Below are 72,089 nucleotides of genomic sequence, written 5' to 3' on the forward strand. Positions count from 1 at the left end.
CGTAATGATCTTCATGTCCCATTCGTGTGCTCCGGTATCCCTGATTGAACCTTTGTGTATCGACCTTCGTCCGTTCTCCGACCAACCCCGTAAGCCTGACTCCTTCGATACTTCTGCCTGCGTTGATTGTTCTCCCGTGTACCAACTCCTGCCTGTCCGCTCATCTGCTCTCTTCGCCCGTCGTCCCAACTACCGCTGCTGCACCGGACTGCCTGCTCGATCCCCGACCTCTGCATATAATAAACGTGTCTCTTCTTGAACTACCTTGCATCTTCCGAGTTCCTGCATTTGGGTCCTATTCTCGTTTCCGATGGGACGTGACAGAACGAACTGGCCAATACAGGATCCAGCAGGAAAGACCCGGCGTCACCGAGACCGACGCGAGGTAGACTTTCTGCCGGAGGACCAAGCCTGTCCAATCCGGGTAGGCTCCCTGATATCCTCCACTCCTGTGTCTTACGCTCCGCCAGCGAGGTATGAATACGTCCCGAACACGACCCGTCCGGCTCCTCATATTCTTCTGGACTCTGACTTTTCGGAATATGAGGAGGACCACGATTTGTATGACCGGCTGCCTGAGTACGACTCCGACGACTTTGATTTCGAATCTCTTTGCCCGGCTTTTCATCCCAGTCAGTTTGTTTCACCTCCCCGCGTTTCCAGCACCCGAGCGACTTCGCCCTGTAGATCCAAGTACACCAATATGTACGAGGGAACCCGCTTGGCCATCTACCCGGGACCTCCGCGTGGCGGCCAGAGGAGACGCCCCGGCCGGGCGCTCCCTTGTGCCTCCCGCTGCGCGGCAACTAAGACACAGTCCTCCCACTCCTCGCCGGCAAGGGCGAAACCCGCAGACCCGCAGCTGTTGGCGAAGATTCCAGCCCAGAGGGAGGAGGAGTCGCCAAATCACGAGGCGTTCCGCCGCGAAATGCGGTCGGAGATAGAGCGGCAGAGCGCCGAATTGGCGGCTCTCACGGCCCAGGTCCGGCAAGGATTGGTGAACCAGCCGTGCTACGCTGACGTCGCAACGGCGACGGACTCGCTGCTGACGCAGGTTCACGTTGTCGTGGAAACCGCCCCGCCCCCTTGCCAAGTGCACGCCGCAGTGGGAACAGACTCGCCACCTCGCCAAGTGCACGTAGCTGTGGAGACAGACCCGCCTCCTCACCATTCCCACGTCGAGGTTTTGGCGGTTCCGAGCAGAGCTCACGCAGCAGTTGGAACTGACCCGCTCCCGAGACACGCCCACGTGTCAGTTTCGACTAACTCTCCACCTACTCAGGTTCACGTTGCCCTGGAAACGGATTCGCCACCGCGCCACGCCCACGTTGCTGTTTCAACGGATGCACTGCAAGCTCACCTGGCAGTGGGAACCGACCCGATGCCGCCTCACGTTGCTGTCCAGGAGGTGGCGACGTCTCCACAGCCCCTTCTCGTCCGTGCTCTGGAGTGGCAGTGGCGACCGGCCCGCGGTCGCTCCCCGTTCCTGCTCTGTCGGCGACGGGCACGCCCATACGTTCCTGTCCAGGAGGTGGCGACGGTGACACTGACGCTGCCTTCTCACGTTCCTGTTCAGGAGGTGGCGACAGTTCCCCAGCCGCCTCACGCTCCCGTCCAGGAGGAGGTGGAGGTGGAGTTGGTGATGCTGCCTCCGCCTTCTCACGTTCCTGTCCAGGAGGTGGCGACAGTTCCCCAGCCGCCTCACGCTCCCGTCCAGGAGGAGGTGGAGTTGGCGATGGGGTCGCCGCCTTCTCACGTTGCTGTCCAGGAGGTGGCGATGACGATGGGGTCGCCGCCTTCTCACGTTGCTATCCAGGAGGGGGCGGTACTGGCGCCGCCTTCTCACGTTGCTGTCCAGGAGGGGGCGGTACTGGCGCCGCCTTCTCACGTTGCTGTCCAGGAGGGGACGGTACTGACATTTTGATAATTTACTCATTCTTTGCACTAATTATTAGTATTAGTGACTAATACAAAGGAAAAAAGTGGGTTTATTGTTAGTTCTATGTAATTTTGCAATGAGTTTACTGGTCCGGCCCGCTTGATCTCAAATTAAGCTGTATTCGGCCCGCAGACCAAAGGGAGTTTGACACCCCTGATCTAAGCCTATCTCGTGCATCCTCCTCTCTCACACCGACTGTCCTCTTGTCTTCCCTCACAACATCAATCAAACTTTTCTTTGGTCTTCTCTCACTCTTTTGCCTGGCAGCTCCATCTTCAGCACCCTTCTCCCAATATACTCACTCTCTCACCTCTGAGGAATGCAAACTTTTCCGCAATGAGGTTCGTTATGTTAGCAGGTTGGTGTCTGACGAGGGGATTAGAATAGATCCCAAAGACATTGAGGCTGTACAGTCACTGTAATGCAAGATACCACAGACTGTTTGTGACATCAGGCAATTGCTTGGGTTCCTGAGCTACTATTAAACTTATGTACAGGGCTTCTCACGAATTGCCATGCCTTTGTATGACCTGCTCCAGTCAGAAGGGGACATTCCCCAGCCGGACCTACCACAGGGAAAAGCAAACAGCTGTCTTCTCAAACACTAATAGATTGGGCCACACAACATCAACAGGTCATAGAGCACCTTGTAGACCAGTTGCCCAAACCACCAGTGTTGGCATATCTGGACTTCAATTGCCCATTTACACTGGATACTGATGCCTCCCAACAAGGCCAACAGTCCTTTATCAGAACCAAGATGGCAAGATGTGGGTGATTGACTATTGGATCACGCACTCTGACGCCAGGTGAACGGAATTACATGTATCACTTACACAGCGGAAAGCTGGAATTCTTGGCATTGAAGTGAGCCATATGTGATAGATTTTGGGATTATTTGACCTATGCGCTGCACTTCACAGTCTTTATGGACCATAACCCCCTCACATACGTCCTAACCACGGCCAAACTAAATGCAGTGGGACACCGATGGGTGGAAGGACTGGCTGATTTCCAGTTTGACATCAAATATCGGCCTGGCAAAACAAACATCGATGCAGACAACCTATCCCTTTGTCCGTTGGATATTGACAGTTTCATGGCTGAGTGCACTGAGGAACTGACTAACTGATGAGGCAGTGTGTGAGGTTTGGGAAGGGGGCCGGAAGGCGCAGCAGGATGACAAGACCTAAGTGACAGCCCTCATCCTCACCTCTCAGAACCAACATGAAGTTGAGGCTTTGCAGGCTATCAGTCACAGTGAGCTGGTGCGGGAGGAAAGGAAGGACCCCACAATAGGGAAAGTTATAAACTTGAAGGAAAGCAGCACACTATTGACGGAAGACGACAGGTGGAAAGTGGACACCCAGATAAGAAGGCTGTTAAAAGAATGGAAGAGGCTACACTTATGGGAACACTTTGTCCAAACACTGACGTCACATTTTTTTTGCTGAATTACCCATACACCACTGTGCGCCGCCATTTAACCTCTCTACCTAACGCATACCAGTGTGGAGGTCTCCGGAATGCTCTCCATTACTGTTTGTGTTTTTGTGTTTCACAGGCATCTCAGGACTCAAGTACACAAGAGAGGACTTGCTAACCATCAGAGGGCCTTCTTCTGACTTTTCTTCTGACTTTTTTTTCCACAACTCTTGCCAATTTGGTGAAGGATTTTCCAGAGTTACTAGTCGATGCGCTCTCCAAAGCTTTGCGATCCGGTTCAAAAATCCGGCTGCGTAAGCAGGGACATCGTCTAACGCTTCTGACGTAATACTTTGGACGTTCTGCGGCTCTGTGCTTCACGGAGTCTTGGCTCTGTGGACGATTGCCCGACATTGCTATCACGCTGCCCGGTCTCAACCTCCATCGTGCTGATGTGTTGCCGAGCTAACAAGCTTAATCGATATTCTTTTCAGAAGGCCAACATTACAGTTAAGATCCTTTTTTGTTAGTCACTTGAAAGATTTGAGAATTTTGTGAAACACTGGGTTTGTTTTTTCTTTTGTCTTTCTGCCATTGTCATCAAATTTTAAACAAAAAATGAACATTTCACTTTGCTTGTGGTAAACTCATATACAGGTTTTACTTTTTGGAAAAAAAGTTGAATAAATGGAGTTTGCCTCGATATGAAAAAAAAATAATATTCCACCACCTTTGTTTTCCATGTTAGCATACAGGTAAATGTTCCTCCTTCATGATTTCTGTCACATCGAGTAAAAGATCAAGGGCGCAATACTGCGCCTTTGTGACGCAGTCCTGAGTCCCATGATTTGTGTATGTGTAGCCTAATAGTCAGTCTGGGCTTGATGTGCTGTCGGTCACGTCTTCAATAAATGTAGTTAGAAACATAATGTCATCCACCTTGCCTATATCTAAGTAACTGAGCTCAGGGATCGAAAATGTCCGCTGTTCGAGGCAGCATAACGGGTGACATCACGTGAAAACAACCCATAGGAATGGGAGTACACATTCTAGGTTAGGAGATGAGGGTTCAGTGTTTGTTTTAATGCCAGAGTTATCCACAGATTTCACCACGAATCATCTCGAAGTTGGAAAAGTATTATCGAAATTCCTCTCTCGCTCAGACATTCCAATGAGTCTGGCTGGAAAACTGACAGCCAATCAGCATTTGCCATGCTTGCAGTCCTTGGTATTGTGACACCCCATTGTTCGTGGATACGTTTCACCGAACAGAGAACGTCTACTATTTGGCACTTTGTAGACGATTTTTGTGAAAAATAATTACAAAACAAAAATAGCATGATGTACAATGTTCAAGATGTTCAGATTACACACAACCGGCACTTGACGTGTTGGAGAGGGGGCATGGCATTTACGACAAACAATAATCGCGGAGATTTGTTTGATGTCTTAGAAGTTAGTTTAAATGTAGATAATATACAGCAGGCGTGGCCAGATTTTTTTTTTTTCAACCCCAAGTTGTACTAGTAATAGTAACCGGGAACACACATACACATATATCCATCCATCCATTTTCTTAGCCGCACGATGGTCGCAGGAGTGCTGGAGCCTATCCCAGCTGTCAACAGGCAGGAGGCAGGTTACACTCACGCAGACACGGGGAGAACATGCAAACTCCACACAAGGAGGTCTGGGATTGAACTGCTGCGCCATCTTGATGCCTCATTAAGTATGTTGCTGCTTATACAGTACCAAGACGAGAGGCTATAACTAAGCGGCTAATAACCAGTAATGATTAGATGCGTGCAAATTTCGGGAGGTCAAAGAAGGACAAATTTGGGTGTGTTTTCTCAGTTTTGTTGATGTTTGGTGCAAAACACGTCAGCATCTTGGCGTAGCTAGAACAATTGGTTTGTAATGCTCACCACCGGCGACGTCATGGGTGGGGTCAAGGATGTTTCTTCTGGGTCTGGCTGTCAATTCTGGCACATGTCCAGATTTTGCTTGTAGTTCAAAAATGTTCTTTATTTTTAATTTTTTTTTCAATTTATGTCCAAAATATATGTAATAATAATATTACTTCACATTGGAAGGTTTATTGTACATATGAATTTTGAGGAGAGTCTTCCTTTAAGGGATGGTATTCTTTTTAGGACGAGTGCAGGAATACAACAGCTGGTCCTTCCTGCCACAAACAAGCATAGTGCTCACCCAGCTACATAAGAACATGGGGCACGTGGGTGTTGAGAAAGGTTTAAGTCTGACACAAGCATGATTTGACTGGCCTTTTGTGAAAAGAGAAATAGAAGAGTATGTGACCAGAAAATGCCCTTGTATTAAACAGAAGAAGGCAGTTACACATGAAAGAGCACCCATGGGGAGTCTGACGTCAATTTCTCAGCTTGAGTTGGTATGTATTGACTTTTTGCACCTGGAAGCCTCCAGAGGTGGGGACGAGTAAATTTTAGTAGTGGTCGACCACTTCACCAGGTTGTGCAGGCCTACCCCGCCAGGAACAAAACAGGCAAGACTGCTCCTTGACTAGCAGAATTGATGAGATGAGATGAGAGCCAGGTGTTACTTCTTCCCCGGAAAGCATATTCTGGAGTAAGAAGTGAGATTCCCGTTCCCTTTATGCTTGCTGCGGACCAATCCCAGTCAACTTTTGGCTCTGCCCCCACCACAGTAACCCTTAAACTCCACATTTGTGGATGTTACACTATTTCCAACAAACAAACGTGGCTCCTAACACAATTTAATGAGAGTCTTATAGACAGAACTCTATTGCAGGGTTCGCACGCTGCCCTAAAAGTCCCTAAAAACCCCAAAATTTTCGAAGGTGCATTTAGGGGCTCCTAAAAGTCCTTAAAATCCGCGAAAAACGGTCAAGCCCCTAAAAAGGCCTTAAATTAAAAAAATATCAAAGGGAGGACCTCTACCGCCAAAATTCTCCCTAAAAAATAAATTCATCTTTTATGTAAAAAAAAATAGCAATCCGTCTGGCGTCCAAATCAGCCGGAAATTGTCAACAGAAGTCACCGTGTTGACAACTACTCACCATCTTGTCGATATTCCATTGTTTGTTTCCGTGAGTAGGCATTTCACTTCGTCTTCATTACGACGTAGCGTAGTTCTTTCATCGATCCAACTTGTATCACGGGGTTGGGTTGAAAATACGGAGTTTGGGAGCTGGGTTCGTCGAAATCCAAAAGATCGGCACATGTTTTACTGCCATCTGTGCAAGCAGTTACCAGCTTGAATCTTCCGTTGGTATGAATCTGTTTCTAAAATATCAAGATAGTGAAGCATCAACTTCAGACAGTGGTACTAGCAGTGCATGCGCACGAGGGATCGCAAAAAACCGCTAACTTTCATAACCGGTTTTAACCGAACAGTTGTAGCAAAAAAACGATTAACCGGTTTTAAAACCGGTACCATAGTGGTGTTTACATAATTCACCCGCGGGACCTCGAGTTGGGGTGCGGTGTTCCGAATGGACTGTTTTTGTTGTTGCTCTTCTGGAGTGACGAGTTCACAGAGTTCCCCCCGTTATGCAAGTAGTGTTTTGATGTCTGCCAATAAAACAAGTTTTGTTCCTGTGTCCGACACTCCGCCTCCGACTCCTTTTCTCCGGCGCTACACCATCGATCGTTAATTTACTCCGCGGTAATAACGTAGTTTGTATACAATAATGACAAACAAGCTTGTTGAATGTGGCTTTCAACAATGCACTCGTGTAAGTTAAATTTTTATTTTTTTGTAAAAATGTTTTAATATTGACATTCTTCTTTCTGACTTTCAGAAAGGGCATGAAAGTATACCGAGCGTTTCCTCGATGCCATGTTTGATGTTTCTTGGATTTAACTGAATGTTCTTTTGAGTCCAACTTTACTCTAACAGCGAAACTTGAAAAAAGTGGAAATGACGTTGAAAAAATAGCGCAATGTGGAGTACCGGAACCGGAAGAAATGATTGGAAATTTTAACCAATTTCGAGAGCCCGATTACGGTTTCGGTTTTAAAAAAAACGAAAACCGGTTATAACCGGTTATTTGTAACCGGTTGCCATCCCTAATGCGCACCTGCAGTTGTCCAGCCTGACTTCAACCAGCCAGAAGTCAGGCTTTATGAACGTAGTTCAATACACGAAGACGGACTCGTTAAAGGCCGAGATCGTGTGGACTTTAAAAGTGATCTGCAGCCATTAGTTACAAATCTTGTGAAAATAATTCTAAACTGTTTGCAGTCATGTTTACAGACAGTGACATTGCTAAAAACTACCACTGTGGGGAAAGTAAGACTTCGTACCTGGCTACATTTGGCATCGCTGCCCACTTTTCATCTCTACTGCCTCAAAGCCAAAAAAGCCAGAATAGAGACTGACATATCAACGCTTATTGAGAAGGCTGACAGGCTGTGTGCCTATCACAAAGGAGCTGTTGGTCGCTGCATCTTCTGCCAGAAGTATTTACTTCCAGCATCTAGAGGAGGAAAAGAAGAAGAAGTATGCATCAAAACAGGGAGAGAAGAGGAAGGCAGCTAAGGCAGAGATAGACAGCCTCAAAGCCAAAAAAGAAGGAATAGAGACTGACATATCTACGCTTATTGAGAAGGCTGACAGGCTGTGTGAGGAGGAAGAAGAAAAGAGGAATCTGAGGTTTATCACAGAGGCCGATGCACTCAGAGGCAGAGCAAAGGACAAGAGAGCCACTTTGGCACCTCTGCAGCAACAAATAGAGGAGGCACTGGGTAGGCTCAAGGAGCTTGAGTAGGGGTGCTGAAACAGACATCAGTAGAAGACATTTGTGTATATAGTTGCAATTGTAGTTAGAATCAGTTTTTCTGTATACTGTTATGTGAAGACGTTGACAATGGTCATATCAATGAGAACTACCACAAGGGGCGACAGGTGATCGCTGTCACAGATACTGAGGTGCTGGAACATTTGATGAACCAAGAACGGTTGATGGCACCATTGGGTGAGTCTTTTTTCCTTACTCTTGATTTCCCACGATGGCCCTAAATTTTTCGTGTCGGCCCTAAATTTTTTCCGTGTCAGCCCTAAATTTTTCGTGTCAGCCCCTAAGAATGCCCCTAAAAAGCCCTTAAATTTTTTTGGGTCAGATTGAGTATGAACCCTGTTAATTGCTTTTCCCATAACTAACTAACTAAGCTTCCGAATTTGCCATGTTTGTAACGTATGCATGGTAATTGGGTGACTAGTTCTTTTTTGCATCCCTATTTCTCGCTTCTCTAATAATAGACTGGGTTCATGACTGATAGGTATGGATATGGGATTGGGATTTGAAAAGGATGGAGACCTGTGATATCGGGGAACAGATGAGTACATTGTATCGGTTGGATCACAACTGCACTCAAAGTAGTTTGGGAGTGCCCCCCGCCCCACCTCTCCGCCACCGATCAATGGCGAGAGGTTGTTTGCTTGAAAAGTAGAAATTGGGGTGAATAAGAAGTTTGGCCACACCTGCTGTATATTCTCTACATCTCAGAAAAGCATCAAACAAATCTCCGCGGTCCATATCTTGGAACTGTTATTGTTGGTCGTTAGCGCCACGCCCCTCTCCAACACGTTAAGTTCCACCTGTGTGTATTCTGGCTCAATCACTTGAACATTGTACATTCTTATTTTTATTTTGTTTGGTCAGTGGCGGGAATAATCATAACGCGGAGCATCAACTCAATGTTATACTTGCTTTATTAGCTCTTAGCACACAACACTACCTGGTTACTACTTACAGCAATGCGCGCGTGCAACCCCAACCCCCCTACCCCCGCCACCGGTTGATCGCAAGAGACTGGCTGCTTGAAAACTAGAACTTGGGGTAAAAAAGTCTGGACACGCCTGCTGTATATTCTATACATCTAAACCAACTCATCAGAAAAGCATCAAAGCAATCTACGCGGTCCATAGAATGGGATTATTTTTTTTCATCTGTGCCACGCCCCCTCTCCAACGCGTCAATTTCCACTTGTGCATATTCTGGCACAAGCGCATAGGCTTGAACATTGTACATCATGCTATTTTTGTTTTGTTTTTTTGTAATTTTTTTTCACAAAAATCAGACCACAAAATACCAAATAGTGGACGTTCTCTGTTCTTCTTACCACCGGTGCTTGGAACAGGTACACGGACACATTCTGCCTTTCGTCTTTTGGATATTTCTGGAACATTCCTGCACTTGGAATATTCGCTTGAAAGAACATTTGCCTGTTTGGGAACATTTGTTCAGCTTTCTTTAAAATCCAAGCTATGTGTCATCCTCCTGGCTTCTGGGCTGGGTGTGGCCAGCCAATCACTAGACACACACCTGCGCCTCATGAACGTTAATGACACTCAGTACATATAGGACCCGGGGTGACAACTAGTCCTCCGCCAAATCGTTGCCTCTGATACCTCATTCCGGCACTGCCGTTTCCCTGATGTCTAACTTGTGTGTACCGACCCACGCCTGTCCCTTGACCACCCTTGTAAGCCTGCCGTTACTATTACCTCTGTTTGTTTGGACTGTCTGCCTGATCCCCGACCTTGGACCCAATCAAGGTTTCCTCTGTACTGCCTGCTTGTCTCTGGTGTCGTGCATTTGGGTCCGCCCTCGAGCCCCATTCGTGACACCATGGTAATTATGGCATATTGTTCATATTGAACTAAAAGCTTTACAATACCTATGTGTATGTTGCACAAGGATTGTGTCTGCTATTCAATTTTGAAGCATCCATGCAATTTCTGCATGTACCGGGTACATATACAAAAGAGAATTCTGAAGCCATAAATCCCTTTTATTGTCAGTATTTTTAGGAAGAAGAAATTTATATTAAAATTCATAAATACAAAACTGGTATTATAAATTGGTTGACAGCATTACATTTTTTAAAAATTGTCCCCTTGAAATTTAGTGTGAATAATAATGCCTCCAAGACAGGTGGATGACTTATAAAGAGAAACATGTAATTATGCTGGCCTTAATATTTACTATTGTAGAGAGTTTGGTTTAATATGCACATGAATCAGTCACTGATGGTGTAGTGGTCCACACGTCTGACTTTGGTGCAGGCAGCGTGGGTTTGATTCCTGCTCAGTGAAGGTGTCTATCGGCCCTGCGACTGACTGGTGACCGTTTCAGGGTGTAGTCTGCCTTTTGTCTAGCCGGGATACTGTCTAGCTCTCTTGTGACGATAAGCTGTTTGGATAATGGATGGATGGATGGATGGATGGATGGATGGATGCAAATGACCCAGGATACATTTTCTAAATTAAAATGTAAAATTTTGGATTCTGAAAATTCTATTGAGAAAACAAACTACAATAAAGTCATATATCATGCTTCATTTCAAGCTTTTTTTATTTAGGGTATGTGGCTGATCTGATGGCCATTGTGGAGGCACTGTGTTGCAGAGTGCAAGATGATGAAGAAAGCATGGACTTTATGCCTCGAGACGATCGACTGAGAGAACCTCTGAGTGCAGCCCGTGAAAAACCTGACAAGGAAGAGGCTGTCCGTCTGTGCACATGTCACTCATTTTCGAAAAAAATGAATTGTGAAATGTGACCTATTTGTACAATGAACAAAAAATAAACACATTAATGTTTTTCGTGATTTTATTTTGTATTAAGATGGAAAGTTATTTAATCCCAAAAACTTTTAATTTATTAATCATTCAACAGTTACATTCTTGCCAGAGAATTGGTGATAGCACAGCATTTATGGCACCGAGAATGTGTTACACAAAATCATAGGAAACTAATGTACAATAAATGATTGTTTTGTGCAAAAAATTTATAATCCAGTGATTCCTCTGAAAAAAAAAAAAAAACTAAAGCGGCCTTAGTTTCCATCATCAGCCTTACAAAATCCCACGTTGTCTGGTAAGAAAAACTTCCCAATATTCTTCGAAACACCACATGAAAGAAGTCTGCCTAGAAATCCATAGCACTGTCTCACAAATTGTCTGTCCGCTGTGTACCGTTTCCATCTTAAAATAAGCAGTAATATGTAGTCACATATAATGTCCATTTTGGACAAAATAAACATGCATTTCATCATATTTTTGTGTTTCTTTAAGCAGCCAAACTAAACTTTGTACAGATGTGAAATAGGTATATTTTTCATTTTTCCATTGAAATAAAACCCCGCTGGAGCCGATGCCAGCTCTCAACAGGCAGGAGGTGGGGTACACCCTGAACTGGTTGCCAGCCAATCGCAAGGCACATGGAGACAAACAGCCGCACTCACAATCACACCTAGGGGCAGAGTGTCCAATTAATGTTGCATGGTTTTTGGGATGTGGGAGGGAACCAGAGTGCCCGTAAAAAAAACCCACGCAGGCATGGGAAGAAAATGAGAACTCCACACAGTCGGATCCAGGATCAAAACCAGGACCTCAGAACTGTGAGGCCAACACTTTCCAGCTGACCACAGTGCCCCCATTAAATTAGATTTTAAAATTCAGATGTTTTAATTAAATGTACCATTCTTGGCTCTGCAATTTACTGATATCTAGTGGGAAGGGTTCATTGGGTTCCTCGTCCTCCTCCTCGTCCAATGACGAGTCCGGTTTCAGTGAACGCATATCATCTAAATATGACTCGAAACGATAGGGTAAAGTGGTCGCAGTCGCTTCACTTGCTTCTGAGATGTTCTCTTCCTCAAAAAGCGCTTGAGTCTCAGAAGGGGTGTTGGAAAAATCTGAAAATCTTTCTTGTTCATCTGCCAATGCATTTGGCAGAGCATGTTTTCAATGGTCACTGCCCAAGTGTGATATCTGCAAATGACATCAAAGACAAATATTGCCACCATTGGGATGTGCATTGTGTCGAGTCATACTACCACTTTGCGCTTTAATAGAATAGTCCCAGCGCACTTTTCCCGACTCTTATTATCATCAAAAGTGATTAATATTATGTCCTTTTGATAAAAATACCTACTTTAAAATGTTTATTTTGGTGTCAGTGCCACTTTAAAGATCTCGACAGCAAGGGAACCAATGCATGGATCTTGTTTGTGGACTATAGCTCTTCGTTTAATACCATCATCCCTCACCTCCTCTCCTCCAAACTTCTCCAGCTCAGCGTTTCACCTGCCATCTCCGAGTGGATCTACAACTTCCTGACACACAGGACACAGCAGGTGAGGCTGTGGGGTCCACCTCATCCACGCGCACTATCAGCACCGGGGCACCCCAAGGCTGTGCCCTCTCCCCTCTGCTCTTTTCGCTCTACACGAATAACTGCACCTCGAGGAACCCGACTGTCAAACTCCTGACGTTCGCAAATGACACAACAGTCATTGGCCTAATCAATGATGGCGACGACTCTGCGTATCAACAGGAAGTGGCAAGACTGGAGCTTTGGTGTGGCCAACACAACCTGACATTGAACACTCTAAAGACTATAGAGATAATTGAAGACCACAGGAGGTATCCTACATCAGCCCCTGATGCTGTCCAACTATCTCATGTCAACCGTCGAGACCTTCAAGTTCTTGGGAATTACAGTCTCACAGGAACTGAAGTGGGAGACGAACATCAACTCCCCCACCCCAAAAAAAAAAGCCCAGCAAAGGACAGACTTCTTGTGGGTTATGAGGAAGCACGGCCTGTCACAAGAGCTGATGGGACAGTTTTACACAGCGGTCAACCAGACAGTACTGTGTACCCTCATCACAGTCTGGTTCTGGGCTTCCACAAAAAAGGACAAACTCTGACTGCAACGGACAATCAAAACCGCTGAACAGATTGTCGGCACCACTTTCCCCACTTTTGAAGACGCAACTTAAACAAGGTCCAGAGCAGGCAGGATCTTTTCGAACCCCCCCACATACTGGCCACCTGCTCTCCCAGCTCTTTCCTTCGGGTAGGCACAACCGATCAATGAAAGTCAAAACTAGCAGGCATTGTTTTGTTCCTACTGGCAATTATGTCATTAAATTATTGATCAGCGAACTACTATTTTCTACCTTGTGCCATTGTTGAAACACACGCTCATATCCTGCTGGTGAAGCAGTATTATCTCTCCATTAATTTTCTTTTGCTGCTTATCCTTATGAGGGTCGCTGGCAGTGCTGGAGCCTATCCCAGCTGTCAATGGGCAGGAGGCGCGGTACACCTGAACTGGTCGCCAGCCAATCATAGGGTACATCGAGACAAACAGCTGCACTCACAATCACACCTTGGGGCAATTTAGAGTGTCCAATTAATGTTGCATGTTTTTGGGATGTGGGAGGAAACCGGAGTGCCAGCGCTTTACCAGCTGAGCCCATTGTGCCGCCAATCAGTATTAGTAATAGTAATATATTCTGTAGACTATCACACAACTCATCACTTTAAACTGCTCCCTTTGCACAATTGTCTTTGCACTGGTCTATAGCGGGAACTGTGATTGGGTAAAGCCACTCTGTATTAGCTTAACATAATGTGGAGCATTGACGCACTCTTGACTGTTGACTTAACTCTCTTAAGACTACATGAAGGAGACTTCATCTTGCACATCTATAACTGAATATCCCCCGTTCTTTGTTCATGTTAATTTATTTGTTCTATGTTCTGAATGTTGTACCAGGGCGACAGAGTACCAGAGACAAATTTCTTGTGTTGTTTCACACTTGGCCAATAAAGATGATTCTGAAATACATTTGATTTTTAATGGTGAAAATGGATTTGATGTACAAGCAAATGGAGTCAGCCTGACTGTATTTTATTTAGGATCACAAATACGTTTTACCACCAAAAGTCAGATTCTTTCCAGTGTTTCAATCAATTAGTCACTATTTTGATATTGACGTCATTCAAACATGGGACAAAATGCATGAATGCTCAGGAAAATGAAAAATACATTTTATAGCAATTGGGAAACAACTAATTCCCTTTTGAATGCTCCTTTTTCATCAACAAATTCTAACATTAAAAAGCACTGGCAATGCTAGTGTGGGAAAAGGAATTTCCCATTCTTTCAAGTGACAGTAATTTGTCATATTTTTATACATTGCAGCTGTCAGGTGTAATCCTGATCTTCAAAATTAAAAGTTGCTTGAGTTTAGAAACACCACTTTGTTGAAGTTGGTCGTGTATCTTACATTGCTTTCATATATTGTTACATTGCGTAAAAAATAGCTAGTTCCCACAAAATTATGTTCCCTCACAAATTTTTCATGCTTGAAAAAAAAAACAAGAACAAAACTAATTTCTGGATTGGGATGGAAAAGGACATCGTCCTAAAAATGACAAACACGGCAGGGTATCATTTCCTTGCAAGGCTCACCCAAGAAATGTGGCTTCATGTCCCAAAAATGTCATTCATCACCAAAACATATGCAGACATTTCTACTCATGGCACCTTAATAATTTAGTGCCTCACGCCCCCAACAACAAAAAAGCCAGATCATTTTACAGTACGTACTATTTGCAACTCAATCTGCCTCATTACCTATGATTGGGAAGAAAAAAAAAACACAGCGATTCGGGTCCTCTGTACATGAAGCATGTTGCGGCCACACGTTAAACTTCGGTAAACCTCTCCGTGACAGACGTTTTTTTTTTTTTTTTAATAATATGCATTGTTATCAAATGAGTCCAATGCGTATTTTAAAAAAGAAAATAAACCGCCGGGATAGGCTTCAGCCCCGGTACACAGAAGCGCGTTGTGGCCACACGAACTTTGTTAAACCTCCGTGTGACCAACGGTTTATTTTCTTTTGTCTCTGTCGAGGAGAAGTTTACTAAAGATTAACATGTGGCCACAACCCACTTCATGTACGTTGGAGACGACTCCCTGTCTTTTTTTTTTTTTTAACACATTGTTCTCAAATGAGCCAACTTGGCATTATAAATACTTCTTGGGAATTTGAGATTGAGAAGAATAATTCCTACCTGAAGTGAAGTGATCTCCACACAGTTGTGTGTATTTGGTTGGACACCATACATCACGTTTAATTGCCGAAATCCATTGATGTTTTCGTGTCTTTTCAGCTGGTATTCCATAGACTGATCTCTCTGAATATCTGTCTCGTCTGTTGTGACAACCAACAGCATAACCAGTCTCTGGCATTGTGAATATTCTGCTCCGGTTCAATGTCCCCCACACTGTCGAGCAGCTCTTTATGACTGGCAATGTGGCACCGTGAAAATGGTGACGTCACGTGCACGAGCTCTATGGGGCGATGTCACGTGATTTTATGACATTGGTACGCGAGCTCACGTCACAGTTTTGACAGACGCGCTGCTGACCGATTCTCATGTCATGGCATCCATCGAGTACTCCCCCAGCCGAGCCCACGTTGCAGCTGGCAGCAGATTCACTACCGCGTCACACTCGGGCCACCGTCGAAAGAGAAGGATGAAATTTGGAATTTTCTATCGAAGATGGTCCTGCCAGAGTGTCCGCAAGGTGTGTTTTCCCAAAGAACAGGATCCAGAAATGTAGTGCAGAGGGTTTGAGTTCCGAGGATGGAGGGATTCAAATAAAGATGAGGCGAGCTATTTTCCTCCAGTTAAGAGGAGGTGGCGATAGCGCCACAGCCGCCTCACGGTTCCACCCAGGAGGTGGCGATGGCACCACAGCTGCCTCACGTTCCTGACCAGGAGGTGGCGAGGGCGCTGCAGCCGCCTCACGTTCCTGTGCAGGAGGTGGCGAGGGCTCCGGAGCCACTTCACGTTCCTGCCCAGCAGACGGCGGTGAGGGTTCCCCAGCCTCCTCATGTTCCTGTCCAGCAGATGGCGGCGAGGGTTGCCCAGCCACCTCATGTTCCTGTCCAGCAGATGGCGGCAAGGGTTCCGCAGCCGCCTCACATTCCTGTCCAGGAGGTGGCGACGGCAACCGGTCCGCAGCCGTTCAACGCTCCTGCTTCGTCGACGACCGGCCTGAGGCCGCCTCACGCTCCTGCTTCAACGGCGACCGGTCCACAGCTGCCCCCGTTCCTGCTTTGTCGGCAACTGGCACGTGGTCGTTCCATGCCCCTGTCTCGACGGCAACAGAGGATGGCGACGGCTCATTGGCATCCTCACGTTCCTGTCCAGCAGCTGGCGGTGAAGGTTCCGCGGCCACCTCACATTCCTGTCCAGCTGACGGCGGCGACGACGGTCCTCGGTCACCCCACGCTTCTGCTTCGTCGGCGACCAGCCCACGGCTGCGTCTGGGGAGCCCTTCGTTCTGAGCTGTTGGATGCCTTGTTATGGTTCCTACTTCGCCGTTGGGTTCCTCACCGAGGCCATCCACCCGAATCGCCCCATGAGGATCCTGGTGCTTGGCGTCCGGGTCGTCCTCCTGACCTGTCCACCCGGACGCCTCGCGCTTGGTGGCCTGGATGGCCACCAGACTGTGGTTGTGGTGGTGGGGGGTGTTATCGATATACAGCGATACAGCAACACTTGAACTGAAAGTGGCTAGTTTTGGTAAATTCTTACTTGTTTCTGAAAAGTAAGTAATTCTAGTAACATAGTCACGTGTAAACATTGGACAGCAGAACTGCTCCAAGTGAATATGCAATGTGATTTATTGGTAGCGTCACATGGGGCGCTGTGCCGGCTAGACAAAGGGATGAAGAGAAGCGCTACAGCTCAACGTTGCCCATTAAAGGGACATACATACATAAAATTTTTAATCCGTTTGTGTTCACCCACAAGGCAGAGAGAAGCAGAGGGAGGAAAAAATATTTTCCAGGACAACTCAAGCTTTTCATGGACATTTTACTTTTTATTGTCATTTTCTATGTGGTTTCTATGACTGGAAAATTGGTAAATCATTTTCCAGGTTTTCCAAGACGCGTGGGAACCCTGACTAATCAGGGCCAAAACTGCTGAGCTACTGAGATCTGATGACATCGGGCGTTCTCGGGGTAGCATGACGAGTCATTTACAACACCAATTAGTTTTTGTTGCACTAGAAACACTCCTTTTTCCATTACAAAAGTTGAGCCGTTTTGATGTAACATCAATGGCAGAAGTGGAGACCAAATTCACTGCATAGTTGCTGTGGAAAAAGGAATTTATTGAAGGGGCAATTTCAACTCATTTCATATAAGGTCGCTCTCGGGCGGAATATCACCACCTCCAATTTGACCAGTTTTCAGGAAAATAAAAAATCTCGAGTTTCTAAACATTGGTTTGTTCGAGTTGGTCTGAAACTTTCTATGACTATGATGTACCGTTGCACACGCACATTAACACACCGGTAAATCTGTCATGATCCTGCCGCTCCAGCACGAGCTGTGCGAGTGTCCGCGCAGGTGCGCTGATTGGAAGGTGCACACCTGCGCCTGATGGAGTCTGATTATGCTGTGGATTTATATGACCGCGATGACAACTGGCCGGCACCAGTTCGTATGATCTTCATGTCCCGTTCGTGTGCTCCGGTATCCCTGATCGATCCTGTGTGTACCGACCTTCGCATGTTCTCTGACCAACCTTGTAAGCCTGACTCCTTTGATACTTCTGCCTGCGTTGATTGTTCCCCTGTGTACCGACTCCTGCCTGTCCGCTCATCTGCTCTCTTCGCCCGACGTCCCAACTACCGCTGCTGCACTGGACTGCCTGCTCGATCCCCTACCTCTGCATATAATAAACGTGTCTCTTCTTGAACTACCTTGCGTCTTCCGAGTTCCTGCATTTGGGTCCTACTCTCGTTCCGATGGGACGTGACAAAATCTAAATTATGTTCAATTTGAAAGCTGAAAAATATAAAAACAAGAGTGTTGCAGCAGCCTGATTTTATTTAAGGTCCAGAATACTGATTTTAAGGTCCAGAATACTGATTGTCAAATCGCCTTGAATATCTGTCATTCCTATGAACTTGTTTCCCTTCTCAACACACTTTTCCATCTAATAACAGTTCTTTCTTTCTTTCCATTTTATCTGTTTAGCTCTGTTTTAGCTTTCGCACCTTCACTATTGCCAATGAACACAACTTTCTGTTCCATCATGGAAATAAAAACACATCCGGCCATTAGGATCTTCAAAACAAAAGCACTCAAACACAGGAAAATCACAACAAATCAACGACAGATAACTTCATTCCTTTACACTCCCACTTTTATTGTGTGTTCTTTTGTACACTGTCATGGGTGTCTTTCCTCGACCTAGTGCGCACCTGCTCCGATGAGCAGATGACTCCACCTGCTTCTCGTCTCTTTAATTACAGTCTGGAGAAATTGCCACACGTGCAGTCTGGTCCTCGCCAGATCGTTGTACTTCATGTCACATTCCCGCAACTCCATGTCTTTGATGCTCTGTGTACCTGCCTCGTTGATGACCCTCCCTCTTCGCCTAGTGACTCTGACACTGGTGCTTGTTTGGACTGCCTGCCTGTGTTCTGACCTTGGACTGAGTAAAGTCGCTTCCCGAACTGTACCAGGTCTTGTGAGTCGTGAATTTTGGGTTCAGCCTTGATTTCTGGTCATGACAGAGTGATCTGGCCAACAGGATCAAAGACGGTGTCTCGCATTTCCGGACGTTCGCTTGCCAGTTGGAGCAGCAGGACAACCATTTGGGGCAGGTAATGGCCCGGCTTAGTTCCTTGCCAGAATCCTTCCCCAGGGGGGACGACTCCAGCCCGGCGTCAGTAGCTGCCAAGGAATCCTCCCGTCTCGAGGAGTCAGTCCCCTCGCCAGTTCCCGGCGCACATAGGGGTGTCTGTTCACCTGTCACCTATCTGGAGCGTTTCACAGGAGACTCCGGTAACATCAAGCCATTCATCACACAGTGCGAGCTCCACTTCGGGCTACAGGCAGCTGCCTTTCCCTCTGACAGAGCTAAGATCGCTTTCGTTATTTCCCACCTGACAGGACACGCAGAAGCGTGGCCGGCCACTGATGCGGAGATGTCGGACTTGGGCGTCCTTCGTGAAGTCCATGGCGCAAGTGTTCCAGTATGCATCCCCGTGAATGCGAAGCCGCGAACTCTTCGATCACACTGTGGCAAGGCAAGCGCAGGCTTTCAGACTACGCCAGTGACTTCTGCATTCTTGTAGCCGTATGCCAGTGGGACAACAGGGCGCTATCAGATGCATTCTTTCAAGGGCTGTCCCCCACGGTAAAGGACCAGTTGATCCTGCTGGACTGGCTGACAGACCTGGACGCTCTCATTGCTCTCACTTTAAAAATTGAGAAGCGACTCATGGATCGGGAGCAGGACAGCGCCTGGCGAAGGAATACGCTTTACGTATCAGGGACGCAGATTCTCCTCAATGTGCATCTGCTGAGGCGGAAAAGCCCAGGCAGTTGGGCCCCTTCTGCCTGTCACCCGAGGAATGTCTATGCTGGCTGAGGGAGGGGCTCTGCTTCTCTGCTTCAAACCAGCTGGTACCTCACCCCGAACCCTGACTACGGTGAGTCTCAACCTGGTCCTGGACAGTCCGGACCAAGAACTTCTTCTAGTCACCCTGTGTTCAGGTCAGGAGGAGAGCCACTCAGGGTGACTGCTTTCATTGACTCTGGTTTGGATGCCAATCTTTTAAAGAGCGGGTGACATCTCTATAAACATTCTAAAATAGATATTGTAATGAAAAATGCATATAACAGTATTCACTTCAATGTCTATACGAAAACAAAAAAGTGAGCGGCGAGCGCATCATCCGTGCACAAAGTTGAGTGTCCCTCGACATCCAAGTGGTCACCATATTAGTCGCGTCATCGTCACTTTTTCCAATGAAAACGTGCAGTGCCTGCTACTATGGAAGCCAAACAACAGAGATATTCAGATTTTTCCAACGCCCCTTCTGACACGGAAGCTCTTTTCGAAAAAGACAACACCACAGAACCGAGTGAAGTTACCGGGGCGATATTACACTATTGTTTCGAGCCCTCGTGGCAATATTACACTATTGTTTCGAGCCATATTCAGATGATATGCCATCACGGCCAAACTGCATCCCGTCCGATCCACTTCCGCGCCATCGCGGCTCATCGCAGCCGGCCGGTGTGGCTTATGACTGAGCCGAGCGGTGCTGCTTTAGGGGGGGGGGGCTCACGGACGCCACAGGACGCCAATGAACACAGGTGAGAGCCGCCCCTGTCGCAAAGCCCGACGTGCAACCTTCGCGGAAGATGTGACCGCCGTACGCCGTGAGTTTCGGCCCGCCGTGTTATATAAGGAGGGGGTGGAGCTGAGCTATGTTGCAGGCTGAGTGAGACATTGTTGGCTGGCCGATGCGCACATCGACACATTTCATACGCGGATCTTTTGTTACGTTATGAGAGAGACCGATTACGTGGTCCGCCCCAAACTATTATTTTTTTTTAGAAGCTGTATGCGCACATCAACACATTTCATAGGCGGATCTTCTGCTGTAATGACAGAGACCGATTACGTGGTCCGCCCCAAACTATTTTTTTTTAGTAGCTGTATACACACCTACCTGTTATTTGGAACCCACGAAGCTCTCGTCCTCTGCACCCGTGCAATCCATTTTTCACAACGAACAGGGTCTCTTTCAAACTTATGAAGGGTAAATCCATTCGCCCGAGTGTTCAAGCAATGTCCAGCAATGCAATGAGCCGGCATTTTGGCTAACACGAGGGAACAACGAGCTACTGTCCCGGAGGTAAAACTAATGGAAACAAACGAGTCCCCTAGGGGGTGCCTCTGTCTTGTACGTCACTTCCTGATTCTTCTCGAAAACAAATCCCTGAGAGGATTTTCATGGCGGGAGTTACAAAAAGCTGTATACGTCAAAATCATGTTTTGTGATGAAAAAACACGTGGGACCATATTGGCTGTGGGGTTTTCATTAATAATATACCAAAAATTATCCGTTTGACAACACTTGAGCTTTAAATTCCCCTCTGGTTAAAAGCATGGGTCTCAGGAGTTAGTGAGTTACAGCGCCCCTGGAATGCACACGCAGCATATAGTTGTTTTCTAGGCAAAATAACCCACCATACTCATGTTGACATTCCTGGACTCTCATTCAGAATGCATCAGCTTCCATGTTTTTGACACCAAGAACCATAATATAATCTATAATCAGGCTGACTTTTTCTTTTTTTTGGCCATGCTGTCACGCGATCGACCAAAACTGCCTCGCGATCTACTGGTCGATCAAAATATTGAGCACCCCTGCTCTATACACATCTATCTGTCATTTGGAACCCAGAACGTTCTTGTTCTTTGCACTGGTGCAATCAATTTTTCGCAACGAATCTGGTCTTTACGAAACATATTAAAGTGAATCCATCCTCCTGAGTATTCGAAAATAAGTCAGCAACACAACGAGCCAGGATTTTGGCTAACGCAGAAAAAACACCTAATATCTCGCTCGTACAAGAGGTAAGGACTCTGCTGCTGTAGGTGTCTGCAAAATACATCACTTCCGGCTTCTTCTTCAAGCCAAAACAGTCGACAGATTTTTCATGGTGGGAGATGAAAAATGAAAATCAATATACAGCAACATTCTGATGTGCTGTGAACAAATGAATGATTGCATTCGGGCTGATTTTTTTGGGGTTAGCAACGTACTAAATTTCATGTTTTTGGTGTCAGTGGCACTTTAAATAGACTCATTGTGATCAGAACAGAACAGATCAGAAACTATTCTCTTTGACAGGACCGGAGCACCAGGCAATGAGGGAGTACATCGAGAAGTCCCTGGCAACCGGACTTATTCGACCGTCATCCTCACCAGCCGGCGTGGGTTTTTTTTCATTAAGAAGAAGGATTCCACCTTGCGACCCTGCATCGACTACAGAGGATTGAATGACATCACGGTCAAGAACAGGTATCCCTTGCCCCTGATAGCTACAGCCTTTGAACTCCTCCAAGGAGCCCGGATCTTCACCAAGTTGGACTTGCGCAGCGCGTATCATCTGGTGCGGATCCGGGAGGGCGACGAATGGAAGACGGCTTTCAACACTCCCACGGGGCAATACGAGTATCTCGTGATGCCCTTTGGACTGACCAACGCCCCGGCTTCATTAACGACGTGCTTCAGGAGTTTTTGAATAAATCCGTCTTTGTATACCTGGATGACATTCTCATCTTTTCGGCAGATCTAACCTCTCACATTCGACAGGTCAAAGAAGTGCTCCAGCGTCTGCTGCAGCACCAATTGTACGTTAATATGGACAAGTGTGAGTTCCATCGGGCATCCGTGTCCTTCCTGGGCTTCGTCCTGGCCGAGGGAGAGATACGTATGGACGCCGGGAAGGTCGATGTGGTGCGGCGTTGGCCTACCCCCGCCAACAGGAAGGACGTACAGAGGTTTTTGGGATTTGCTAATTTTTATAGGAAGTTCATAAGGAACTTCAGTTCCGTGGCCGCTCCTCTGCATGCGCTCACCTCTCCACACACCACCTTCTCGTGGTCCGGGACCTGCCAGGAGGCTTTCAGCAGACTAAAGGCAAGTTTCACTGCTGCGCCCGTTCTAATTGTTCCGGACCCAGATAACCAGTTTATGGTGGAGGTGGATGCATCTAATTCAGGAATCGGAGCAGTCTTGTCTCAGAGGAGTCCCAGAGACAGTCGGATCCACCCGTGCGCATTTCTGTCTCGGAAGCTGACCCCGGCAGACAGCAATTACGACGTGGGAGATTGGGAACTGCTGGCAGTCAAGAGCGCGTTGAACGAGTGGCGGCACTGGCTGGAGGGCTCGCAAGTACCGTTCGTTGTCTTCACAGACCACAAGAACTTAGAGTACCTGAAGACCGCGAAGCGGCTGAACGCCCGACAGGCCAGGTGGGCCCTATTCTTCACCCGCTTCCACTTTACTCTGTCCTTCCGCCCAGGCTCCAAGAACGGCAAGCCGGATGCACTCTCGCGGATCCACGAGGGGGAGCCCACGGAATCAGAGGCCGCTCCTATTCTGCCAGAGGCGTGCTTCGTGTCCGGTTTCACCTGGGCGGTCGAGTCACGGGTGAAGGAGGCCCTGGGAGAGACACCGCCACCCGCGGATTGTCCGTCGGGCCGCCTTTTCGTCTTCCCATCTCTGCGGGGAGACGTCGTCGCCTGGGCCCATACCAACAAGACTGTCTGTCACCCGGGTAAGGTAAAGACAGGTTCAGTGGTGGAACAAAGGTTCTGGTGGCCCAACCTCAGCAAGGACGTAAGGGAGTTCGTCAACGCCTGCCCGGTGTGTGCGGCCAATAAGACTTCCCGCCTACGGCCCGTTGGTGAGTTGCGACCCCTGTCCACTTCCTGTCGTCCGTGGTCACACATCACGCTGGACTTCGTCACCAGCCTGCTGCCCTCCCAAGGGAACACAGTGGTGATGTCTGTAGTGGACCGTTTCTTCAAGATGGTCCATTTCGTGCCACTTCCGAAGATCCCGTCGGCCAAGCAGACAGCCCAGCTGGTGTTAGACGAGGTCGTCCATTACCACGGACTACCCCGGGACATCGTTTCGGACAGGGGTCCACAATTCAGCGCCCGCTTCTGGAAAGAGTTCTGCAACCTCATCGGCGCGTCAGCTAGTCTGACATCGGGTCATCACCCGGAGACCAATGGCCAGACTGAGAGGATAAATCAGGAGCTGGAGACCGGTCTTCGATGCCTGGCCTCCAGGGACCAGAGCACGTGGAGCCAGGACATCAAGTGGGTGGAGTATGCCCACAATTCTCTACCCTCCGCCTCAACAGGTATGGCTCCACACCATGTCATGCATGGTTATCCTCCGTCCCTGTTTCCTCCACTGGCCACAGACTCCGTGGTCCTGTCGGCCCTGACCGTGGTGCGATGCTGCAAACGGACCTGGGAAGCAGCGCAGAGGACACTGCTGCGCATGAGCAGCGCCTACAAGGCCGCAGCGGACCGCAAGAGGAGGGCCGCGCCAGAGATCGGAGTGGGACAGCGAATATGGCTCTCAACCAAAGATCTCCCGCTGTGGACGGAGTCCCGCAAACTGGCTCCCAGGTTCGTTGGCCCTTTTCCGATTTCCAAGATCATTAACCCGGTCGCCGTCTCGCTGAAACTGCCCAGCTCGATGAGGGTGCACCCTACGTTCCACATCAGCAGACTTCACCCAAATCGCACTTCGTCGCTGGCTCCTCCGCTCAAGCCCAGCATGGTCGATGGTGGGCCGGTGTATACTGTGCGCCGGCTGCTGTCTTCCCGCCGCAGAGGAAGGGGGGTCCAGTACCTGGTGGACTGGGAGGGATATGGCCCGGAGGAGCGTGCCTGGATCCCCTCCCGCTTCGTCGTGGACCGCTCCCTCATCAGGGACTTTCACGCAGTTCATCCTGATGCTCCTGGGCCGTCCAGAGCCGGCCGTTGAGAGGGGGGGGGGTACTGTCATGCTCCTGGCTTCCTGCCCAGGCCGGCATGGCCAGCCAATCAGTCAGAGCACACCTGCACCGTGTTACAGTTGATGACGCCAAGTATAGATAGGACGTGGGGGATGACTTGTCCTTCGCTAGATCGTCGTCCTTGATGCCTCGTTCCCGCACTCCTGTTTGCCTGACTTCTGCTCTCCGTGCACCGACCCACACCTGTCCACTGACCACCCTCGTAAGCCTGCCGTACTATTACTTCTGATTGTTTGGACTGTCTGCCTGATCTCAGACCTTGGACCGAATAAAGGTTTCCTCTGTACTGTCTGCTGTCTCTGGAGTCGTGCATTTGGGTCCACCCTCGAGCCCCGTTTCATGACAAATTTTCTTAAAAATGGACAGCATACCTTATGTGCACAATGGACCTTTCCAACATGTCAATCAGATAGCCGCATTGTCTTAACCCTTTGCTTGTCCCGCGCCTCCCGCAGCCATGCCCCACAAACAACACTGTTTGTTGGTAGCATGCATTTTGAAAAGTAATGGTAGGAAGAAAATGGATCCTCACATGCACTTGGGGAACATGCAATTCTGACCAAAGATATCCTGCTAGGTTACAAGGGACCCGGTTGATTAATTTTCCAAAGCCTAAAACAAAGTTGGCAAAGTGTCTCCAATGGATTAAAGCTTGCGGAAGACCTCATGTACAACTCTGTGTGAAAAATATCAACAAACACAAGGCTGTATGTTCGAAGGTAATTGAGGGAAAAGTATCTTCTCTGAGTGTGATTAAATTATTATCAGTGCTTTACACATTGCTGGAGAACAACTTTCACTTTGTTCGTGTATCACTGACCTGCTGAATGAAGTGTGTAATGTTTTATATCGAAGAGTCAGGTTAATGATACGTAAATGTGCAATGTCATGCAAGAAAAATGTCTATTTGCCTATTTGTATCGCATCGGACTTTTGAGACAGGGCACTGGGTTCCATTACGACCCAAATCAAATGAATACACACATTCACTTATAAAGACTACAATGATATTACTCATGATCTTTCCAAGTAAAAAGTACTCACCCTGCTTTACATGTGCAGTACGATTCCACTATTTTATCCTGTTGGATTTCAATATGAAGTTTGTGAGGCGTCAAACTTTTTTTTGCATCGATCACCAACGTTTCACTGTAACTCTGATATTGCGTCCTGCTCCGTCCAAAATCTTAATTGCGTGTACATATCCTGGCGTGAAATAGTTGAGACCTCTCTGTAGAACTCTCTTGGACAAGTCCGACGCATTTGGCAAAAAACACCCCAATATTATATGGAATACGTGATGGAGGACCCAGTTCAAACCTATTATGTTCAGTCGCAATTTTGGGAGATTGTGGGGCATGGCAACTGTAGCTAAGGGGGGCAGAGCTGAAGATCGCCAGTCAGAAAGGTCCATTGTTGTGTGACTTGTCCAATGAAGTACACTTGATCACAATGGATATACCGTTACCATATATGCTTGCACGTTTTATTGTGTATGAAAGCTACACCAGTCAGTGAAAAATGTACGGGTGTGGTCAGTCATGCTCGCAGAAAAAGTTGTTGGTGTGATTAGGGATGGAATCTCAAGACCTTAAAATAACTTACTGGATTAATAGAATATAACTGTAAATTTAAAATAAAACAAACAAATACATAAATCAAATAGAAAACTAAAATTTTAAACTCAGAAATGATAATTTTCCAATTTCAACTGATATGAGTAGAAAATGATATAAAATGGTATTTATTGTCAGCTGATATATTGTCATCATTTTTTCCAGTACGTGTACAACATAACTAACTAAGAATATCATTCAAATTAGAATGCATGCAACAAGTGAACAGACCTGCTCTATATAGGACAATTCGAGGTTGCAGATTGAACACAGCGTCCAGTAGTTGATGTTGTGGCTCCTCCTCCTTTTTTGGTCTGTGATCTTCTTCCTTGTACTTTCCTGTCGTTCTTGCACACATCTTCACACGACGATCACAACACCTTCTGTGCTACATAAGAGGGATAAGATAATCAAATGAAAATCAGACATGTTAATTATAACAAGATTCAGATTTGGACATTGTGTGTTAAACAGTAAATTGGGCCCAAAAAATGTTTTTGTTCGGATTTCCTACATTTCAGAACTATGATCGGTAGGTAGTTTTTTTTTTTTTTTTTTTGGGGGGGGGGGTTTACAAAATATCTTTACTCCATCTCCAGCTCATGGTGCAGCCATTTTCTTGTCAGTTTTCATTAATTCATGCTTTCTTGCGCATAACAAGATCAAAATTTATGATGGGGTCTCACAATGCAAAACACCAGAATATTAGCAGACATGGTAAATAAACTTGATTTTGTCACGAATGAGACGGAGGACAGGACACAGATGCAGGAAGCTCAGTTGTAAGCGTGGATTTTTATTGCCAGGAAGTGCTCATATCATAATCACAGGGAAAAAAGGCTTGGTCCAAAAAACACGAAGCAAAGTCAAAAATCGGACATGGCAAAACATGAAAACATAGCTTGACTTGATATGGCTCAGTAACGCTATGACATGGGTTGAAGCAGTTATGCTAGCTGACGCTCGTGAAATCACATGTTATACAGGGAGTCCTCGGGTTAAAACGATTTCGACCTACAACATTTCAACTTTACAACGCCAGTGTCTTGTACGCCATTTTGGCCCCAGCACCATCGTGTTTCTGCTTAGCTCATGCATATTGCTTCTCTGTGTTTGTGTGCTGGGAGTATATTGGCATTTTTCGCACAGCTTTTCACACATCATGCCCCACAAGAAGAAAGCTGTTTTTTTTTTTTTTTGCAATCTTGGTCCATCCAAAAGAAAAGCAGTTACCATGGAAACAAAGCTTAAAGTGCTACTGTCATGAAATGCATAATTTTTATGTTATGAATGAGAAAACGGCAGCTGACATGGACCCATACGTTTTTTCACCATGAAACATGTTTTTGATGTCTACAAATTCCAAATGACAGGTAGGTGTGTATACAGCTACTAAAAAAAATTAAAGTTTGGGGCGGACCACGTAATCCGTCTCTCATAACGTAACAAAAGATCTGCGTAATAAAGGAATATAAGAGTTTGAGCTTAAAGTAGTTCATTAGATGTTGCTACATCCTGTGTATGAAAGTGTGAGACTGTAAAGTGCTGAGCGTGTGACTGGTGGAACGAAACAGGGTATGTGGTGCAAGAATGGAATGTTTTAGAACAGACGGTGCTAAATGCTAGGAGGATGCGGAGACGACAGGACTCAGAGGCAGTTGGTGGAAAAACTACTGTCAGGAAACCACCACCAGGAGTTGCCAGCACGCGAGTCTGCAGGGGAGGAGTCGGGCCAACATCCGGCGGACCAAAGGAGACCAATGAGAGAGCGCCAAGGATACGTGGAGGAGACACAAAACCAATAGTGAATCAGTAGATTGTACTTTAAAATTGTTCTGGGAAACTCGGATGTAGAGTACGTCGGCTGAGGGAACAGAGACGTACAGGGTTGTAATGAGAGGGACCCGAGACCCAGGTGTGTGTTGAAGGAATAAATCCACTCGTGTGTGAAAATGCCGGCTTCCTGATACCATTCTATTGCAGAACGAGCGCGCGTATTGTTGGATGAGTGGCAGTTGGGTAAGGTCACAAATTGGAGTCAGATTACTAACTTAAGTTAATGATGATTTAGAAATATAAAAATTCCAACAGTAAAAAATGTGTCGATGTGCGCGTCGCCCAGCCAACAATGTCTCACTCAGCCTGCAACATAGCTCAGCTCCACCCCCTCCTTATATAACACGGCGGGCCGAAACTCAGCCACACCGGCTGAGGCACCGCGTTCGGCGGTCACATCTTCCGCGAAGGCTGCGCGTCAGGCTTTGCGACGGGGGCGGCTCTCAACTGTGTTCGCTGCCACAATGCAGCACTCAGCCACGTGCAACGACAACGCAGTAAAGCGCCCCGGCTCAAGAGTGTTGTTCATCGCGTACTGCGACGTCGATGAACAACCCCCTAAAGCAGCATGGCTCGGCTCTGCCTCACTCAGCCGCTTGCAACGGCAACGCAGTAAAGCGCCCCGGCTCGACAGTGTTGTTCATCGCGTACTGCGGCAGCTGTGAACAACCCCCTAAAGCAGCACGGCTCGGCTCCTTGATAAGCCACCTCGGCACCAAAAATGAGCCACACCAGCCGGCTGCGATGAGCTGCAATGGCTCATCTCCGCCGCGGAAGTGGATCGGACGACAGGCGGTTTGGCCGTGATCGCATATCATCTGAATATGGCTCAAAACAATAATGTAATATTGCCCCGATAACTTCACTCGGTTGTGTGGTGTTCTCCTTTTTGAAAAGAGGTTCCATGTCAGGAGGGGCGTGTTCGTCTCTTATAGTTATGGTGCACCGCGTGTTTTCATTGGCGAATGTCCGGATGATGTCACGGACAGAGGATGCAGCCAATATGGCGACCACTCGAATGTCGTAGAATGACACTTCTGCAAGTTTGCGCATGGATGACGCGCTCTGCGCTCACATTTATTTTTTCATATAGACATTGAAGTGAATAATGTTATATGTATTTTTCATTACAATATCTATTTTAGAATGTTTATATGGATGACACTTGGCCTTTAAGAGAAAGAAAAAAATATCGGAGAAGGAGTAACAGATGAACATTTGTAAAGACTTGGCCTTCAGTCGGTCGACCATGGTAATCATTAAGGACAAAGCCTGTATTTAGTGCACATGAAGGGTTTCGCCCCTGTGTCAGTGATCACGTAGCAACATTTTCGTGAAGAAAAAAAAGAAGCAATGTCCTTCGATCGCTGCTGAGATGGAAAGATTACTTCCTTACATCATGGCTCGAGGATTCGAATTAACGGAGGCTTAATATCAGCCCAATGTTCATTAAGGGAAAAGGCATGGCGTATTTTATTAACTTCAAAAGAGCAGAAAGGAGAGGAAGCCGAGGAGGAATTTACCACGAGCAAGGGCTACAAGCACATCCAGTAAAGCCTTGGTTTTCGATCTTCCCCCTTTTCTAAAAAAATCTGTTTTTGAATTAAAATTTAGACTTTTTTTTCCTTGTTTTCAAACGAAAATCGGTACTTGAACGCTGCTGAAAAAAAACGAAAATAACATATTGTGCACGGCCAGACCAGCTGACCCACGACGCACTTTGTTGTGAATTCCAAACGCCACCGAAAAATAACAATATAATAAGTAAGTAAGTTTCTTTCGGCTTGTCCCTTTCAGGGTCGCCACAGCGTGTCATCTCAGATGAATGCACATATGTTTGGCACAATTTTTACGCCGGATGCCCTTCCTGACGCAACCCTTCTCAGGGAGTGGAGGCCCCCAGTGGGATACGAACCCACAACCCCTGGTTTATCAAACCAGTGCTCTAACCACTGAGCTACAGGGCCTTAATATGTATAATATAATAATAAATCAAAATTACATGATGCGTGCGGTGCAAGCAGCAGACCCACCCACGACAGGCTTTATTATTGTCTAGCCACTGTACTCAGACATGTCTCGGGAGTGACTCCCAAGTGTTGACATCAAAGCCATCTGTGCCAAGTGGAACGAAATCCATAATTTCGTCGGACTTCATTACCCCAATAAATCTGAATGTAGCAGAGGACTCCAAAATTTTAATGATGTGGTGATGAGCCACTTCAGAAATGTTCTGAAGAGACAGCAGAAACAAATGACATTAGATTTGTTTTTTGTTAAAAGTGGGCGCATCACCACCCCTGAAGACATTTGATACATTCAGTTGTTGAAGCATTTCTGCATTTTTGTTTTGTTTAACTCGAGTTATGAATGGTTTTGTGTGACTTTTTGTAAAAAAATAAAAAAATGCCCCCCCCTCATTATTGTTTCGTTAAGGTTATTCTGCACTTTTGTGAATAAAAAATGTTTAGAAGGCTGGGGGCAGAGTCATTACGACATGGGAATGCACTCCCAGCCAAGAGTACTTTACTACTAAAGCATACATTTTAAGCAAAACCAAATATATTTCTTAAATTATTTTATATAAAGTGTTTAACCTATACATGTATTTCTACTATATTAGTAGTACTACTATTTATACAGTTGTTGAAGCATTTCTGCATTTTTGTTTTGTTTAACTCGAGTTATGAATGTTTTTGTGTTACTTTTTGTAAAAAATTAAAATGCTTTCCCCCATTATTGTTTGTTTAAGGTTATTCTGCACTTTTGTAAATAAAAAGTGTTTAGAAGGCTGGGGGCAGAGTCATTACGATACGGAAATGCACTCCCAGCCAAGAGTACTTTACTACTAAACCATACATTTTAAGCAAAACTAAATATATTTCTTAAATTATTTTATATAAAGTGTTTAAACTATACATGTATTTCTACTATGCAGTTTATCCTCAGGAAAGGCTAGAAAAATGCTTTAAAATGCTTAACTTTTTTATACTTGTAACACATTATTTCTTTTTCCTTTCATTGTAATGAGAAACTTTGATTCGGTTTTCAAACAATTCGCTTTTCTAACCATTTGCTGGAACCGATTATGGTCGAGAACCGAGGCATCATTGTACTTCCTTAGCAATAGCTAAGCACAGCCTCCCCTCAGTCTTCATCACCCACCTCTTGCAGCATCTGGCAACAAGTGGCATGAAAAAAAAAGGCTTAAAGAAATGTAATCAGGATGCAACGGGGTGCAGCAGGGCGCACGAGCAAATGGCATGGCCATGCTGCCACGCACCACAGACTTATTTCTGTGCGTCCGCAGCAGTTCACACACGTGGCCATGGAGAACCACGCCGCTGGCATATTACGTGGTGTAAAAATGTTAGTGTCACCGGCAATTTTTAGGGTCGGTAGAGAAATCGGAACCACATGCATTTTTTTTTTTTTTTACACCTAAGTGAAAATGGCAAAGCATCAAAGTCAACAAATAGAAACTGTAAAACATGAAATGGACCTTTCCGATGGCAACCTTAAACTCTGCCCCCTTAGCCATCTCCCACAAGCTTTCAAAATGGCGATTGAACATAACATGTTTAAAGTCGATTATTGCGTATTCCAGATAATATTGGGGTATGTTTTTTGCCAAATGCCCGAAGGCGGGCCGCGACCTTCGGGCATTTGGCCTACCTGAGCTTCTCCGGCAGCGGAGGCCTTTAGCCTAGCTTTGGGGTCTGGGGCTAACGGCCCCCGCCGCCTGGAAGCTCGGCTTGCGGCCCGCCGCCGGACCTCGCTCGTCAGACTCCACGTCATTCCCGTCCGAAAAACCATCCGTGGCTGCCAGCCCGGAGCTCCGGGGGCCTTTGTTTACGCACTTTTTAATTATTGGTTGGTTGCCAGCCAATGGATGAACACCAGATGCCCTTCCTGACGCAACTCCCCTGCATTAATCCAGGGAGAGAGCTGGCATAATGGAGTACAATCGGCACCCATCTGTCTATCATTCTGTCACTTCAGAGTCTTTAGAGAAGTGGATATATTGTTACTAGTGTTGATGTTGAGGCACAGACTGTATTGTCAATTCAGACCTAAATTGATTATTTAACACGATTATTTAAGTTATTTGTTTATGTTTATGTAAGTGTAAATTTGTGGCGCAAATTACCAAATTTTTTTGGGGGGGCGGGGGTAGTCGATAAGTGAAATTCCTGACACTTGGCAGCTCCTATTCTGTGAATTCCCAAAATTAAACCAACAGCAAACTCTAATGGATTGGCAAAAAAAAAAACCCAAAAAAAACAACAAACGTTTATCCTAAATAAACGTTTCAAGACCGTCTTGATAGGGTTAGGGTCTTGTTGTGAGGATTTAGTTCTCTCACCCCTTCGGCCTGAGTTCGTGTAGGAGTCAGTGAACGCAAATTCTTCAGCCTGTTTGGTAGTATTGTTCAACATTGACAATCCTGCGGGATGACTTCCTGAGTGGTTCTCTCTTACTGCACCTCCGCCATGAGTCAAAAGATAGACTTTTGTTTTGAAAGGGCGGCAGCGGTGATCTGTTGCCTTAAATGTTTGTGGCGCAAGGGATCAGGGATTTATTTTTCCTTCTCGCCAAGCGGTTGGAGACTCGATCGGTTTTCGTAAATCTTACTGAATTTGGACTGAATGTTGTGAATTCTTGTCGCGGACGCCCCAGATCACTACTCTAGTGGAGCAAAATTTATTCATGCAATCTTCGTGTCCGGTTGGAGTCGTCTCGCGCACTTTGAAGCTTCTCGGGCTAGCTTAGTTTGCTAACAAAGAGACGCGTTTGTGAACAACACTTCTCATCAGAACTCAATCCAGAAATAAAGTCTTCTTTTTTCCGTCACCGACTGGTAAGGATTGACAAGACTGTCACTTAAGTGTGCTTAAAAAACACACCAACAACTACATTCTTTCGACGTTGTCTGAGAGTAAAATGTTCTCTATTGTCTGAGTTGTTTATTTATGTTAGGGTTAAGGGATAAGGTAACCCTTATCGTAATTTGGTTAGCGCGTCTGCCACACAGTTCTGAAGACAGGTTCAAATCCCTTCCTTGGCAGTGTAGCGTTTGCATGATATTCTCCTCCTGCCTGTGTCGATTTTCTAATGAAAAATTAGGTTGAACACGATCAGGGAGTTAAAATAAAAAAAGATCCGATCAAAAGATGAAGCAATGACTACATTTAAATGACCTGTTCATTTACTATACAGGATATACTTGTAGACTAAATCAATCAAAAAATGCTGCACTTGTACTTCCAGGTTCTTCAATAGTTAGAGGGAAAATCCTTGACACCGTCTTTCTTTGTATATGTGGATATATTTATTTATGCCACAGACACACACAGTGAACAGAGTGACAGTGTTTCCGGTATCACTATGCATCCCATAATACAACAGAACAGAACAGAAAAGAAATGTGCCCTTACAACTTATTGGTGATAGTGAATCACGTGCCCCCTCCCTCCCCCTACATAAGTAGTGTCAAAATATGAGCACATAATTTAACACCCCCACTTGTTCATCCCCAGAAACCATATGCTCACTTTCCAAAGAAACATTTTTTGAACTTCAGTATTTTTGGCTTTGCAACAGACTTTGTCAACATATCTGCTGGCATTTCTTCTGATGAACACAAAAACAACATTTATTTTCCCCTTTTTTTTAGTATGTCTCTTATAAAGTGGTATTTCACATCAATCTGTTTAGACCTCTGTCTATTCACTGGCTTTTTGCACAGTGCTGTAGCACCCTGGTTGTCACCATGAATCGTAGTACAACTCTGCATTTTATCCACCCCATTTATCAACTGAGCAAGGTAAATGCTTTCTTGAGTAATAGAAGCCAATGCAATATATTCTGCCGAACAAGTTCAGAGAACAACCGTTGGTTGCTTCTTTGACTTCCATGAGATTGCAGGACCCAGTATTGTTGGATTGAAGCAGTACCCTGTTGTGGTTCATTGAGCTTCAACTGAAGATGCCCTATCAGAGTCACTGGCCATTAAGGCCGTTAAGTTTAAATCCTCCTTATTTTCCTTGAAACACAGCTCATAGTCACTTGTACCATTCAAGAACCTCAAAAAATGTTTGGCAGATACTAAGATTTCTGCTTTTGGTTTCGCCAGAGTTTGTGACAGTTTGCTTACTATCCAGCTAATGTCTAACCTGGTACAGGTCATGGCATAAATCAAACTTCCAACAATTTCACGTTACTCTTTGGGATTCACAACTTCATTTGTATCTCATGAGTTTCTGGTTTTGGTTCACATGGCGTACAATTTGACATTCCAACCTTTCAAGCATTTTAAGATGTAGTTTTTCTGACTCGTTTTGATTTCTTCACCATCTTGTTCAAAATCAATAACCAAGTAGTATGATATTTCTCCTGAATCCTTCATATTGAATCTGGACTTCATTGTGTCTTTGAATTTGTTTAGGATGTCATTGTTGCAGTTATTAGATGGTTTCTTTCGGCTTGTCGCTTTCAGGGTCGCCACAGCGTGTCATCTCAGATGAATGCACATATATGTTTGGCACAATTTTTACGCAACCCTTCTCAGGGAGCGGAGGCCCCAGTGGGATACGAACCCACAACCCCTGGTTTACCAAACCAGTGCTCTAACCACTGAGCTACGGGGCTTGCTGCAATTATTGGATCATCTACCCAAATGATCACCAAGATCACATCATCTTCAAAATGTTTTCTATGTACACAGTGGTCAGATAGATTTCTTATAAAGTTATCTTTTACCAGGTGATCATGTAGAAGCTGATACCAATTTCTCCCAGATTGTTTTAAGCCATAAAGGGATCGTTTTCATTTGTACACCAGCTTCTCTCCTGTCTCAGATGTCATTTTAAAACCTTCTGGTTGCTCTAAGAAAATCTCTTCCTCAATAGGTGCATGTAAATATCCTGTTTTAACATCCATTTGTTAGACACTGAGCTCATTTTGTACAGCTATCTGCATCAACGCTCGTACTGATGTAATGTTTGCTGTCGGGGCAAATGATTCGTGATAATCGATACCCTCTGTTTAACTATAACCTTTAGCTATATATCTAGCTTTAAAGATTTTACCCCCTTTAGTGCATTCTTTGATGGCATATAACCATTTTCCTCCGACTGCCTTGTGGCCTTCAGATAAAGGAGTCAAATCAAATGTTTCATTTTCTTTAAGTGAGCAGAGTTCTTCCGTCGTAGCATTTTCCCATCTGGAGGCCTCAGGTGATGACCGGGCTTCACAGTAAGTTTGGGGGACTCCACACACAGACCTGAAGCAATAATCAATATTTGTGTGAGTTACATAATTGTCTTTAAGGTCTGTTAGAGCTTTTCTCTCCCTTCTTGGTTAGCGATGTTTCTGATCATCTTTAGATTCTATATCTGCACTGTTTTCATTTTCACCACATCCATTTTCTGCCGTTTCAAATAGTTGCACATATTTACTAACACTTCATTTTTATTTAGGGATTGGTGTTCTGTCCTTTCCTCGTGATTACAGTTTCTTCGTCTGTTACTTTGAATTTCTGAATCATCTTCTTCATTTGTTTGTGTCTGTTGTCAGGGTTCGCACGCGGCCCCAAAAGTCCCTAAAAATCCCTAAATTTCTGAGGGTGCATTTAGGGGGCCCTAAAAGTCCTTAAAATTCACAGAAAACCGGTCAAGCTCTTAAAAAGGCCTTAAATTAAAAAAATCAAAGGGAGGACCTCTACCCCCGAAATTCTCCCTAAAAAAAAAAAAAAAAATAGAGATCCATCTGGCGTCCAAAGCAGCCGGAAATTGTCAACGGAAGTCACTCTGTGTTCACAACTAGTCGCCATCTTGTCGTCGATATTCCATTGTTTGCTTCCGTGAGTAGGCATTTCACTTCGTCCTTGTTACGACGTAGCGTAGTTCTTTGAACGATCCAACTTGTATCATGGGGAAGTGCATTTTTCAAGATGCTTGGGTTGAAAGTAAAGAGTTTGGGAGCTGGGATCATCGAGATCCAAAAGATGTTCTACTGTCTGTGCAAACCAGCTTGGAAAGATGGGCGTCAAAGCACTGGAGTCGCACCGGAAAAACAGGAGACACGCTGATTTGGCGAACACTGTCTCATCTTCTGTTAGTATGAATCTGTTTCTGTCAAAATATCAAGATAGTGAAGCATCAACTTCAGGCAGTGGTACTGGCAGTGCATGCGCACCTACAGTTGTCCAGTCATCGAGTTCAACCAGCCAGAAGTCAGGCTTTATGAAATTAGTTCAATACACGAAAACGGACTCTTTTAAGGCAGAGATCGTGTGGAATTTAAAAGTGATTTGCAGCCATTACAGTTACAAATCTTGTGAAAATGATTCTAAACTGTTTCCAGTCATGTTTACAGACAGTGAGATTGCTAAAAACTACCACTGTGGGGAAAGGAAGACTTCGTACCTGACTACATTTGGCATCACTGCCCACTTATCATCTCTACTGAGGCAGAAAGTGAAGGCTGGATCAGAGTATGTCCTCCTCTTTGATGAGTCTCTAAATCATGAGATGCAAGAGAAGCAGCTGGACTTTCCTGTGCGATTGTGGATGGATGACCGGGTCTGCACTTGCTACCTCATCTCTGAATGCCTGGGACATTCAGCAGCAACTGATCTTCAGGAACGTCTGGTCCCTATCGTGTGTGACTTTGGTCACCAAATGCTGCTCCAGCTCTCAATGGATGGCCCCAATGTTAATTGGAAGCTGTACAAATCTATTCAAGAGCAAATAGAAAAGATGAACACCCGCCGCATGCTGCAGACTGGAAGCTGCGGTCTACACATCCTCCATAATGCATTTCGATGCGGCTACGAGGCAGCTGGAAGGGGGGTGGAAGATTTTCTGTCTAGCCTATACAACTTGTTTCGCGATGCACCTGCTAGGTGCGAGGACTTTAAACAAGTCATTGGATCCAACACTCTCCCTCTCATGTTCTGCAAGCACAGAGGGCTTGAAAACATTAATGTGGCAGAGAGAGCCATCACCCTGATGCCACACGTACGAGATTATTGCGAGGCAGCAAGGACGAAGAAGGTGACCTGCCCAACCAACAGCTCCTTCACTGTTGTTCAGAAAGCAAAACAGGACCCCATCTTTGTTTCCAAGCTTCACTTCTTCCTTATGTGCGCCAGGCTGGTGGAACCATTCTTGAAATTGTACCAGACTGACAAGCCTATGCTTCCCTCATCGCAAAGGACATGGGCACTCTCATCAAGACTCTGATGGAATAGTTCATCAAGCCTGAAGTCGTTAAAGAAAAGGCAGCCTCCCTCACCGGCCTTGTCAAGATAAATGTAGGTGACGAGTCACACTGGGTGGATTTATCAAAAGTAGGCATAGGCTTTGCTGCTGAGAGACTGCTTCTGAAATCTGGCATTGCAACTGACCATGTAAAGCAGAAATTTAGGATGAGCTGCTGAGGTGGTCCAGCAATATGGAGGGCCTGACATGGTGCCTATCACAAAGGAGCTGTTGGTCGCTGTATCTTCTGCCAGAAGTATTTACTTCCAGCATCTAGAGGAGGAAAAGAAGAAGAAGTATGCATCAAAACAGGCAGAGAAGAGGAAGGCAGCTAAGGCAGAGATAGACAGCCTCAAAGCCAAAAAAGACAGAATAGAGACTGACATATCTACGCTTATTGAGAAGGCTGACAGGCTGTGTGAGGAGGAAGAAGGAAAGAGGAATCTGAGGTTTATCACCGAGGCCGATGCACTCAGAGGCAGAGCAAAGGACAAGAGAGCCACTTTGGCACCTCTGCAGCAACAAATAGAGGAGGCACTGGGTAGGCTCAAGGAGCTAGAGTAGGGGTGCTGAGATAGACATCAGTAGAAGACATTTGTAAATATGTGTATATCGCTGCAATTGTAGTTAGAATCAGTTTTTCTGGAGACTGTTATGCGAAGTAATTATGTGAAGAGATTGGCAATGGTCATATCAATGAGAACTACCAAAGGGGCGACAGGTGATCACTGTCACAGGTACTGGAACCTTTGATGAACCAAGCATGGTTGATGGCACCATTGGGTGAGTCTTTTTTCCTTATTCCTGATTTGCCACGATGGCCCTAAAATTTTCGTGTCGGCCCTAAAATTTTCGTGCCGCCCCCTAAGAATGCCCCTAAAAAGCCCTTCAATTTTTTTGGTCAGAGTGAGTATAAACCCTGGTTGTTCAGCACTGGTCTTTTTGACAAATTTTACCAGTCTGTTTTGACACTTTCCCTGTTTGTGCATTATACACCAGGTAAGCGGGGCTGTTTCTACTATACCCAACAAATATTCCTTTGTCACATCTGGTGTCCAATTTCTTTTGGTTATGTTTGTATGCGTAGCACTCTGACCCAAACACCCACATTTTGGAGAGGTCTGGCTTTCTTCCCATCATAAAAAAATATGGGTATTTTTGGTCCTGTTATTGTAACATCTCTTCCGAATATGAGCTGCATTTTGAACGGAATAAGGCCATACTACCTTTTGGTAATCCCTTTTCGAGTAGCAAGCACCTTCCCATCTCAAAAAGTGTTCCCCACTGTCTTTCATCAGTTCCATTTTGATGAGGGGAATGTGGAGACGATGTCTCATGTCTTATGCCTTTTTCTCTCAATAGTGACTGAAAGGTATTGCCTGTATATTCATTACCCTTATCAGACCTAATGCATTTTACATTGCTAAATGGTGCACTGTGTGCAAGAAATTTTTCTGTCGCTAATGTAGCATCATTCTCATTTTTAAGGAAATAAACAGATATTGCCCCTGAAACATCCTCTGTAAATAAAATGGCATGTCTATAACCATCTTGACTGGTCGGCTCGATGGGGCCAGACAAATCTGTATGTATCAATTCAAGAGGCGCAATAGCTTTTGGATCAGCTTTCCTGTTTCTGTTGTTGGTAAATTTTCGCTGTGTACAAACATTACAGTATATTTTTGTGTTACCTGTCATTTTCATACCATCTACGACATTTGGTAATTTTAATAGCTCATCCACATTGCAGTGTCCCAATATCTCGTGCCATGTTTTAACATCACAAGTTCGACTTACTTTGTCTCTGCGCAGGATATCATTTACAGTCATCAACACCTTGCTGCTGGATATTTGGTGTTTTTACGTAGTACAGTCTCTTGTGTTCCTCGATGCAGAATAGAGTTCCATCTTTGGTGATAAGTTCATTTCCTCCATCTTGAAAGATCACTTTGGCTCCGTCAGTCATGGCTGCTTTCACTGAGACTATGCTCTGGGGGTAAGTTGGGATAAATAATGCTTTCTTCAGTGTGATATCAATATTTCTTCCTTTAATGTCCTGAAGAACTACTTCAGCATCACCACGTTTTAATGCCACGTTGTTTCTCCTGCTTCCATCGGCGAGTTGCATGTAGTGTTTTTCTGGATTCAACGTTTCATCAAATCTTGTGAATTTGTGGATCTCATTCATAATGTGTGATGTAGCACCACAATCTATCATCGTTCCATTTTTTTTCAATGTTATCTGGGAGATACTGCTGACTGACCTTGAAAATATGTCTTCCTCTTCATGTTTCTGTTCTCTTTCTGCAGTTTGTTTGGTATCATCTTTGTGCTTGGATTTTCTTTTGCATGTATCATCATTGTGTGAAGAGCTTCTGTGATAGTGAAACCACTTTAGCGTTCCTTTTGGCTGACAGTCTCTGGATATGTGGCCACGGTTTCCACATCTGTAGCAGGTCACCTCCACTTTCATTACATTGTCCATTTTAGGTTAGAGTGTCAAACTTTTCAGTTTCCTCGTAACTTAGCAGCTTAGTTTTGAACTGTGTGAACGTTAATTCATCATCACTCTGTGTTGTGTGAATGGCAAAAGGTTTGTATGATTCTGGAAGACCCTTCAGTATCATGGCTATTACCAGTCCATCACTAATTTCCTCCTTTGCACTTCTCAAGAAGGTAACAGTTTTTTCAGCACGAATAATATAGTCTGTTATAGTTTCTTCAGACTCTTTCTTTAGGGAAGTTAGCTCGGTGTATGGGGCAATACTTGACCCCTCCGTACAGGGCACTTAACCACGCCTCCTGAAGTCACGTCACCCCACTGTTGCTAACCTCAGACAAACATTAGACAAAATGGCGTCGCAGGAAGAAAAGTCAAGAGTGAAATTTTCTGATTTACCAGGTGATTTTTCACTCGCATTCTTACCGAATAGTGAAATATCGTTGAAGAGCAGACAGCAGGGCTTCAAATATTTCAACGAGGGGTATTTCAATTGTATTTCCATGCATATCGACGGAGAAACCATTGATATTAGCGCGAGATCTTTCCAGAGTCAGAGGAACACCGAGAAGCCACATAATATAATATGTTATAACCCAAAGACGAATTCGTCATTGACAGTTTCCTATTTTCGTGTTACCTATCACACTTGTGGGCAGAATCTGTATATGTATCTGAATAGCCGTTTGTGAACCGCCGTATGAAGGAAAAGAAGAAGAAGGCGAAGCTTGATTTACGAGTTGTTTCTCTCATTTTGTTTGTGTAACGTCACACGCTCCCCTCAATAATTATTCTTGAATTAGTGCCGAACGTGCGTAAGTCCCGACCGAGTACGACAATCACTACTTTAGTGTCCTCAAACATCCTTCCTTAAGTCTTGGTGTCTTGGTGCACGTCAAAGGCTTTTAGGACTGCTAGTCCGGTTTAGCTTAGCTCGCTAGCCGCCAACAAAGAGACACGTTTGTGCAGTCAGGTCCTCGCAAAGTATCGCTCAACACAGATCAAGTGTGTTAATCATTCACACGTAGCTATGTTATGCAAGTGAAGAACTGCTAATTCATTTATATGAGACATGTATTGAAAATCAAAAATAGGGCTTACCTTCGTGCAAACATATCTGTTCCGGTTGATTTTAGATGGATTCAGTTGATCATGTGGTCTTCCACAAAGTTTGATCCATCGAAGACATTTTTCGTACTCGGTCTTCGGTTTTGGAAAGGGTACAAATTGAACTCCACCAACTAGCCTATCAGGATACCTGTCGTCACTATTACAAAGGCCGTGACTACACCTCTTAACCATATCTATTGTTAAGGATCCCTAAGATGTGATAAAACGCAAACAAAAGCTCTACTGAACCATGCGACTTTGTCAGAGGTTATGGCGGACGACAACAAGGGGCGTGGTTTAGGGACATCTCTGGCCTCTGATTGGTCAGCGACGCGGCCTACGCAATTTCTACGGAGGGGTCAATTCTGGGTTTGCCCTGACTTGCGTAATGTCTTCGTAATATTTGAAGAGCCTTTTCACCGTCGTCTGCCGCCTCCCTCGTAACCAGCGCTAGGCTAGTGTCGGCGAGGAAATGGATCAGCTCCGTGAAGCAGTCTGCGTTCAACTCTGGGTCCGGTCTTCGGTGGAAAGGATCGTATCCTTCAAGCAATTGATTCCTAGGTGAACGAAAAATTTTACCTGCCACAGTTCGTAGTTCTTTTCTTAGGCGTCGAAAACCAATCCCTGGCCTTTTCCTCCACTTGTGCCGCACCTGGGCCCATAACCTGTTGCACCTGTACTTCTAGGTTCTTCCAAAGTTCGAGGGAAAATATTTGACGCCGTCTCTTTATATACATGGATATATTTATTTATGCCATAGACAAATACAATGAACAGAGTGACAGTGTTTCCGGTATCACCATACATCCCATAATGCAACAGAACAGAAAAGAAACGCGCCCTTATAACTTATTGTTGTTAGTGAATCACGTGACCCCCCCACTACATAACTACAGTCAAAATATGAGAACATAATTAAACAAAAAATATATATTTACAGTAGAAAAATACATCTTTGTAAATTAATTTATGCCAGTGAGGTAAGGTTACTGACAGAACTAATAATATATTTGATTGCAGTACATTCATAAAGCAATTAATGATCTACTATTTAATTACATTCTTTTTTTGTTGGTGTCGTGACATTTTTATCAATTGTAAAATATGTGCCTTGACTCATAGTTTGAATTCACTGCTCTGTATTCTTAAGGTAAAATCAACATTACAATAAGACAGTCAAGTCTCTTCCCCACACCAAAACTTGAGAGCATGACTGGACAGGATGATATGTTTACATTTAACCGTGAGAAAGAGTGGCAGCAATAGTTTACTAGGCTACTAAACGGTAAACTGACACGTAAAGCATAACTTTTAGTATGTTTTTAAGCAAAAAATAGTCAGCTGGAATGGATCCATCCATTTTTTCACCACACGTCAGGATGTTGTCGTATATGGATTTTTGCAACTCCCGTCATAAAAATGCTCTTGAGGCATTTGTTTTGGAGAAGGACCAGGAAGTGGCGTTTTTTGCAGTAGCAGGATTGAGTGTTTATATTGGTTTAGCCCTATTGTGCCGGTGAAAAATTACTTGTTTTTTTTTTCATCGTGTTACCCAAAACGCCGGCTCGTCATGTTCCTGGATTTTGGTGGGACACTCAGGAGGATGGATTCACTTTTTCCAAAACACCCAGTTCGTCGTGAAAATCTGATTGCACAGGGGCAAAGGACGAGAGCTTTGTGGGTTGTAAATGACAGGTAGGTGTGTAAAGAGCTATTGTGGGGGACTAATTTGTTTCAGTTAATTGCATATATTACGTGGGAATTTAGAATAAATCCCCTTGGTCAAAACAGCAACATAACAAAGCACCTGTATTGCATTTAAGACAATTTAATCACATACAATACAACACAAAACAATAAAATGGAAGTACAAAGAGCGTGTAACACGAGCTAACTAGACGTACAATCACCAAACTCGAACAACTCCGAAACCAGCAATCATAAAAAGCTCCGTCCACGTCCGATGATGTAATCCCCCTCTTAAGAACGTAACAAAAGAGCCGTATCATAATAACTTATTATAGTACGTAAGTCAGAGAGCTAAATGTGTCAGTGTACGCGGCCGCGGCGTCATTGCCGGTTGGCGGGGGCCGCGGCGTTGTTGTTGTTCGCCGTACAGGGTTTACCGCCTCCTGTGCGAACATAGCTGGCAAAGTCTCCGGCAGTCCTGAGACCTTTCTGAGGATAAGCGGTTCAGAAATTGGATGGATGGATTCTGAGTGCTTTTGTTGTAAGTTTGTTTCATCACAAACTGTCCTTCCTTGAGTAGACAAAAATAGCTGTCTTCTTTATCTTTTGCGGTTTCCTTTTTTTTACTTTTTGTGCTTTGCCATTTTCACCAATGTACTGTTTAACTTACAATGTCAAAATCTGAATCTTGATGGAATTAAGATGTTTGATGTCCTTGGTTTGCTTATCCCTCTTATGTAGCGCAGAAAATGTGAAAATGTGTGCAAGAAGGACTGGAGAGTGCAAGGAAGAAGTTCGTGGACCAAAAAAAGAGGAGGAGCCACAATGTCAACTACTGGACACTGTGCTCAAACTGGAGCCGAGAATTGTTCTACGCAGAGCAGGTTTGTTCTCTTGTCGTGTGCATTCTAATTTGAATGATATTCTTATTTATGGGCCCCATTTTATGATGGATTATAAATAAAATTATTCACGTGCCGCCCTGTGACTGACTGGGGACCAGGTAAGGATGTGGGCCACCTTTAGCTCGAAGTCAGAGGGGACAGGCAACCCTCCCGGGACCCTTGTGAGGATAAGCAGCTTGGAAAATTGAGACACACATATATATATATATATGTGTATATATATATATATATATATATATATGCGTGTGTGTGTGTGTATGAATATGTGTGTGTGTGTGTGTATATGAATATATGTGTGTGTATATATATATATATATATATATATATATATATACATATATGCAGTCACTCACAATTGACGAGCGCGCTCGGAAATCTGCACAGTCGAGCACGAAAAATTTATGAGTAGAAATACATAGACATTCTCAGCGCATATGAAAACCAATCCAGCGCAGTGAACCACAGCCTTACACGGTCTCCTGCTGTTTATCTCACTCCGCCCCCCCTTCGGCTCTTAAAGGGGTACACACCGTCCACCCACACAGTCTGGGCTACGTAGAGCAAAGAGAGTTAGACATGCTGCTTGTGTTTACTCTCGATAATAATGGTAAAAGAAAAAAAAAAAAAAAAAGAAGTGCTGTTGCTTTAATGAATGTCGGGATATGTGAATAATAGAAGAAAAAGTGGTGAAACTGGATGCTATTTTCCCTTTTTTTGGGAATAAAAAAGGTCTCGTCTGAAGCCAAAGTAGAAAGTACAGGATGACATGGTGTCTAATGTTAAAATCCCACATTGGTACTTCCTGATCGAAGATGAAAGCACAGACAATACAATGCACAAAAAACGAATTCTGTATTTTGAATATAAGAGGCAACATAACAAACCTTTAAACTGTTTGGTAGCTTCATTCAGCTTTCAACATCCATTGCTCAAGATATTCTGGAAGCAATAATTCAGTTTTACACCAAGAAAAACAGACGGGGATATCATTGTGGGTTAAAAAAAAAATGAAACAAAGTTGCAAGCGATCTTTCAAATTTATAGTTCATAGTTGGCTTGGTTTAGTTAGTCACTCACATTTGACGAGCGCGACTTCGCACTCCAGAATCTGCACGCTCGAGCACGAAAAATCACGGGCATAAAATTTGTTACGAGTAGAAAAAATTAGATATTGAAAGACGTCGCTTATTTAGTGTTTTCATGACATTAATTTACGTGTTTATTTCATAAACATTAACTAAACAAGCCTGCTTCTAAACAATCAGTCTTAACAATCAAGAAATGCAAGTTAACCGTACTGAGCATGTCCACAAGCGCATGTTTCTGAGCTGCTTCACGTACTATGAGCGCATTTCCGTCGAAAGTCATGAACATAATGAGCCGTGTCAAAGGAAATTCAGTTACACCAGGGGGTGGTCATTGCATCGATCGCGATGCAGTTTTGTTGATCGTGTGACGGTGTGCCCCAAAAAAAAAAAAAAAAAGGACTATCGACTATCATCCACCATGTCGCTTGATTCAAGTGTGGCCAATACGTCAAGCGCATGCACATAAGGGCGCGTTCTAGCAAACCGGCCTCCTATTTAAGGTAGTTGCGGCATAGCATGCGTGCATCCCCCCGCTCCGCTAACTGTAATACGTTAGAGATTGTGATTTACTTTAATCTAAATTCTAATGGTCATTTTCCCCATGGTACCCGTTATCTTGAAGTTGAAAACTTTTCCCCTCTACATGCTTTAGGAAAATATAGCTCATCTACTGCTAGCTATCATTAATGGATTGACAATAGATACCGCCATAAATTACAATAGATCATAACAATCCATCACGATTGCCGACAGGAATGTTTGTTACAATGTATCGCTTGCTTGCTGCCACTAACGCCAATTATGTTGAACTCCACTTTCATTATTTTCAATACTGTTTTCTATCATATTCTACTAATATCAGTTGAAATTGGACATTAACATTTCTGAGTTTGAAATTTTTGTTTTCTATTTTAGTTATGTATTTGTTTATTTTATTTTTAATTTACAGTTACGTTCTATTACTCTAGTAAGTTATTTTAAGGTCTTGAGAGTCCATCGCTAATCACACCCATAACTTTCTCTGCGAGCATGACTGACCACACCTGTAAATTTTCAAATGTGAGTGACTGTGTGTGTGTGTGTGTGTATAATATGATTGTGTCAGAGGGCTGCACCATTTGGAACGATAACATTAAATTCTATATTTTGAATAGATTGTACTGGTAATTGGAGTAAAAGTATTTTGTCAATATTGATAGAAATAGGTCAAATAAGTCATCTGTGAAATAATATGCCAAATATAGACGTAATCCACAAAAACTGGGCAGATAGGCTCTGGCACTTGCGCAACCCTTGTAAGGATAAGCAGCTCAAAACTGGATAGATGGAGGGATTCTGGATCATGGGTAAAGATTGATGTCCCTCCGAGTCAATGGGATGACAGGAAGATACAACGTGATAGCCAATATGAGAGCAGCTCTATGGCGCCACACAAATCAAGATATAGAATGTTTACGTTTGTTGGAATTTGGGGAATCCAGCGCCCATTTTTTCCTTTTCTATAATGAATTTCCTTCGTAACAAGAGACAATATTTGTCAGAGGAGGCGTTTTGCAACCTGTTTTTTCGTAACTACAGACGTTTGTCATTCCACTAAATTTAAATATCAAATAAGTCCGATGTCAAATAAGAAAATGCTCTTGTAGAAGTAATACTCTTAAACAATAATCACATCAGGGCAATTTATTTTGAATTTGTTCGATGTCAATAAACACTGAAACTTGTAACTTGTTTCCTCTTCATTTTACCTCTAAAGTGAGAATCATCCAGGTGTTGAAATCTGGCTGAATGTCTGAGGTGGTCATCACGTGGTCATCAGTGATAGAATATCTGTTTGGATTTTCCCTGGAGCTTCACTCTTCCCCCTCCACTCCTCTCATTCACGCCCATGTATTCTGTTTTACTTCAGCTAATCTTCATTCCTCTCCATTCCAGTGCGTGCCTCCATTTTTCCAATTGTTCCTCCGCCTGCTCCTTGCTTTCACTGCAGATCACAATATCATCTATGAACATCATAGTCCAAGGGGATTCCAGTCTAACCTCATCTGTCAGGCTATCCATTACTACCACAAACATGAAGGGGCTCAGCGCAGATCCCTGATGCAGTCCCACCCCCACCTTAAATTCTTCTGACACACCAATGGCACACCTCACCGCTATTCTGCTCCCCTCATACATGTCCTGTTCTATTCTAACATATTTCTCCGCCACACCAGACTTCCGCATGCAGTCCCACAGTTCCTCTCTTGGTACTCTGTCATAGGCTTTCTCTAGGTCGACAAAGATACAATGCTCCTTCTGATCTTCTCTGTACTTTTCCACGAGCATCCCGAAGGCAAATAATGCATCTGTGGTACCCTTTCTAGGCATGAACCCATACTGTTGCACGGAGATACTTACTTTTGTTCTGAGTCTAGCCTCCACTACTCTTTCCCATAACTTCATTGTGTGGCTCATCATCTTTATTCCTCTATAGTTTCCACGGCTCTGAACATTGCCTTTGTTCTTAAAAATGGGAACTCGTACACTTTTCCTCCATTCTTTAGGCATCTTCTCTCTCGCCAGTATTCTGCTGAATAAGTTGGTCAAAAACTCCACAGCCATCTCTCCAAATTGCTTCCATATCTCTACCGGTATGTCATCAGGACCAACTGTCTTTCCATTTTTCTTTCTGTTCAGTGCTTTTCTAACTTCCCCCTTACTAATCATTGCCACTTCCTGGTCATTCACGCTTGCCTCTCTTCTACTCTTCCTTCTTTCCCATTTACTTCATTCATTAACTTCTCAAAGTACTCTTTCCATCTACTTAGCACACTACTGGCACCAGTCAACATATTTCCATCGCTATCCTTAATCACCTTTACTTGCTGCACATCCTTCCCATCTCTATCTCTCTGTCTGGCCAACCTGGAGAGATCCTTTTCTCCTTCTTTCGTGTCCAACCTGGTGTACATGTCTTCATATGCCTCTTGTTTAGCCTTCGCCACCTCTGCCTTTGCCCTACGACGCATCTCAATGTATTCCTTCCGCCTCTCCTCAGTCCTCTCTGTGTCCCAATTCTTCCTCGCTAATCTCTTTCCTTGGACGACTTCCTGTAATTGTGCTTTACCCTTTTGCTCAGTTTGAAAAAAAAAAAGGCGTTCATAATGGATGAAAAAAATGTTGGAAAACAAAGTAAATGAGAAGGCTGTGGAAGAGCGCAAAGCGAGACAGTTGCATGCACGGTAGCAGACGTTATCCCAGTTAACTACATTGATAAGAAAAATCAAGCATCTTATGGAAGATGATTCAAATGTCAACACTGTTCAGGATAGAAGGCGTGTGGATTTCAACCTTATGTAGTAGGAGATTGTGTTCGCTTAATTCTGCAATTTATGCAATTTATGGATGAGGAGGAATTTTTGAATGACCAGCAAAACTGATTTGAGCCCAAACGTAAATAAACAAATGATTTTTTCTGGAAATGTGAAAAATGGATGAAGGATGTCTTGACATGTGAGCAAGCAGAGGATTGGGATATACAGATTACACACGATGATAGCAGGTCCAATTTATCCAGGTCTACTAAACGAATACGTAAGAAAGGATCACATTGTGGAAGTTTGTTGTCTGGAGTTTCATATATCAGAATAAAGGCAGAAATGTAATGTGCATCATTAAAAGCAAAGGCTGTAGCCTTGGAAGAGAAGATGGCTATAGAAAAGGAAAAATGGCTTTAAAGGCTTGAAAAGAGATGCATGCAATGTGGACTGCTCTCGCAGCAGCTGATGCGCGAGTGGAAGTTTTACAAAATTATGAACACACACACACAGAAATGAGAATATTTGATGAAGAAGAGCAGGTAGATGAATAAATTGATGACGCAGAAAATGTTGGCTCAAAGCCACAGCAATGTAGCTCAATTTCATCCAACCAGCTCAACGATCAGCCAGTATTGATTAAAGGGAGTGTGTCACAACCAAAGGTGGACTGTGAGAAAGAATGAGTGCTTGAGAGTTTATGTAAGACCATCTCTTAACAAATTTGTGTAACTGAATATCTTGCAAAAAACCACCATGCATTTTTACTCCCTGATCTCAAGATTGCAATATTTACAGGTGATCCTCCTGAATATAAATCCTTTATTAGATCAATGGAACATGGAGTAGAAGGCCGAACACGTGATAATCTTGATTTATTAAAGTTTCTTCCGCAATACACAAGTGGACCACCACATGACTTAGTCAAAAGCTGTTTGCATCTGGAACGCTCAGTTAGTTATGTTAAAAGCCAAGCAAATGCTAAAAAGAATTCTTTGGTGCCTTGATGAAGATCAGTTTATCCAATTACCTGAAGTGTTTTCACAAAGAAACATTCCTGTTACCAAAGACAATATTCCTTGTCAAAGGGATGTTAATTGTTGGCCTCACCTCAAGGAGGTGAAGTTTCCCTCACTCCAAGCAGACATTGGACTACTCATTGGCGCAAACACTCCCAAAGCAATGGAACCACTACAAGTTATCAGTACTGTGGATGATGGACCTTATGCAGTGAGGACGATACTCGGCTGGACAATAAATGGAACACTAAAAGGTGGAAATGACATGTAGGTAAACAAATTAGCAGAAGTCTCTGTAAACCAAATATCAGTGACAACACTAGAAGAGTTCTGGCAAATGCAGTTTAGCACGACTTTCCTGATGCTGGACAAAATGAGAAAAACGAGTAGTCGAAGGATGATCATCACTTCATCCAAATTGTTTCTCACTCCGCCAAGCTTTCAGATGATCATTACAGTGTATGTTTACCTGCAAAAAACAAGTCACTTCATCTGCCAAACAACAGGTCAGTCGCTGAGCAACGTGCATTAAATTTGAAGAGAAGATTGACAAGAGATGCTAAGTTTCACAGAGAATATGTTGTGTTCATGGACAGCTTGTTCAACAAAGGCTATGCAGTGGAGTTTAAAACCAAATCTGAAGTAACAGAAGGACAGGCGTGGTATCTGCCACACCACAAATTTAGCCATCCTGTGAAGCAGAAGCTCCGAGTAGTCTTTGATTGTGCGTCCAGCTTTCAAGGTCTGTCCCTGAACCAGCAACTCTTACAAGGGCCAGACCTGACAAGTTCCCTTGTGAGGGTTCATATCCGATTTAGGCAGGAGGACATAGCTGTACTTGCTGACATTTAAGCAATGTTTTATCAGGTCCGAGTCAGCAAGGAAGATACAGATCTTCTTAGATTTCTCTGGTGGCCTGAGGAAAACCACAAACAGGAGCTAATGGAATATAAGATGTCACATTTTTGAGGCAACGGCATCCCCGAGGGTTGCAAATTTTGCGCTGGAGAAATGTGCACTGGATTTTTAAAAAGAATTTGGTCAAGAAGCTGCCAAGACAGTCAAAGAAACTTTTTTACGTTGTTGACTGCCTCAAGTCAGTTCACAATGAAGAAACAGCAGTTAGTCTTTGTGTAGACTTAAAAGGGATGTTGGCCAAGGGTGGATTTAGGGTACCAAGATGGTCAAGCAACAGTAGAATAATGTTAAATTCGTTTCCAGAAGTGGAAAGAACAGATGGATTTCATGATCTAGACTTGAGTAAAGACAGTTTACCGATTGAAAGAGCTCTTGGGATCCAATGGTGCACACAGTCAGATCAGTTCAGATTCAAAATCAACTTCAAAGTGTGACCATACATTAGAAAAGGGCTGCTGTCCCTTGTCAGTTCCATTTATGACCCTCTGGCCTTCCTCTCTCTAGTAATATTGCCTGGTGAAAGAATTCTTGAGAACTTATGTAGATTAAGGCTCAGATGTGATGAGCCTGTCATCAAAGATTGGGAAAAATGGATCTCAGGTCTGCAGCAACTTAAGAAATTTGGAATCAATAGATGCATCAAGACAAAGCAGTTTGGCTCAATAGTTTTTGCACAGTTGCATCATTTTTCGGATGTGAGGGAAGACTTGTATGGAACAGCAAGCTATTTACTGTTTCGTAATGCACACATTGAAACTCAAGCTCCTCTGATGATGGCAAAAGCAAGAATTGCACCGTTGAAGTTTCAAACAATACCACAAATGGAGTTAACTGCAGGTACAGTTGCTGTTAAAATGGATAAGCGTTTGAAAAACGAGCTAGAGTTGGAAATGTATGCTTCTGTTTTTGGGACAAATAGCATGGCTGCGCATAAGTACTTGAACAGCCAAAGTGCACAATTCAAAACTTTTGTGGCCAACAGAATTGCAACAATTTTGGAACTCTCTGACTGGTATGAAAACAAATGTGAAGGAACCAAATACAGCAAATACTGAGGACAGACTACATGATTTTGAAACAGCTTCCAAAGGAGGACACTTAACTTGTCAAGATTTACAGAAAGCTGAAAAAGAGATTGTAAAGTACATGATCTTGGCTGAAGTTTTCTGGAAACGTTGGTGTAAGAAAGAAATCTTTGTCTTGGTGATGTGGTGCTTGTTGTGGATGATAGATCATCCAGAAATTCCTGGCCACTTGGAAAGATTGTGGCAACTTACCCGGACAAGAACGGGTTTGTTCGTCAAGTGAAAGTCAAAACTAAGAGAGAAGAGAAGAGAGAGAAAAGAGCTTTGTCGGCCAGTATCGAAGCTTTGTCTTCTTCAATTGTATTTAGTTTTGCGCCCGTTTATTGTCTTTTCTTGTCCACTGGTAGCTATTAGGGGCCGGTAATGTAAGAGCTGAAATAGAATTTCTGTTCTTCAAATATTTTAAGTCAGAATAATTAGTGAAATAATTTCAGCTAAATTTTAATTATGTAATATCGAGTATTCACAAACTGTGTATTATATGCATTCTGTGGTATTTAAAATGAGGATTTGAGGTTTGCTACATAGTTGATACGTTGTGATGACATAATGAACCGGAAGGAGAACGAAGGTTGACGGAAAAAGACGCACAGTGGAAATATGGACGGTTGGACGAAATCATTTTTGACCATCATCATCATTAACATCCATCACCATCCCCAATCCTCATCATTTTCTTTGTATGTTTGTTTTTTGACCTGGATATTCTGTGCCCATTCGATCTGGAAACAATTTTATTTACTTTATTTTTGTTGTTTGAATTGGGGTAAACGTTCTCTTTGAACAAACACCTGCGTCATGGATTACTTTTGTTTCCCCTTTTTGGTGCAAATAACGAAGGAATCATGTGTCAAGAATAGCCTGTTTAGGAACCTACAAGTAGTATATGATTTGTATACCTTATGTGCTCCCTAAGAACCTCTCACCAAGGGACACAGTCGAATGCCTTCTCCAAATCTACAAAACGCATGTAGACTGGTTGGTCAAACTCCCATCCACCCTCGAGGACCCTGCCGAAGGTGTAGAGCTATTCCAGTCTTCCACCGCAAGGATGAAAACCACATTGTTCCTCCTGAATCTGAGATTTAACATCCTGACAGACCCTCCTCTCCATCACCTCTGAATAGACCTATAGACTGTGGAGTGTGATTCCCCCTATAGTTGGAACAGACCACAACGTACAGGTCCCGAGCCAGGGAGCAATGAGTATACCCACACCTGCTTGGCGGCTCTCACCGTGGGCAACTCCAGTGTGGAACAGAGTCCAACCCCTCTCAAGAGGACTGGTATCAGAGCCCAAGCAGTGCGTAGAGGAGAGTCAGACTACATCTAGTCGCAACTTCTGAACTGCACGCACCACCTCGGGCTCCGTCCCTGCCTAAAAGATGACATTCCATGTCCATAGACCTAGTTTCTGTGGCCGGCGATCGGATCGCAAAGGTCCCCAATTGTGGCTACTTCGCACCCAACCTCTATGGCCCCTCTCACAGGGGGTGAGCCCATGGGAAGGGAGACCCATGTTACCCTTTCAGGCTATGCCTGGCCCAGCCCCACCAAGCGCTCGCCTTCGAGCCCCAACTCCAGGCCTGGCTCCAGAGGGGGGCCCCAGTGACCCGTGTCTGGTCAAGGCAAACCGAGCTCCAATATTTGAACTTGTCAAAGGGGTTTTGGAGTCATACTTTGTTTGGTCCCTCACCTAGGATCTTTTTGCCATGATAACCCTACCAGGGACATGAAGCCCCCAGGCAATTTAGCTCCTAGGGTCAGCCGGACACACAAACCCCTCCACCACGATAAGGTGACTGCTCGATTAAACACTCAAAAGTTTAAACCTTGGTCGTTTAAAAAAAAAAAAAAATGTATTCGAGAATGAAACCCGAGATATTCAAAATATTCAAGAAATAAATATCTCAACATCATTGCATCCATTTTCCCCCACTTTATTCCAGGATAAGCGTTTTCCTATAGTTACAGGTCGTTATTGGCGCTTTTTTTTTTCTTCTGGACAAGAATAGTCTTAAAAACAGACATGTCACCTTCGATTATATTTGAGAACTGAAGCTGCCAGGCAGTGCCGAAGGGCTCGTGAGCACCCATATTTCAAAAGTAAGCACGCATATACACACGCTTTCATGTCGCATTAAGTTTTTTTTTTCCTAATGGGCAGCAGGGCACCCTGTATGTCCCCTCTTTTTTTTTTTCTTTGCTGCGATTAGACAATCAGAAGACGTGGTGCCTGCCCTTCACTATCTCTTCTTGGCTTGTGGATGTGATGCGTTTCATGTGTGCTGTTGGCATAGTGCTGGTGGCCCCCTGCGCGGCAGTCTAATACTATGAGCAGTTGACAATGGTCTACAGTTCCTGAGGCAATCGGAATGCATTACGCGATGCACAGCTTCCCTGAGCAAATCAGGATGCAGAACCCAATGCCCATTCATACATTGTATAAAAAAAAAAAAAACCTTACTCCACTGTAAAAATTACACCCACACACACAAAATATTTTAATAGCAAGGCTGCAGAAGGTGCACCGGGTTGTAGCGAGGGTACACAAATAGATGTGGTCATTGATCATGTTGACAAAGACTGCAGACTTGAAAAGTTGTACAAATCTTGAATCAAAAAGAATGGTCCGTCACCATTATTTGTTTGTGTCAATCCTCAGATTGGTCATTAAAATAAAATTCATAATTTCTAAGAACTATATTATTATAATATTTTTCTTTTGAGAGGAAAACGCAGATACTCGGTCTTGGATAAAGGGAACCAAATGGATGGAGGAAAGCAAAGTCAAGTATCACACCATCTTGAACAAAGCAATGAAGCTCGAGCTTGATTTTTGTTTTCCCCTGAAAACTGGTCAAATTTCACATGACAGTGACTATATAGAAAATATGAGCGAATACTGCCACTTGAGTGAATTGCTTTTTCCACTCCAGCTATGCAGTGATTTTGGTTTCCACTTCTGGCAAGAGGGCTCAATTTTGGTGATGAAAAAGGAATGTTTTAAGTGCAATTAATAATTGACAATACTGATTGGCAGTGTTGAAAATGATTGATAATTTCATTGTACTGAGCAAAATAAGACCATTTGTAAAGGAATTACGGACCATGTAAACTCCTGCATGTCAGTTCTTATTTTTTTTTTACTGGTGGCTAAAACCGAGACCATTTGTCCTCCATCAATATATAAGTTTTGTTGCTATCTCAATTGTGAGTTACTTTCTACTACAACATTGTGCAGTTAAATTTGCAGTTACAGTAAATATTGCAAACAAATTAGATCTGACCCCTTTGTGTTTGTCATTTGCCTTGCAGAGATCAGTGAAAATCTTCATTCAGCAGAGCAGCGGGAGTCAGTGTCCCATCACATCAAAGAAGAGGAGGGGGGTGAAGAGGTTCAATGCATCAAAGAGGAGGAGGAAGAGTTTTTACTCTTGAAAGAGGAAGAGCAGGAGGAAATCATCCAGGTTCCATCCACTGGTGTCCATTTGAAGAGTGAAGATGAAGGTCAAAGTGAGGAGAGGCGAGGGGCGGAGCCTCGAAGCAGGAACAGCTCAAGTGATGGAAAGTGCAACAGTGGAGGATTACAAACAGACGGTCGTGATGATGATAATGATGAACAATCTGATGGTGATTTGACATGTCACACTGCCAGCAAATGCTGGAAATGTTCTCAGTGTAGGAAAGCTTTTGCTTCTATGAGCAATTTGAAACGACATATGAAAATACACACAGGTGAGAAACCTTTTTCATGCTCAGTTTGTGGTCAGAGATTCTCACGGAATGGAACCTTAAAAATACACACAAGAACACATACAGGTGAGAAGCCTTTTTCCTGCTCATTTTGTGGTCAAAGATTCACTCGAAAGGGAGATTTAAAAATCCACACAAGAACCCACACTGGAGAGAAACCTTTTTCCTGCTTAGTTTGTGGTCAAAGATTTATTCAGAAGGTACACTTAAATAGTCACAAAAGAACGCACACTGGTGAGAAACCTTTTTCCTGCTCAGTTTGTGGTCAAAGATTTATTCAGAAGGGACACTTAAATAGTCACAAAAGAACACACACTGGTGAGAAACCTTTTTCCTGCCAAGTTTGTGGTCAAAGATTCTCTTATAAATATCAGGCTCAGACACACAAGTGTGATGGTGAGAATAGCAGTGACCATAAAGGTTCTCATGCATATGTGTTTGTGACGATCTAAAAAAAAAAAAGTACTGTAATTTCTAGAAAATAGAAGGGTTTTCCTGATTTTTAGGTCAATTTTGGGGGTGGGCATTATACTTCAGGACACATTATACTCGAGAAATTATGGTAGTTACTATGTTACTGACTTGGGAAACTCAACATTCTTATGTGTACAACCTTGAGTTGTTTTTGATTTTTTGATTTTTTGATTTGATTTAGTTTTTTAATTTCTGAAAAGTTTTCATTTTGAAGTGGAGGGGATTAACACTTTACAGCTACAAAATGTGTAATCTGACGAATTATGAACACTTTCTGGGATAGTGCCTACATTTTCCCATACCACCAATGCCAGTAGGTTTTCATTTTCAATTTTTATGATGAAAATGTCGCGTTTGAAATTGAATTAATTCTTTCTCAATTGTTCTATGTACTGATGTGTTGATGGGGGAGATTAAAACAAAATGAACCTGTTTGTGAAATATGGACACTGAAGACCCATACTTCCTTTGAGCAATGTATTCATTTTGTCTGTTTTTGTGATGTTGGTATCAAAGAATTCATTGATTGAAATAAAACTTGGAGTTTTGGCTGACATTTTTGTGTATTTGTGATCTTGAATGAAATATTGCCCCTAAAACAATGAGGTTGACTTTATTTATGTATCGAATCCATTTCCCCCATTTAAAAATGATTGAAATGTTTTTTATCCATCGGAAAAACTCCAAAAAGAAATGCTCACACCTTAAAGCCCAGGTGTCATCCCTATAAACATTCTAAAATAGATATTGTAATGATAAATACATATATCATTATTCACTTCAATATCTATACGACAAAATAAATGTGAGCAGAGAGCGGGTCATCCGTGCGCAAAGTTGCAGAAGTGTCATTCTATGACATCCAAGTGGTCGCCATTGGCTGCATCCTCTGTACGTGACGTCACCCGGACATTCGCCAATGAAAACACGCGGTGGACCCTAACTATGGGAGACGAACACGTCCCTTCTGACATGGAAGCTCTTTTCAAAGAAGAGAACATCACATGACTGAGTGAAGTTACCGGGACAATATTACACTATTGTTTCAAGCCCTCAGGGTAATTTTACACTATTGTTTCGAGCCATATTCAGATGATATGTGATCACGGCCAGACCGCATCCCCATCTGATCCACTTCCGCGGCGGAGATGAGCCACCGTTGAGCTGGGGCGCTTTACTGCACGCACGCGCCTGAGTGTTGCATACTTGGCGGGGTTCTTCAGAGCCACAGTGCTTTACGTCACTTTGTTTTGAACCATCTTCTTGAAAACAAATCACTCGAGAGGATTTTCATGGCGGGAGTTACAAAAAGCTGTGTACGTCAAAATCATGTTTTGTGGTGAAAAAACGCATGGGCCCGTATTGGCTGCCGTTTTTTTCATTAATAACATACTAAAAATCATCCATTTCATGACAGTAGCCCTTTAAAGCAAAACATGGCCCAAGCAACAAGGTGGATGTGGAAAAGCTGCAAAGCTGGGCACCGTGGAGGATCATAATCAGATAATGATAAAATAGTGATGTATTGAGTTGGAAAATATGATGTCACACAGATAAACGGTGGAATTGTTCTCAGTGTGGGAAAACTTTTGCTTGTAAAGGCAAATGCCACATGAGAAGACACAGTTTTTGGTCAAAGATTCTCTGATTAATATTAGGCGGCACAGTGAGGAGCTGTAAAGTGTTGGCCTCACCGTTCTGAAGATCCGGGTTCGGTCCCGCCTCCACCTATGTGGGGTTTGCATTTTCTCCCCATGCATTGGTTTTCTCCAGGTGCTCTGGTTTCCATCCACATCCCAAAAACATGCAACAATAATTGGACACTAAATTGCCCTTGGGTGTGATTGTGAGTGCACAGTTTGTCTCGATGTGCCCTGCAGTTAGCGAGCAACCAGTTCAGGGTGTACCCTGCCTCCTGCCCGTTGACAGCTCTAATCGGCTCCAGCTCTCCCGTGACCCTAGTGAGGATAAGTGGCTAAAAAAATGGATGGAATTATATATAAGCCCTTGCTCACACATAATTCTGAAACAAGTACCTGGCCCACATCATCTGTATGAAACTATGGAAACTTCGACTCTACTCAATTGTCAGATTCCGCTTATCCGCAGGACTAATCTGGAGAAATGTCCTGACCGACTCTCCAGTTAAAGGGTTAAGCTACCCCTTTACCCCAGCCGACTAACGCTGTGCGTGCAGGGGGACGGGAGCTTCTTAAGTCGGTGTCGAGATGAATTCGCCTAGGTGAACTAACTGCCTTTAGTTTTGCAGAGCCAATCCGGCCTGCTCTCACCTATCAATCCTGATCGAGTAACCTTACAGAGTAAAAGGGTGACAGTGATCGCTCCGCTTTTAAAGCAGCTTCATCTCTCATGAATCGATTGCACTTGTCATTAACCTAGTAAATTTAACAATCCTTGTTAGGATCGTACGGATTTGTTTTTATATTAAGCCGGAGTTTATCAATGGGTGACTGATTAAAATAGAATTTACGACTAGATGTTAATGTCGTTGATGATCGATCTTTATTGAGGTTGAATGGTAAAAATGAGACAACTCATTTAAGAATGACAATGATAGATGAAAATGGAAGTTCAAGTATTTGATGAAATGATAAAAATTGTTCACATAACATTCATTACTCGACAGTTACTCCCGCCAGTCGCGGGGTTACGATTGCAATGTTAAGGCAAATTCGATGTTAATTGAACATAAATCAATAAAAGGAAAAATGATTAATATGATGATACTGATGGTAAGTAGGATGAGATAAATGATAAAAGTAGTAAAAAGTAATAAAAATGAAGTAAGGTTAAAAGCATTCCATAGCAGTAGAAATTTGGGAAAGTATAAAATTTTGAGTGAGCCCTTTAGGGGTGATCAAGTCCTACGAAGCTCGGAGCCTAATTTAGTAATAAGGAATTTTAGGATTAAGGCTAAATTGTCAAGCCAACTTGCCCTTCTTAGGTAACCACGTAATATCGCTGGTATTACCCTGCCATTACCTTATTATAGTAGTTGTTTGATTCGGGCCCAATCCTAAATGAAGAGGTCAAAAATAAGCATCCCAAGCTCAAAGACTTCTCCCCGCCCGCTTGCCACACGACTATTACTCCCTGCAGAAAGGCCCGTCTCCTTGTCAGCATGAAATGAACAAAGAGCCTCGGACTTCGGAATCCAAGGTTTTTATAGCTTTTGGGTGGAACATTCTGGTAGGTTTTGGCTCCTTATACGCCCAGTGGGAAGGACCCCCTTTGTTATTCTATCAGGCCCCTTTTGCCATCCCTGGGTTGTCTTGTCACGCCCCTCTTAGCTCACTCAAAATAGGGGGAGGCGCCCCCAAACTCAACTGTCACTTCCCTTTACATCAACGGCCAACAGGTGCTTCCTGTAGATATAACCACTATCTTGCTTTTAATTTCACTCTAGTTCTTAAGCAATAGCAGTAAGTGTATCAACATTCTTGTGAATACAATTCTCTCATGCATTCATCAGGCTCGTTCTCGTTGGTCGCACATCGTGTGTTGCCTTGTCTGAGAGAGACAGTCATACACAGGTTATATTCTTTTCACAAAGCAGTTTCAAAGCATCACATTCTTCACTAGAGGTTGAATGGAAAAACAGTAATAAAAAATTATGATCAGTTGCTTGCAAACATCCTGTATGGTAACTCAAGGGTGTCACAGGCTTCCTGTTTGGCAACCCAGCGATGCTGCATCCTGTCACTTGCAGGCAGCTTTGCGCCGCCGTTGCAAACCGCGGGGTGTGAACAGGTGCTGAAATGCATCTTGTTTATATCTTTATGTCAAAAACAAAGATGTGAATACAAAGATATGAAAACAATTGGGTTTTTAAGGTTACTGACTGGTATATGTATGTAATGCGGTGAGATGCTATGCGGGAAGGCTATGTTTATTAGAGAGACCTTTGCTGTGCTGGTGACCCAGTCAAGTATAAATTGGTTTGGCGACATCAAGTGTTCAATTTGAGAGTTGGTTCTTGGGCTCAGATCAACACATGAACCCAAGCCACACAAGCCAATCAGTATCAATGTGCTCCATTGCTATACATGGCATGGCAACTTACTTGACACAATCCAGACGCGCTAGCGTGGGTTTTGATTGTTATTGTACGGTTTCTTTTCTTTTTTCTACACAATGGAGAGCACATGTGAATGCCGTGATGAATTTTCTTTGTCTGACAAGACCAAACATCTGGATCAAGAGTTAAAGGCCCCTTGTGTGGACAAAATCAAGTCAATAGGGAGCAACCTAATTATTCATCTGTTATCCAAACATATAAGACTATATTATACATAATCCTTCCCCATACAGCGGGGTGGAATTAAAAAGCCGACAAAAGTCTGGATGCATCCAAATACTTCACCATGGATTTTGTAAACAAGTTCATGGTCACCTTTATACAAGAAGCTGGATCCATTGTTCTCACTGCGACAGTAAATATTGTTACACATTTATGGATAGAGCTCGTGCATGTGACGTCACCATTTTCACTGCACCATATTACCGGTCAAACAGAGCTGCTCGACAGTGTGGGAAACATTCAACCGGAGGAGAATATTTGCCAGAGACCTGTTATGCTGTTGGTTGTTACAACAGACGAGACAGATATTCAAAGGGATAATTCTATAGCATACCATCTGAAAAGACCAGAAAAGATCGATGGATTTTGGCAATTAAATGCGATGGTTGGTATCCAATGAAATACACACGCCTGTGTAGTGATCATTTCATTTCAGGTAGGAATTATTCTTCTCAATCTCAAATTATCAATAAATATTTATAATCCCAAGCGTATTAAAAAAAACATCTGTGGCAGAGAGGTTTACAAAGGTTAATATGTGGCCGCAATATGCTTCTGTGTACGGAGACGGTGACTCCCTGTCCTACATTTTTTTTCCCAATCATAGTTAATGAATGCAAGTTTGTGTAAAACCAGGGGTCACTTATTTAAATATTGGTATTTGTATTGAAAAAATCCAAGTGGGTCCGTCACTATGTGGGATTTATTCCTGATTGAGAACAGATCCAGCAACGAAGTAGTTGTATGCGTCCAGACTTTTCTACACTTTCAAACTCTTCTGTGTAAATCTTGACGACTTAGTCACCAGATCCATGTGTAGATCTAACTGTCCAAGACAAGCGGAAGCGGGTTAACTCTCCACTTTCTTATCGACGAAAACATTGACTTCGGCACTAAATATGGGTCCTCTATGCCAAGTGTCCCTCATTTTTCCACATACCTTCGTTTATTATCACCTCCTAAATATTTAACGATATCAGATAAAACTCTGGATGTCGTGCTATCTTCTTCTTTTCCTTTCGGCTTGTCCCGTTAGGGGTCGCCACAGCGTGTCATCTTTTGCCATCTTAGCCTATCTCCTGCATCTTCGTCTCTAACCCCAACTGACCTCATGTCTTCCTCACCACATCCATAAACCTTCTCTTTGGTCTTCCTCTTGCTCATTTGCCTGGGAGCTCCATCCTCAGCATCCTTCTACCAATATACTCACTCTCTCACCTCTGAACATGTCCAAACCATCGAAGTCTGCTCTCTCGAATCTTGTCTCCAAAACATCCAACTTTGGCTGTCCCTCAAATGAGCTCATTTCTAATCCTATCCAACCTGGTCACTCCGAGCGAGAACCTCAACATCTTCATTTCTGCCACCTCCAGTTCTGCTTCCTGTTGTTTCTTCAGTGCCACCGTCTCTAATCCGTACATCATGGCCGGCCTCACTACTGTTTTGTAAACTTTGCCCTTCATCCGAGCAGAGACTCTTCTGTCACATAAGACACCAGACACCTTTCGCCAGCTGTTCCAACCTGCTTGGACCCGTTTCTTCACTTCCTTACCACACTCACCATTGCTCTGGATTGTTGACCCGAAATATTTGAAGTCGTCCACCCTCGCCATCTCTTCTCCCTGTAGCCTCACTCTTCCCCCTCCACTTTTCTCATTCACGCACATATATTCTGTTTTACTTCGGCTAATCTTCATTCCTCTCCTTTCCAGTACATGTCTCCATCTTTCTAATTGTTCCTCTGCATGCTCCCTGCTTTCACTGCATGTCACAATATCATCTGCGAACATCATGGTCCAAAGGGGATTCCAGTCTAACCTCATCTGTCAGCCTATCCATTACCACTGCAAACAGGAAGGGGCTCAGCTGATCCCTGATGCAGTCCCACCTCCACCTTAAATTCTTCTGTCACACCTAAGGCACACCTCACCATTGTTCTGCTACCATCATACATGTCCTGTACTATTTTAACATACTTCTCTGCCACACCAGACTTACGCATGCAGTACCACAGTTCCTCTCTTGGTACTCTGTCATAGGCCTTCTCTAGATCCACAAAGACATACTGTAGCTCCTTCTGACCTTCTCTGTACTTTTCCACTAGCATCCTCAAGGCAAATAATGCATCTGTGGTACTCTTTCTAGGCATGAAACCATACTGTTGCTCGCAGATACTTACTTCTGTCCTGAGTCTAGCCTCCACTACTCTTTCCCATAACTTCATTGTGTGGCTCATCAACTTTATTCCTCTATAGTTCCCACAGCTCTGAACATCCCCTTTGTTCTTAAAAATGGGAACTAGAACACTTTTCCTCCATTCTTCAGGCATCTTTTCACCCGCTAGTATTCTGTTGAATAAGTTGGTAAAAAAAAACTCCACAGCCATCTCTCCAAATTGCTTCCATACCTCTACCGGTATGTCATCAGGACCAACTGCCTTTCCATTTTTCATCCTTTGCAGTGCCTTTCTGACTTCCCCCTTGGAATCGTTGCCACTTCCTGGTCCTTCACACTTGCCTCTTCAACTCTTCCTTCTCTCTCATTTTCTTCATTCATCAACTTCTCAAAGTATTCTTTCCATCTATTTAGCACACTACCGGCACCAGTCAACACATTTCCATCTATATCCTTAATCACACTTACCTGCTGCACATCTTTCCCATCTCTATTCCTCTGTCTGGCCAACCTGTAGAGATCCTTTTCTCCTTCTTTCGTGTCCAACCTGGTGTACATGTCTTCATATGCCTCTTGTTTAGCCTTTGCCACCTCTGCCTTTTCCCTACGTCCCATCTCGATGTACTCCTTTCGCCTCTCCTCAGTCCTCTCAGTATCCCACTTCTTCTTCGCTAATCTCTTTCCTTGTATGACTCCTTGTATTTTGGGGTTCCACCACCAAGTCTCCTTGTCCCCTTTCTTACCAAAAGACACACCAAGTACTCTCCTGCCTGTCTCTCTGATTACGTTGGCTGTCGTTGTCCAGTCTTCCGGGAGCTTTTGCTTTCCATCGAGAGCCTGTCTTACCTCTTTCCGAAAGGCCGCACAACATTCTTCCTTTCTCAGCTTCCACCACATGGTTCTCTGCTCTACCTTTGTCTTCTTAATCTTCCTACCCACCACCAGAGTCATCCTACACACTACCATCCAATGCTGTCGAGCTACACTCTCCCCTACCACTACTTTACAGTCAGTAACCTCCTTCATATTACATCGTCTGCACAAAATATAATCCACCTGCGTGCTTCTACCTCCGCTCTTGTAGGTCACTATATGTTCCTCCCTCTTCTGGAAATAAGTGTTCACTACAGCCATCTCCATCCTTTTTGCAAAGTCCACCACCATCTGTCCCCCAAAGTTCCTTTCCTGGATGCCGCACTTACCCATCAGTTCTTCATCACCCCTGTTTCCTTTACCAATATGTCCATTACAATCTGCACCAATCACAACTCTCTCGCTGTCTGGGATGCTCAGAACTACTTCATCTAGTTCCTTCCAGAATTTCTCTTTCAGCTCTAGGTCACATCCTACCTGTGGGGCATAGCCGCTAACCACATTATACATAACACCCTCAATTTCAAATTTTAGTCTCATCACTCGATCTGATACTCTTTTCACCTCCAAGACATTCTTAGCCAGCTCTTCCTTTAAAATAACCCCTACTCCATTCCTCTTCCCATCTACTCCGTGGTAGAATAATTTAAACCCAACTCCTAAACTTCTAGCCTTACTTCCTTTCCACCTGCTCTCTTGGATGCACAGAATATCAACCTTTCTCCTAATCGTCACGTCAACCAATTCCTGGGCTTTTCCTGTCATAGTCCCAACATTCAAAGTCCCTACACTCAGTTGTAGGATCTGTGCATTCCTCTTTTTCTTCTGACGATGGATCCGGTTTCCTCCTCTTCTTTGTCTTCGACCCACAGTAGCTGAATTTCCACCGATGCCCTGCAGGTTAGCATTGCCGGGGGCGGGCGTTGTTAACCCGGGCCACGACCGATCCGGTATGGAATTCTTTAGATGAACGCTCATATTTGTTTGGCACAGTTTTTACGCCGGATGCCCTTCCTGACGCAACCCACTGCATTTATCCGGGCTTGGGACCGGCCTACAGATTGCACTGGTTTGTGCCCCCATAGGGCTGCATTTCTGGATTTCGTGCTATAAAACGTATTTTCGTTTCGTCTCAACGGAATTAACTTGCAAAAAAAAATGCTTTGTTTGACCGGCAATATGATGAGTCACGTGATTTTGTGACGTAGGTGTACAAGCTCTATACACCGTCTTGATTCCAGATTGAAGATAGATCCGTATGTAATAGTTTTAATTTTTATTTTCATAAGCTGCAAACGTGATGTAATAATGACTCCATTTAATTACATATAGATTTCTATGCTAAATTCACAAGTATTTGTTATGCATCTAACTAATTTTGAAAAAGCTAATAAAATCAGAAAAAAGTTTTTGTTTCACTTTCAATATTATTAATTTTGATAATCATTAATATAACTATATTTCAAATCTATAACATTCAATCAAAAGGCACTCCAGAGGGACCTGTTTACAAGAAATCAGGATACATTTACTATTTTGCCTCAGCTTGAATCATTCTGCAGCAATGCAATTGGTATCACAGATTCTAAAATATCATATTTCTGTCTTGCCACGCCTATAACTCCTTCACCATGTATTCTTAGAGATGCTATTTTTCTGGTGTTTTCAACATCTCTGGCAGCTAGTTGCTTTTTCCCTTTAGTGAACGCACTCTAACTTTAATCCAAATGTGTCCTTCAGGTCAAAACCTCTATCTGCTAAGACTACATCACTTGGTAAAATATTACGAAGAAAACCACAATTTTCAGTTTTATATTTATCACTAGCCCTCCCTCCACAGCCCCTTGATATGAAAGTTATCACACACTGAGGTGGAATTCCTATCAAATATTTATCTGTATTGTGCGAATTATAATTATAATTATAATATGTCTGTTCTCTGGACTTTAAATCACTGGGCTTTTACATCAGTTAGCGTTTCGGTTGGTTTGATGACAGTACAGTTAAGACTACACACACGTACCAAACCTTTGTAGTAAAGATAGTAACTTTCTTGTCATCAGTTCCTCATCAGCTTCCCCATCCAGTGAAATTTGACATTTGACAAATTTTCATTTAAACATTTTCATTCCTCAGGGACTGACATTCTCTGTACATGCTATCAAGCTCATTCATATACATGTCAGTTTGTGTAGTAGATTCACGAATACATGTGTCAAATGAAGGACTATCAGTAAATTCACTTGTTTTCATTTTGTTCTTCTGTCTTTCCTGTGGACGAAGATTGTAGAACCAAAACTGTCTCAGCTGCTTCTGTTCTTGATGCTTCTGTAATCAGATATATCAAACTGTCAATATTTACTCTTGTTATGCATATTGTAATAATTCTGTGCATTATGTGCTATATATGATTATGTGGATTACATGTTTACAGTTAAAAAATGCAGCCCTATGGGGGCACAAACCAGTGCAATCTGTAGGCCGGTCCCAAGCCCGGATAAATGCAGAGGGTTGCGTCAGGAAGGGCATCCAGCGTAAAAACTGTACCAAACAAATATGAGCGTTCATCTAAAGAATCCCATACCGGATCGGTCGTGGCCCGGGTTAACAACGCCCGCCACCGGCACTGCTAACCTGCAGGGCGTCGGTGGAAATTCAGCTACTGTGGGTTGAAGACAAAGAAGAGGAGGAAACCGGATCCATCGTCAGAAGAAAAAGAGGAATGCACAGATCCTACAACTGAGTGTAAGGACTTTGAATGTTGGGACTATGACAGGAAAAGCCCAGGAATTGGTTGACGTGACGATTAGGAGAAAGGTTGATGTACTGTGCAAGAGAGCAGGTGGAGAGGTAGTAAGGCTAGAAGTTTAGGAGTAGGGTTTAAATTATTCTACCACGGAGTAGATGGGAAGGGAAATGGAGTAGGGGTTATTTTAAAGGAAGAGCTGGCTAAGAATGTCTTGGAGGTGAAAAGAGTATCAGATCGAGTGATGAGACTAAAATTTGAAATTGAGGGTGTTATGTATAATGTGGTTAGTGGCTATGCCCCACAGGTAGGATGTGACATACAGTTGAAAGAGAAATTCTGGAAGGAACTAGATGAAGTAGTTCTGAGCATCCCAGACAGCGAGAGAGTTGTGATTGGTGCAGATTGTAATGGACATATTGGTAAAGGAAACAGGGGTAATGAAGAAGTGATGGGTAAGTACGGCATCCAGGAAAGGAACTTTGAGGGACAGATGGTGGTGGACTTTGCAAAAAGGATGGAGATGGCTGTAGTGAACACTTATTTCCAGAAGAGGGAGGAACATATAGTGACCTACAAGAGCGGAGGTAGAAGCACGCAGGTGGATATTGTGTGCAGACGATGTAATCTGAAGGAGATTACTGACTGTAAAGTAGTGGTAGGGGAGAGTGTAAGCGCTTTGCGACGAGGGCGGCTCTGAAGAATCCAGCCGAGAATGCTTTACTCAGTCGAGTGCGAGGATGAAGTGCACTGCCTCGACTGTGAACACAAAGCATCACTGCTCGGCTCTGTCATAAGCCACACCGGCCGGCTGCGATGAGCCGCGATGGCTCATCTCCGCCGCGGTAAAATCCATGTAGACAAGTGTGTTAACAATGTCAATTGTACAAAAGGGGCAGTTTAAAGTGACAAATCAAAATATAAATAAATAAATTGTCAGGTTTGATACCCAATCGGTGGACTAAATATGCAATTAATTAGGCACAATGAAGAGGTCTTTAATCGGCTCATGAGGAAAACGGGTTTGGCTGACTAGCTACACCTCCAAACCACCTTCTGAGTCAGCCAAGCCGTTGTAGCTCTTTTTATTGCTTTCTCAGGTTATGGCCCCATCACACCATGACGTTCTGGTTATTAACATTTCAATTGTTCTATTTTTCAGCATTCTCAAATGAGGATGACACATCTGGCGTGTGATTAACGTGTGTCTAACGCATGACTAACGTGTGTCTAACGCACGAGAAGCGTGTAACAGTGACCGAATAAGATACCCCTAAAAACCATTAGCCTGTACTAACGTGTCACTGGCGCGCGACGAGCGATTTGTCAATGTTAGACAAGCGTGTTGAGCGTGCGACTAAGCGGGTGAATAACGACAGAATAGCGTTTTGCTGGCGTGTAATTTTTACAGTGGAACGGGAACGAAAACGTTGGAAATTCCATACTCTCTTCAGTTGTTCTCGTGAGTTTGAACAGTCAGCATCATAACACCCAGACGACAAAAAGGTGGGTTGCGGACTTCAGCAACTAGCGCTGCAAGTAAGAATGCAAAGCATCGGTTTATATACCCATATGCATGGACGTTCGGGAAACGCATGAATGACGCTCAATGGACACCAAAGGACGTCCGTTTGACTTTTGTTACACGCTGTGTGTGCTTGGGGATTGTTCAGTGGTCGTTGACAGGTCGCCAGTGAGTTGTTCACTGCAAAGCAAACGATTAAGTAACAACCAAGTAAAGCTGGAGTTACGACTGACTAATGAAAGCCAAACGCATGCAGCGCTCGGCGAACCTTAGTAAAACGTTCCACGAACGTTCTTGAACGTTCTGCACCGTTTAAAATTAAACGTTAATGAACGCTGGTCTCGGTGAGAAATTTTGTGCATGTTCAAAACTTTTTTTCCGGACCGGCGTTCTCCGCCGATTCCCAGTGATCATTGACGTTCACTAGCGTTCAAACAACGCTCTTCTGGCGCTATCCCAGCGACTATGGGCGACTCCCAACGTTTCCTCAAACACTATAGAACGCTGACCAGAACGTCATGGTGTGACGGGGCCATTACATGGTTACACAGTACACACAGTACAAATGGTGGAACAGATGGCTACACCCGCCCCAACATAAACACTAAGGTACACGTTTCTTCAAGGTTGCAAAAGTGTCCTGATAGACCCACCAGAGAAAGCAGGGCATTGTTTAAAGACATGTTTATGGCATTTGGGAGTGTCCACATGTGGTGGAAGGGGAACATTGCCTTGCAGTGTTGAGGAGTATCTGCTTAAGGTCAGCAGGGGATCGGGCTGAGGTCACAATGGAGACATTGCTTCCCAGTGCACGCGAGTATCTGCTTGAGGTCAGCAGGGGGGCATCGTCTCCAGGTGTTGCTGGGTCACTCTTTAAGTCTCACACACAGCTCACAGGGAGAAAAATTCAGAGCAAGACTAACAAACAAATGCATTATAAATCAATTTGAGCAATAATTAAAATAGTAATAATTGCCAATTGATTTTATTGCCAGAGGGAAAAAACTGTTCGAATATCTGCTACTTGAGACGTTCATTTATCTGTAGCACTTTCCCGACGGAAGTAGCTGGAAGAGCTGGTGGCCAGGATGTGGAGGGTCTGAAAGGATCCTGACTACTCTGGTCCGAGTTCACGTTGTGTGCAAGTCCTCAATAGTGGGTAGAGTGATGTCAATAATCCTTTCAGCTGTTTGGATTGTCCGTTGCATTATTACATTATTTTCTTGCTTGCTTGTTAAGGAGTTGTTTTATTTGTTTTTCTGCTTACTTTGTAAATCTTGAGTTGAGTCGAAGTTTCCATGGTTTCATACTGATGATGTGGGCCAGGTACTTCTTTCAGAACTATGTGTGAGCAAGGGCTTGTATATAATTCCATCCATTTTCTTAGCCACTTATCCTCACTCGGGTCGCGGGAGTGCCGGAGCCTATCCCAGCTGTCAAGGGCAGGAGGCAGGGTACACCCTGAACTGGTTTCCAGCCAATCGCAGGGCACATCAAGACAAACACCCGTACTCAAAAACACACTGAGAAGCAATTTAGAGTGTCCAATTAATGTTGTATGTTTTTGGGATGTGGGAGGAAACCAGAGTGCCCAGTGAAAACACACCCAGGCACGGGGAGAACATGCAAACTCCACAACGGCGGGAACGGGATTTAACCCAGGTTCTCAGAACTGTGAGCCCCTTTCCAGCTGAGTCACTGTGCAACTCCGCCTATATATATATATATATATATATATATATATATATATATATATATCCATTCTTTTTCTTTGCCAGTTATCCTCACCACCGGAGTGCTGGAGCTGTCATCGGGCAGGAGCCAGGGTACACCCTGAACTGGTTGCCAGCCAATCGCAGGGCACATGGAGACAAACAGTTGCACTCACAATCACACCTAGGGGCAATTTAGAGTCACCAAGTAATGTATGTTTATGGCTGTCAGGACATCAGAGTGCCCGGAGGCATGGGAAGAACATGCAAACTCCACAAAGGCGGATCGAACCCGGGCCCTCAGAACTGTGAGGCCAGCGCTTTACCAGCTGAACCACCGTGCCATAATCCTATGTTTGAAATCTATGATGGCTAGAGCAAGGTCAAATGTTCTTGTGAAATATGCTAACTACTAAAGAAAACATTTGTTGTAAATCATTTTCTTCAGTGTCTCACATGTTCCTCTAACCACGGCATTGCAACGAGACCCCCAAGTTTTTCTCTGGGACTTGAAAATTACACTTCTCACAGCCATAATTAATCAAGAAGCATACTGAAAGAACAAGTTGCGCATAAATGGAAAACATGATCTCTTGTCAGACTAACTGTTGAAATTTCTAAAGAGATCTTATCAGAGATTTCAATCCTGGGACCTCATGGTGTCCTGATCTCCTTGAGAAGTGTTCCCCAAGAACAAGAACCCACAAAGAGCAGATGGCTTCATTCCTTGTCACATGTGCAACAAGGTGTTTTCAATAAAGGAGATAAATGCATATCACATTTATCATTTGGCTGGCACCCAAAATAAGAATCATTTGCCTTCAACCAACACAGAAATCTTCAATGACCCCTTTGCTTGCGACAAGGCCCACCTTGAGCAAATGAGCAACTTGTAATATTATAGCATAATGAGGAACTACTGATGGCATAGCTGGGCTCGTCTGGATGTTGAACCCAACAAAAGTGACAATCACACTTCTAGACCAACAAGCCACATGGAGCAGTGTGCCCTTGCACAGATAAATACATAAATTCCGACCACTTCCTTTGAGAAAAGGTCATCTCATCTGTCACCCACCAAACAGTGTTTATCACTGTCCTTATCTCTGGCAATCAGCGTGAAACCATATTCCTCTTTGCCATTCCTTCCCCTGAGATAATTGTGGTTCTTGGTATTCCCTGGCTTCAAATTCACAAGTTCACAATAGATTCGACTCATTGAACTATCACTCCTTCCCACTGCATGCTTTCTGCTGTTTGAGCCTCCAAAGACGCTCCACCTACCCCCACCCTCCCAGTAGACCTCACAAGAAGAATATCATGACTTCTCACCAGTATTCAGTCAGGATTAAGCAATCACTCTCATGAGTAAACTGTGAGAAACAAATCAGCCATAATACTAGTACTAGTACCAGTACATCATTTCTCAGTTCACTTACACATTGCTGTCAAATGAGTTAATTTGGTATTATAAATACTTTTTGATAATTTGAGGTCCAGAAGAGTAATTCCTACCTGAAATGAAGTGATCACTACACAGGCGTGCGTATTTGGCTGGACATCATCCATCGATCTTTTCTGGTCTTTTCAGCTGGTATTTTATAGAATGGTCTCTTTAAAGATCTGTCTCGTATGTTGTGACAACCAACAGCACAACAGGTCTCGGGCATTGTGAATCTTCTGCTCCGGTTCAGTTTCTCCCACAGTGTCGAGCACCTCTGTTTGACCAGCAATATGGCCCCGTGAAAACGGAATGTCACGTGCACGAGCTCTATACCGAGGAGAGAATATTTGACCACAAAATGAGCTTGGAAACGGTTTCTCTCCAGTGTGTATTCTCATGTGCCATTTGCTCTTACAAGTACAGTGGAGGTTTTCCCACTTCAAGAACATTTCCATCTTGTTCTCAGTGTGACACATCATATCAACCTTTTACTTTTTATCATCTTGGTCAGTATGAGAATTATTATGTCGTGTTGGATTGCATGCTTTGCTAGGATCCCCAAAACGTTTTCATTTTATTTCTCTCATTGTCCTTCATCTTTACAATATGTCTTATATAATGGTTTATAGATGACTTTATTGGGGGAGAATTGCAGCAGAAGTGTCAGGATGCTGATGAGTTTTACTTTTCTATTCACCATGAGAAAGGAAGAATGTTGTGTGGCCTTCCAGAAAGAGGTGAGACAGGCTCTTGATGGACAGGAGGAGCTCCCAGAAGACTGGAATATTACTGCCAAGGTATTCAGAGAGGCAGGCAGGAGAGTACTTGGGGTGTTTTCTAGTAAGAAAGGGGAGAAGGAGACTTGGTGGTGGCAAATACAGGAAGTCATCCAAGGAAAGAGATTCACGAAGTAGTGAGACACGGAAAAGACTGAAGAGAGCCGTAAGGAATACATTGAGATGCGTCGTAGGGTAAAAGTAGAGGTGGCGAAGGCTGAATAAGGGCCATATGACATGTACACCAGGTTTGATACAAAAGGAGAAAAGGATCTCTACAGGTAGCCAGACAGAGAGATAGAGATGGGATGTACAGCAAGTAAAGTTGATTCAGGATAGCGATGGAAATATGTTGACTGGTGGTAGTGTGCTAAGTCGATGGAAAGAATACTTTGAAAAGTTAATGAATGAAGAAAATGGGAGAGAAAGTAGAGTAGAAGAGGCAAAGCGTAAATGACCAGGAATTGGCAATGATTAGTAAGGGAGAAGTTGAACAGAATGGAAAAAAATGGAAAGACAGTTTGATCCGATGACATACCACTGTTAAATGTGGAATTTTCGGATGGTTCCTTGGACGAACAAAGGCCTCCGGAGCTCGCTCGCGGCCCCAGCTGCCGGAGCTCGCTTGGTCGCTCGCGGCCCCAGCTGCCGGAGCTCGCTTGGTCGCTCGCGGCCCCAGCTGCCGGAGCTCGCTTGGTCGCTCGCGGCCCCAGCTGCCGGAGCTCGCTTGGTCGCTCGCGGCCCCAGCTGCCGGAGCTCGCTTGGTCGCTCGCGGCCCCAGCTGCCGGAGCTCGCTTGGTCGCTCGCGGCCCCAGCTGCCGGAGCTCGCTTGGTCGCTCGCGGCCCCAGCTGCCGGAGCTCGCTCGACAGACTCCGCATCATCCCCGTCCGAAAAGTCTACATTATTTACAGCCACAGGTTCAAATCTGAAAATGGTTTCAATACATAACGTCAACCTCATTGTTTTGTATTTCATTCAAGATCACACATAGACAATGATTTGAGCCAAAGTCCAAGTTTCCTGACAGTTTTATTTCAACCAATGAATTCTTTGATACCGACATCACAAAAACGGACAAAATGCATACATTGGGCAAAGGAAGTTTGGGTCTTCATGGTCCATATTTCACAAACAGGTTCATTTTGTTTTTCTCCCCCCCAAGACATCAGTACATGGAACAATGGGGAAAGAAGTAATTCAATTTCAAATGCAACATTTTCATCACAAAAATTTAAAATTAAAAACTACTGGAGTCACATGTATGTGAAAATGTAGGCACTATCCCATAAAGTGTTAGTAATTAGTCATATTTTACATTTTGTAGTTGTCAAGTTCAACCCCCTCACCTTC

The 72,089-nt window shown here is 44.0% G+C and overlaps 1 protein-coding gene and 1 long non-coding RNA gene across 5 annotated transcripts; both read left to right on the forward strand.

Moving 5' to 3' along the window:
• Window positions 1–9,770: 9,770 nt before the first annotated feature.
• LOC133493660 (uncharacterized) lies at window positions 9,771–10,972 on the forward strand. The gene is made up of 2 exons (XR_009793090.1): window positions 9,771–10,001; window positions 10,732–10,972. It is a non-coding gene; the product is annotated as an uncharacterized LOC133493660 (long non-coding RNA).
• Window positions 10,973–32,624: 21,652 nt separating this feature from the next.
• LOC133493642 (oocyte zinc finger protein XlCOF20-like) lies at window positions 32,625–55,328 on the forward strand. Of its 4 annotated transcripts, XM_061807274.1 has the most exons (4): window positions 32,625–32,918; window positions 42,533–42,628; window positions 43,364–43,506; window positions 54,255–55,328. In XM_061807274.1, exons 2-4 carry the CDS (start codon window positions 42,537–42,539, stop codon window positions 55,142–55,144), a joined length of 1,125 nt encoding a protein of 374 aa, XP_061663258.1. In that variant the 5' UTR covers window positions 32,625–32,918; window positions 42,533–42,536; the 3' UTR covers window positions 55,145–55,328. The 4 variants fall into 4 exon arrangements, with proteins under 4 accessions (XP_061663258.1, XP_061663261.1, XP_061663260.1 ...); XM_061807277.1 differs by lacking the exon at window positions 42,533–42,628; XM_061807276.1 differs by lacking the exons at window positions 32,625–32,918; window positions 42,533–42,628 and adding an exon at window positions 40,909–41,494.
• The last annotated feature ends 16,761 nt before the right edge of the window (window positions 55,329–72,089 follow it).

This window comes from Syngnathoides biaculeatus, chromosome 20 (genome assembly GCF_019802595.1).
Source record: "Syngnathoides biaculeatus isolate LvHL_M chromosome 20, ASM1980259v1, whole genome shotgun sequence".
Lineage (NCBI taxonomy): Eukaryota > Metazoa > Chordata > Actinopteri > Syngnathiformes > Syngnathidae > Syngnathoides > Syngnathoides biaculeatus.

What these genes read in the sequence shown, in the direction of transcription:
- LOC133493642 (XM_061807274.1), top strand. Translation starts at nt 42,537, where the DNA reads ATGGATTCACTTTTTCCAAAACACCCAGTTCGTCGTGAAAATCTGATT. An exon ending in TTGTGGGTTGTAAATGACAG is followed by an intron (nt 42,629 to 43,363) that starts GTAGGTGTGTAA and finishes CCTCTTATGTAG; the next exon opens with CGCAGAAAATGTGAAAATGT. An exon ending in AATTGTTCTACGCAGAGCAG is followed by an intron (nt 43,507 to 54,254) that starts GTTTGTTCTCTT and finishes TTTGCCTTGCAG; the next exon opens with AGATCAGTGAAAATCTTCAT.